Here is a 72089-nt window from a genome sequence, read left to right on the forward strand (position 1 = left end):
TTTTGTCAATGTGGGTACATTCTTCTCATTGTAATTTCCGACTGATCTCCTTTTGGCAGAGGTTCCTAAACTAGAATTTTATATTTCTTAGTAACCACTCTGTCAAGGAGGTATAATTTAATACACTTTAGGAAAATGGAGAATCTTATTGTGATAAGAAGAAAATCCTTTATTTTCAATATATTTCCTGTGTTTTCAATATATCATAACAAATCTTCTAAAAACCTATTTGAGGTCGAGTGCGGTGGCTCATGCCTATAATCCCAGCATTTTGGGAGGCGGAGGTGGGCGGATCACCTGAGGTCAGGAGTTTGAGACCAGTCTGGCCACCATGGTGAAACCCCGTCTCTGCTAAAAATAAAAATAAAAAAAATTAGCTGAGTGTGGTGGCACACGCCTGTAATCCCAGCTACTCGGGAGGCTGAGACAAGAGAATTGCTTGAACCCAGGAGGCAGAGGTTGCAGTGAGCCAACATCGGGCCACTGCACTCCAGCCTGGGCAACAGAGCAAAACTCTGTCAAAAAAAAAACCAACAACAACAAACAAACAACAACAAGAAAAAACAACAACAAAAAAAACACCTATTTGAGTAGGGCACAGACCACAGAGATACAGTTTGCTTTTTGATTTTGGGTGCCTTTTGCAAGCCATGAGAGTAACTTTTATCTACGTTACTACGTGAGTCACAAGGACAAATTGGACCATGAGTTCCTGGAGATTGAATTCCAACCAGACAAGAAACTGAGATGTGCCAACAACAGTAATTACAAGGATAATGTCATGATCAGAAAAGAGGCTTACATATATAAAAATATGATGGAGGAACTGAAGAGAATAATTAATGGCAGTGAAATTACCAAATAGTATGATGCTCTGTGGCCTCCTCCTGACCAGGAGGAGCTTGAAATCGTCATTGGACATGAACACATTTCTTTTATAACATCTAAAATTGGTTCCCTTATTGATGTTAAGCAATCCAAGCATCCAGAAGGCTTAAGAATATTTTATTTCTTGTTCATGACCAGGAAGTATCTGGTCTTCATTGTTACTGAATTACACTTCAAGATTAAGTCAATCTAGATTAAACATTGATGTGGACGCAAAGAAGGTGGATATAGCTGTTTTTAATCAACATTATCAGAAAATTTTTGTGTACATCAGAATACTATTTTTCATAAACTATAAATGATTGTGTCTAATAAATAGTGACAAAAATAACAAGTAAACTCAAAAACCTATTTGTAATCCTAAGGGCCTCAAAGGTCATTTCTGAAGATACTGTAAAATACATGCTATTTCAAATAAATAAAATCTGTCTATTTAACTTTGATATATCACTAACAAGTATTGGAATATATTCTAAATTCCATGGCAATAAGAATTCACAAAAAATTCAGGCTCCAACAATCATTAATATTCTCAATAGACTAATTACTGTGTGGTCCAAGTATATTGCACAGATGACTGAGGTCTTCTGCTGGAAGAATGCTATACCAGTACGGGCTAGCATACAATTCTTTTTGCTTTTTATTGATTTTATTTAAGGAATTTGTATATTTTCTTCCTTCCAAAGGGCAACCTTTATTCTTCATTGGAATCCTTGTAAATTAAAAGCAAAAAAAAAATCTTTGTTTTATATCTGGAGAACAAATGGATGTTCCTCCTTCAGCCTCAGACAGAGTGATTGATAGCTTTGTTATCAAATTCTGAATGAAATAAATTTTGTCTCACTTTGAGAGTAAATAGTGATAATCTCTGCCAACGAACTTGGACGTAACTCATTGCATTTCTATTGGCCAATGAATGTACCAGCAAATGGGCTTGAAAAAATGACATTTAAGTACTACTTTAATAGTAATATAGACTATTTTGTTCATCTGGATGGTTTTCATTTCGTTATTTACATGTACTGTTCTTCTATTATTTTTTCTATTCATTCTCTTATTAGAAGATTGGAAAGCTGAAATCTATTTGGTAGTGTTTATTCACAAATAGATATGTAGTAGGAGAATATATAGCATAGGGGTTAAATATGGCCCTAGAGTCTGGAAAGTCTGATTTAATATCTGTGGTAGACTATATTATTGTTCAGGGTGTTCCCTGCTACTCTCTGGGGAAAGATCCAACTACTCCACCATATGACAGCATGATTAGCCTTGATCTCGCTAATGAAGTGTGAGCAAGTGACATTTTTTACTTCGGGGTAGAATGTTTAAGAGCCAGTGCACCATGGTTTATCAGGATGTCTTCTTATCTCTGTCATATACCTGAAAATATTTTAGATAAAACATTAATTCTGTGAGCTTGGGTTCCCTAGTGAAGAGATCATGGAGCAAAATGATAGCCAGTGTGCCATAAACATGAACCCTAGTGATTGTAAACCACTGAGAAGTGTTTGTTAACTGCTAAATAACCAAGTCTCAGTCCCCACTAGTTATGTAACCTTATGAGCAGGCTTAGCACCTCTTTGGCTTAATTTCCTCATTTTCAAAATGGAGATAATCTAAACTAGATAATTTAGGTAAAACAGCACAGTGCCTACTATGTAATAAATATCTAGTAAATGATGGCTTGTATTATTGCTATTGTTAATACTGCCAGGAATTTCACTAAATACTATAGATTATATGATTATCTCATGAAGTTGGAGGTTTGACAGGGGACCTGTAAACCAGTTCCTATAGCAATGAGATAAATGTCTCAAGACGATGAAGAGGTGCTTCCAAATCAGAAGCATTTAGCTTTAACAGGTTATCTGCAAAGTCTCCCTGAATGTATGACATTTGAGTTAAGAACTAATGGGTAAGATTTTTCCAGGCAAACAAGAAGCATAAAGGCATTCTAGGTGGAAGGGCCAGCATGTACAAAAAAAAAAAAAAAAGCATGGCCCCTTTTAAGAATTCCAAGCACTTTGTAACTCCAAGAAGGCTGGGTATGTGAGCTAAAGGGTTGAATCTTTATCCTCTAGATGACACAGCCCCATTGAAGGGTTTTAAGTCCAAGTGTGGCACCATATCATACCTCAGGTCAAGATGGAAAGAGTTATGCCACGTAAAGTAGACCCCCACAGCACCTTTTATACATAAGTACACTGCTAAAGTTTAAAATATGTTTCTCTTTATTCGAGCAAAATGGAGGTGGGCCATCTAACTCTAACATGGATTGGGTGGTCTGGCTTGGTGAAAAGAGAACGCTAGGCCTCTTTGCACCACATAAGTTGCCCATTTAGGCCTCTTATAACCATATTAGTTGCTCATTTTTCCTGCCTTGGCCTTGGTTTCATGAAATTACTCTTTGAAAATATGTATGGATTCTACAATACTATGATAGAAGAAATATATATGTAATATTCACTAGCTTTTTACAATGAGTGGTTGTGGCTATCTAATGATTTAAGGTAGAAATCCCATAATGTTCAGAACATTTTTGAATACTTCAAATTAATAGTATACTTTGATAAAGGACAATTAATAACTTTGACAAATTAGAATAAAATTAAAAATGAATAAATAGTACTTTTTAGATTTTGTATTTAAGAATTTTTATTTGAAATTTTAAATATTAAGACATTTATAGTTTTTTAAATTATTAATTCTTATTCGAAATAAGATTCCATCTATTTTGGGTGAGCCTAAGATTCTCTGATACTGACCAGGATTCGTTTGAATTTTTCACTAATAATGACAGTTAATGTATATATGGAACTATATGTGTCATGAACAGACATAAGAATTTCATATGGAGGAATTCTTTTAATATTTATGGCAATCCTAAATGTTAGGCTGTACTATTATTATGTTTTATACATAATAAAATTAAGATTTGAAGGGGGTAAGTGACTTGCCCAAGGTCAAACAGTATGAGGTGGACCTAAGATTTGAACTTGGCAGACTGGCTCCAGATTCCATGCTTTTAGCTACAATGGTATATTGCCTCCCGTTTTTACTGATCAGAGCACGTGTAAAAATTAGAGCAGTACAAATATGTAAGTAATATGTGTGCCTTTTTGCTTTGAAGGGAGAGGAGGAATGAGGATTACCAATAATATTCTCTCTTCAGTGAAGTACCAGATTAAACCCCAAGCCAAATATATTTGACTAAGTCTGGAAAATTGTTGGAAAAATAAGGGGGACCAACCACGAGGAACCGTAGCCAGGAATCAGCTTGGCATACCCAAGACCCCACCACAGGTCTAGACTGGTGTGTGGTCAAAGCCAATGTGACAGAGAGGTGGGTGCACATGTTCTAGGACAGCCAGGGCAGTCAGAACAGAAAAATCAGCAAGAGCAGTCAAGATGATGTGTAGAATAAATCAATGATTCTTACAATTTAGATCTTTCATCTTAAGCCCTTTGATTTGACTTTCTGATCACAAGTACTGATTATGATACAAATAACTAAAATCATTTATGAATTGAGCTCCTGACTGAGGAAGGCACAAATAAGTTCTCTAACCACCTCACAACGATTTTAACACATCCAGATAACTTTTCTTTGGCAGAATGAAACAGAGACAGTAAACAGTTGGAGCTGAATTATTGCACTGGTGATGGTAATTCCTACTTCCTGGACCCTCAGTTCTCCCCTAGTTCCTTTATTCCAAAGAACAGCTTTTTAAACTCTGCTTTCTGTTCTGACCTCTACTCAGTATCTCTGTTTAACTCTGGTTATCAAGAGTCAGATTTGTTTGCTGCCACAAAACACCTCCAACCAATACAATAGTAATCCCCCCTAAACTGAAAAAGTTATCTCTCATTCCACTCGCCTTTCTTTATCAAAACCCCATTAAAAATGAGTAAATAGTACTTCTTAGATTATGTATTTAAGAATTTTGATTTGAAATTTCCTTTACTAAGAATAAATTTGAAGTGACAGCCACTGGTACTACAGGTATGCATAGCAACTTTATTCTGTAATGTACAGTTGTCCAAAATTTTAGTGCTTTTTGTCCAATTATATTTACATCTCCCCTAACTCTATCATATGATATGGTTCTGAGTATAATAATAATCATTCAACAAATTCATATTGAATTGAAGCATCACTGTCACTATTCTACTATTGTAAGTTCTGTGTACTTTGTTCTATATAAACATTCTTATCATATTAGGAAACTTATTTTTTACTACACTCGTAGTATCTTTAGCAAAGAAGTGGACACTTGTCTTTCAGCAAAGAATACACACTCTCAGCCTGGCTATCATGCTGTTGCATTAAATTCAACCTTATTTTAAAATACGTAGATTTTCTTTATAGCTTGACACACATAAACAAAAAGTTTGACCATATTCCCATCTTTGACATTCTCCAGGCAGGCCGTACCATTGAATGCTTTGATACAGTAACTCATAGGTTATTTTAAAGTTACTTATCCGACAACCCAGCTGAAAATCAGCAGACAAAGAGTTCCAAACAGAAACCATAAACTCTATGAAACAGAATCTTGCGTTATTTATTTTCTTCAAACTTAAGTGCCCTTAGTTGTAAAATGAAAATGAATAATAATTCTAATCTGTAGTATTGTACTAAGGACTAAATGAGATAAAGTCACTAAAGTGTTTAGTGCAGATAGTGACACAAATACTGAGATATCTGAGAGAAGCAGGTTGAAACAAAACAAACGCATGAGCTCTACTATAGAAAAGTCTCTCAGACTTCTGTTCAAAAAATGTTTTATTCATTTTTTGGTACATAGCTCTTAACAAATCTGGTTATCTGTTTTCCACGCTACAACAGACTAAGATTAGCAAAGTGAAACATTGGTAGGGGAAAGCTCAGAGCACCCATCACTTTGGCTGGCACACAGTGGCTCTTCTATAAATGTTTATTTGTTAGCATTGCCATTGTCAGCTAAGAACAGGCCATTTAGAGTCACCTTGCCTCAGCCAGGTGATTGAGGAGGCACATATAAAAAACAAATTTTAAGGAAGTAATAATGAACCTCAAAAGCCAGTATCATGCAAATATAGCCCTAAACATTTATGTAGACATTGAGGGACTCAGAATATTTACACACAATGGGAGTGTGTTGAGTGTATAAAAAGCAATGGATCTAGGCTTAGTCTCCAATCAAGGTCTTCCTCTCATAAGCTGTGTGAGCCTCAGAAGATTGTTTACTCACTCTGTAACCTCAGTGGCCCCAGCAGATAAGGGAGATAACAATAACTACTTCGCAAGGTTGTTCTGAAGACCAAATACATGTGTGAAGTGCCTGGCACATAAGCGTATTTAGTACACGTTGCGTAAGGTGGCAAAGAGATGGATAATACAATTTAGAATAATTTAATTTTTCACTTAAAAGTTTTCTCTTTTTGGCCGGGCGCGGTGGCTCACGCCTGTAATCCCAGCACTTCGGGAGGCCGAGGAGGGCGGATCACGAGGTCAGGAGATCGAGACCATCCTGGCTAACACGGTGAAACCCCGTCTCTACTAAAAATACAAAAAACTTAGCCGGGCGTGATGGTGGGCGTCTGTAGTCCCAGCTACTCGGGAGGCTGAGGCAGGAGAAGGGCGTGAACCTGAGAGGCGGAGCTTGCAGTGGGCGGAGATCGCGCCACTGCACTCCAGCCTGGGCGACAGAGCAAGACTCAGTCTCAAAAAAAAAGAGATGTTTTTCTCTTTTTAAGGTTTTGCATTAAAAACTATAAGCCTCAATGATCCAGAGACTTTATTCAGATAGAATTCTTCATTCTTAGACAATGTTAGACAAATAAAGCATTACTACCTACGATTTAGAAACACATACACCATTTTTAAAAGCATTATAAACACAAGTTAAAGACATATATTGGATTTTCGTGATTATTTCACTATATATTATACATATATACATAATCATCAAGAGGTACTCCTTAAATATATACAATTTTAATAGTCAATTCTACCTCAGTAAAGCTGGGCAAATTAAAACATAGAAAAACATATACGACAAAGGATTCATAACCTTAATATGTAAAGCTACCCAAAGAGTTAATACAAAAACATTGTGGAACAAAAGTAGAATGAATGACAACTGGTATATACACACACATATATATATATATATATATATATATATATATATATATATACACACACATATATATATATATACACACACATATATATGTGTATATATATATACACACACACATATATACATATACATTGACTAGGATGTGGGGAAATAGGCATCTTTACACACTGCTAGTCTGCCTGTAAGGCAAGTTCCCAATTTATATCAAAAGCTTCAAAATGTTTATTCTTTCATCAAGTAATACTAAAGAACATATTCAAGAGTTAATATAAAAGAATATTCACCTCTTATAGATTGGAAATATCATTACGTTTGTGTTCAATTAATATGGAAATGGTTAAATGAATTGTAAATTATGGCTTATTCACATTAAGTAGTATATATTAATTTATACAATTCAATAATGTACAAACATGGTCCAAAAAACATGATCATAATATAACGTTAAGGGAAAAGCAACAAAACATATTGAATATTGTACATCACAACAACAGTAGATAAAGAAGAAAGCATAGTTTAAAAAACTACATGCACATATAAAAATTTAGATGAAAATTATATAGACATGTGATAATAATTATTTGGGATTATTTTGGGTGATTCTCGATTTCTTCTTTTTGCTTGTTTTAATTTTCTGCATTCTTTACCTTTACCATATAGTCCTTTTACAATAGAAAACATAATGGAAATGAATGTATATTGATTTGTATATAATCCTACTTATAAACAATACTATTTATTAGAAAATGTGTAAAATATATCTTCAATAATCTTATATTTACATATTATTTGTAATTTTCCATACAATATTGTCTTAAGACCAAGTGACTTGAACTAAGTCATTTCATAAATAAGGGAGACAGCTCTATCATAAATGTAATTCTTCTTAAAGTCCATGGCCCTTTCCGCTATACTGAAAGTTGGCTTCCACTTAATCTCTGCATGGCAGTAAAAGAAGCCAACTTAATATTAAACTATACTGTCACTAGAATTCTATTCTGGATATTTTTAGAGTTATCCAGCATAAAATTATTTTTCATTTCATTGAGTTTTCTTCATGACAAGTTTGGACTGCAAATTCTATTCAGAGTGGAAAGTTCAAATTAAAATGTCAGTTTTGATTCAATGAAGATGCTTTACTTTCAAAATATTTAAGACAAATATTTTCATTAAAACCAAGATGATCGGATGATAGAGTATGTAAATGTTGTGGTAAGTTCTATCATTTAGTAAAAATATTTTAAGCCTTATTACACAAATTCTGAAATTTTATATTGCATAAAAACTTTAGTCTCCAAAATACACATGTGCACATGTATATTTATATAAATATTTAAAACATATATATAACAAGTTCAAGGATCTTATGCTGTAGTTTGTCAACATCCATGATAAACAATCCAATCTGTCGACAAGCAATCTACAACAATTATTGACAAAGATAGCATCCGTTACACTCTGTACTCTAATGCAGCTCTCAATGATGAATTGCTATGGATTTTGTTGCATTTAATTTCTTTCCATATATATATACATATATATGTGTGTGTATGTATATATATGTGTGTGTGTATATATATATATGTGTGTGTGTGTATATATATATATATAAAATAACTCCTTTATGGTCCTTTTCCTCTACGGGAGATCAATGTAGACTTTTGGGGTTCACTTTAGTCTAGGTTGACAGCCTCCAGACACACAAAATGAACTTTCTATATATCTTTCATTATTCAGAAAAATTGCACAATTTACAGTACACCCACCACCCTACCCTCCAAATGGTTGAGCATTTAACAAATAACCTATGAAAGCCAGACCTCATCGGCAAGTTTCACTTGAGTTTACTTCACCCCTAATTGTGTACGGATCTCTTCAATCATGGTGCAAAGAGCTCTAATGGTTTATGGGAAGAGTTTCACACAAATTGTATTTCACCTCCCCTTCTGCCTCTCCTTAGGACCTATAAAGATTTCTGATTCACCTCTCTCAGCAACATCTCCCCTTGTTTCACTCTTGTCTAAAATTTTCAGTAAGGATGAGAAGGAAAAGACTTCTTTAGTCCTTTCTCCTCTGAGAATTATTGAGTACTCTTTCCCAGACCACAGGAAACTAAATCAGAGCCACATATAAGTTGATAATGATGTCCTAAGCATTGCACTACTTTTCTCTCTTTTCTTCCTCCTTTTCTCTTTTTCTCTTAGCCTTCATCTTGATTCTCCACCTCACATAAACACAACCAACTCTTCTTGAGATCCACCCCCCCAATATGGCCTAGCCTTAAAAGAAATTAAAGGAGGTTCTCCCAATAACACACACTCTAGTCATTACAGTCTCTGCTGCTTGTGTGTGTGTGTGTGCACACCTTTTTTTAAAACCACTCCGGACCACTGCTAGAGCCCATCTCAGCCATACATGGCTTAGCAAGTGTATTGTATATGTCTTACTTTTAAATGGTTTTATTACACACCAAAACACAATTATACATAACCAATCACAAGTATATTCGTTTTAACAGATTCAATCCAGTCGTCAAAATGCTTAAAATCAGGGATTCTACTGAATTCAACCAGATGTTTTTAACTTAGGCATGGCAAAATCAGAATTAGACATACCCATGAAAAACCAAAGTAAAGACAGTTTTGGCAATATCTAATTTTAGAAGGATTATCTTAGTCAATCCCCAATTCAAGTAACAATCATTATAGAGTACTTAGATTTTAGTACTAGTCTAACTTTATTGTGTGTTACAATAGCAAAATAAGATGAATTGGGTGAGAACTCAGGAAACGCATACACAAAAAAATTAGAAAACAAGGGGAACATGTAAAATAGCACATAATAAAAAGAAAATTACAAAATGAAAAACCAGAAATACTAAATAAATGTTTAGTGAAATGTTCAAGTGAAAAATTAGTAAAAGAATGTTTTGTGGAGGGTATGGAACTCAAAAGGGACTATGTGGATGAGAAACGTTTCAGGAAAGGACACAAGAAAGGACACAGAAGTAGAAATTAATAATCATATAAGGTTCTTGCAACCGAAAGCTATGAGGAGTAACTGAGTTCATTCATATATCTGTTTTACACACATCCCACAAAATGGGAAATTGAAAGTGGCTACAAATTCTTCCCTCTCCATCAAGAGCTAGTCTCTCTCTTTCTACCTTTCATTCTTTTTAAATTTTTGTCAGTACATAGTAGGTGTATGTATTTACATGAGATGTTTTGATACAAGTATGCAATGTGAAATAAGCACATCATGGAGAATGAGGTATCCATCCCCTCAAGCATTTACCCTTTGAGTTACAAAGAATCTAATTACACTTTTTAAGTTATTTTTAAATGTACAATTAAGTTATTATTGACTACAGTCACCTTATTGTGCTATCAAATAGTGGGTCTTATTCATTCTTCTAACTACTTTTTTTTTGTACCCATTAATCATCCCTACCTACCCTCCAGCCCCGTACTGCTTTTTCCAACCTCTGGTAACCATCTTTCTTCTCTCTATGTTCATGAGTTAAATTGTTTTAATTTTTAGATCCCACAAATAAGTGAGAACATCTAATGTTTTTCTTTCTGTGCCTGACTTACTTCACTTAGCATAATGATTTCCAGTTCCAACCATGTTGTTGCAAATGACTGGATCTCATTCTCATTTATGGGTGAATAGTACTCCATTGTATATAGGTACCACATTTTCTTTATCCATTCAACTGTTGATAGACACTTAGGTTGCTTCCAAATCTTAACTATTGTAAACAGTGCTGCAACAAACACAGGAATGCAGATCTTTGATATACTGATTTCCTTTCTTGTGGGCATATACCCAGTGGTGGGATTGATGGATCATAAGGTATCTCAATTTTTAGTCTTTTGATGAACCACCAAACTGTTCTATGTAGTGGTTGTACTAATTACATTCAGACCAACAGTAAACAAGAGTTCCCTTTTCTCCATATCCTTGCCAACATTTGTTACTGCCTGTCTTTTGGAGACAAGCCATTTTAACTGTGGTGATTTCTCTCTACCTTTTACATCAACGTTGTCACTGTGGTGGTCCTTGGGCCAATCAGCAAACAGAACACAATCAGAGGTCTGAAAAACACCTGCACCTTACTGGCCTTTTGCTATACCTGGTGTCCTGAGACCACCACCAATGGAAAAGAATCAAAGCTATCCGCTAGAAGATGAAAGATAAAAGACCTCAAGGGAGAGAACTGAGATTACGCAGACAACCATCAGACAGCCCCCAGGCACCACCCTGCCAACTGTCCGTGATGTGAGGCCAGCACTTGCCACCTGACCAAGGACACCTGAGTGAACCCCACAGACACCTATGGAGCCAGCCTAGACAAAGAAATGCGCCAATCCACAAAACTGTGAACTAAGTGAATGGTTGTTGTTTTAAGCATTAAGTTTTGGAGTGTTTTGTTTCACAGCAAAAGCACACAAAACACACACACACACACACACACACACTTCAGCTTTTTGTTTCCTTATTCAAAATTACTGCCATCCAGTTAACTAAATAAGTCTCCAAACTGATCATTCACTTTTCAGTATTTCTAACCCCCTTAACCACTGCTATCAGATTAACTTGTCAAAAAAAAAAAATAGAATTTTGGTCCTCTCACTCTTCTGATTGCAAGCTTTAAATAAGAATTCATCCACTTATTCAATATTTACTGATCACCTGAAAGGTACCAGCCACTAATCTAGATGTAGAAAATATAAATGGTGTAAAAAGTCCCGCTCCATAAGACAAATATTATATCTCATCATTTTCTGCAGTAAGGAATCTCCAATCTGACTTCTTGTAAGAAGGGAGAGATTCTTACAAGAAGCAGGGAGAGTTTTATAATTATTTACTGAAAACAAACAATAAAATGATAAACCATACATTGTTTAAATGATGATCTATAGAGAGAGGAAGCAGATGGGAGGAACAGGCTTGATTACTTTGACAATAATTTGTTTTGCAAATTTAAATTTGCAAAATTTAAATATTCTATATGTTATTATATATGTAAATATTCTATATATTATTATAAAACAAAATTGAGTTTATAAATTCATCTCTAAAAATGAAAATAAAATAAAATAGATGAGCCTTGACATATAATCAGTTGGTGTAATCAAACAGAGAAATGATTCAAAGTAACTTTAAAACAGAGCAAATTGGCTGTCTTCCTCTAGTGACATATGCACTAGAACAAAAAAAATTTTTACAAATACTTTCCAGTGGTAAGATAATTAGAAAACATATTATTAATATTGTTAATCTAAAACTTCCATTTGTGCATTGTAGGACAAAGCAAATGGTTCATTATATAATCTCATTCTAATATTCCTAGAGTCACTGAGAGCTGGGATTCTGGGGAAACCTGGAAAAAAGGAGATACCAAAAGAAAACCCCATGGTGATGAATTTGAATCAAAAGTATTGTATAAATTTTTAAATTAATTTTTAAAAATTTGTGGGTACATTGTGGGTGTTCATATTTATGGTGTACATGAGAGTTTTGATACAAGCATACACAAACCCACATTTATGAAAGAGTAAAATAATTAGAACACTGAGCACTTAACAATATTTAAAAATTATTGTTTTTTAATGTGTAGTAATGGTATTGTGGCACTTTAAAGTCTGTACTTAGAGATACATATTGAAATGTTATGGATGGAGTATTATAATCTCAGAGATTGGCTTCAAAATAATATAGAAGGTAGGGGGAGCTGTAGCAGTACAAATGAAACAAGACTGTCTGTAAGTGTGCAATTATTGAAGTAAGGTGATGGGTGCATGAGCATTCACTGTATTGTTCTGCCTACTTTTGTATATATTTAAAATTTTTCATAACAAAAAGTTTAAAAAACATGTATTGAAACAAAGGCCCCACCTCCAGAGATTCTAACTTAATTGGTCTGGGACTCAGGTACTGAAAGAAAGGATGGAAAGAAGGAAAGAAGAAAGAAAGAAGGAAGGAAGGAAGGAAAGAAGGAAGGGAGAGAAAAGAAGGGAGGGAAGGAGAAAAAGAGCAAGCAGGCTCTGTGTGTGACCCTACTGCACTGTTTGGGCCTAGAACCATTTGCCTACCCTCCAGCCATTCCATTTCTTCCTGTGACTCAGCAATGTTTGTACTTCTCAGTGGTTCTATCAAAATTAACTGGGCTCCATGTTAAACACACTGATTCCTGGGCCTCACCCCGGAGTGACTAAACAGACTCTTGGAAGGTTGGGGTGAATCCTGGGAATGCATACATTTAATAAGCTCTGTGGGTGATTCTGTTATAAACTCAAGATGAAAAACACCCCTGTGCTCAATGGAGCAGGACTCCCATTGTTTCCTGCACACAGCCCTGGCCCTATCACTCCTGTGCCTTTGTTCATTTTATTCCTTCCTTCTCCACCTGAAATGTCTTCCCCTTATCTTTATCTAAATCATGCCTGCTCTATAACCAAGTTCACAAATCACCCATCCATGAAGCCTATTCCCTTCAGGGAAGTGATTCCTTCCTCCTGTGAACTCAGTTTTTTCCCCTGTGCATAGGTTTATATCTGTTTATATATAATGCTTCAGCTCCTTTACTCAGCAAGAAGCTGCTTTAGGTCAACAGGCCTTTTTTTCATATTTTTGTAATTTAGGCATTGTTAAGACATATGCTGAATCTATGACTCAATGACAATATAGCAGTGGATAGCATCCAGAACACAGTGCTTGCCCATTACGTGCTCTTTTCTTAAGGGCTAGTTAACAACCCCATACTATCCTAAATATGCAAGGAAGTCCCTCTCAGGGAAAGATGGTAGTGAGAGGAAGACAACACAAGATAAATGACTATCAACATTTCTCAAGAATCAGCTAAATCAGCTATAAAACCTTAAATACTTTCTAAATCAAAATGCCACGCTTAACATTTTTCCAAATGAAAGAAATTGGTTTAAAGAAAAATATTCCAAAGTACTATTTTACTTATAATAACTGTGTTCAAAAAGTGTTGAGCATCCTAAGAGGTTATGTTTTATAAAAATGTAAATAAATATACCTTTATGTATAAGCGTACTTCAATTTTATAAGGCTTCTAAAGAAAAGTGATATATTTTTATAAACACCTCTACTTCAGATTCCTAAAGGAAAAAAAAAAAACTTTAAACTTTGACAGAGAGGTTTATCATTATAAATTAGTGGATAGCCCTCACTGAGTGCTGACTGTACATCAGGTGCTATGCCCAGCAGTTTACATCATTCTCTCACTTAGTCTTCTCAACAATATTCTTATGAGTTGGGCTTGTTTGTGGTTTATGGATGACAACAGGGAGATCTGGAGGGGTTGGGTAATTGCACAGTCATTGAACTGACAGAACCAGGATCAAGGCCCTGTATACCTGATTGTTTCTACAGACTCTTGCTTTCTTGGCACTCTGCTGTCTATCGAGAATAAAACCACCAAGAGCTGGGGAAGTGGGCAGGGAGAAGGACGGAGTGTGGACTACAGGATGAGGGACAGGATGAGCTGAGGGCTTGGCTGTCAGACAAATCTCGGTTCATATCTTATTCTTGTCCCTGTATGCACCTCTCTGATGTTCAGCTCCCTTCTCTATAACAATGTGGGCTACTTGGAGCTGTTGTAAGGAGCTGTGTAAGATGATGCATGTGAGGTCCCTAGCTTAACAAACTGGAGGTATTGGTAATAACAGCCAGTGTCATCAACTTTGGCGTTATCATGAGCCACGTGTCCTTGCAGATTTCTTGTTACTGGATTATCATATAATTCAGTGAAATGCACTGACTGATTTTTCAGCCTGTGCAGATTCTGCTGAAGTCACACAGATATCATCTAATTTGTTGTTGTTCTTTGGGGAGATTTTGTATCAAATATTGTAAAGCATTAGGTATAAAAGAGAGTGTTATATTCAAAACGTTTCAAACTTTCATCTAATTCCAAACCCATGAGCTAAGCAGCTGTCAGTAACTGTACTTCACACAATCTGTCATATAGGCCAAATGATCCACTCTGTGCACAAATCATGCCCAAAGGAATATGGCCCAGGAAGGGTCAATACAGTATACCTGTCACAATTAGCCTGTGTAGCAGTCCTTCTGCAGCCTGCTTTGCTTCACCCAGGCATAATGGTGGTCATTACTTACTTTCCTAGAGCAATCCTTCCAAAAGGCTCATGCCTGACAAGAAGGAATGGAACTGAGAGGGCAGTGGGACACTCGGCATGCCATTCCTCCCTCATTTCTCCCTCTCTAATTGGATTGATTTTTCCATAAGTGTGTCTGGGTAGGGACATACCTCTTAGGATATCTAAGTTAGGGGGGAAAAAGATCTTTTCTACAGTCCATCTGTACCATCCATCCAGCAGGTACACATGGAGTTTTCTGGAGTGGTCTGGGTCCATGATTAAATTCTAGGAGAACCCGATACTTAGATATGCACACTTTTCTGCCTTCAAACTGGGGTGGAGTTTGAGTAACTGAGTTGGTGGTCAGAGGTGCCGAGAGAGAGACTAGCATTCTTGATAAACTATTACCTTGTTATTGGTCAATTACATAGATATTACTTGTAGAAAGAAGTTTACAATATCTACATTGTTTGTGAGAAACATAAATTATTGACCCATATAAACAATTTTTCATTTGTTATATTTCTGTGTATAATATTTAGTCTGCAGGGGGAAAAAATTCTTCACTAGTACCTTCCTAGTGATATGAATTAAAGGAAAAAAGTAATAAAATTAATTGTCTATTTATAACTTAGAAATAACTACAAATATTTTGACAGAATGATTCAGAAATCCATAGTAAAGAGCATACTTTTTTTTCCAGGCAAACATGTGGTTCTCATACCTCCACAATGGCTGAAAATACTTTGCTCTCTGGGGGAATCTTGCACATACTAATTTATGGAGAACTTTTAGTCTCTTTTTATTCACAGAGAGCGAGGATTGAAGAGCCTATCTTTTTAATGTAGTGTGAACATTTCTTAAAACTTAAGATCATTTATGTTTTTCTAAAAGATATGTTCAGATGTTTACACTTTAAATAATATAGCTATTTTTACATAAATACAGAAAATACAGGATATAAATACAATATTAAATGTACAATCTTGCTATGGAGCCAGAACTAAAATAGGATTTTTATTGTTAAAATCTTCCTAAGAGCACTCTGCATTGATGAGATTAAGCTGCTGTGAAGTCTGTTTTATCTATCCTTGAAATTATTTTGTCAGTCTCTTTAACTATCTAAGTATTTTTTACAGTTAGAATTAAGAACCCAAACCTTTCATTAGTAGTCTTATAAATTCTTAGTAGAAAATCTGTATACCAAAGAAAGGAAACAAAATTTCTTCTTAAGTAGAGGATGTCCTACGACTTGAAACAATGAATAAATAATGTAAATAATACACTTTTCAAAATTTATATTTTCTCTACTAGAATGACAGAGGGGAAACATTATAGCCAAATAGGCAAAGAAACCTTTGTCATGCTTCCAGTACAAGGGCTTAAGCTTTCTTAGGTATTCCTGCACCATTCTATAATGGTTGCTGAGTAACATTAGCATAATCCTGAATTATTAAGAAAATTAGAGGTCAGATTTACTTTACAGGAGAATTCAACCTATCTGAATCAGGCCTGAGAGGGTCATAGCATTCCAGATGTGTGCCTGGTGGTAGGTGTAAAGTGCACCACATGTAGAGAATGTGCACAGTAAGGAAAAAGACAAATTACCCGGAGCTATTACTGTCATTAGTTCCATCAGCCTGGGAAGCCCTCCCATGGCATTTTCAGTGTAGTGTGTGGAGCAGGCCTGGGGCTTATCACATCTCCCAGGGGGTCGTCTTCTGCCGGGCATAGTCACATAGTTTGACATTTCAGTTAAAAAAAAAAAAAAGTCTGGGCCCTCATTCTCCATACAGGCATCTGTTTCCCAGCTCCACAACCAGTGGCGAAAATAAAGGGAGAGCCAGCCCACTGAAGGCTGCAATCATTTATCTGATGGCAGAATTGCTAGCCTTTCTAGAGGTGCACACTATTCTTTCACATAATCAGTTTTAAGCCAGGGGCAATAAGCCTCTGCTACTACATTGTACCAGAAGCTCCTTTGGGGGTTGTTTGACTAACCTTTTGAATATTTCACCATAATTAAAAGGTTAGGGATCTATCCCACAAGAAATGTGATGAAATAATGAAACATGCATAATGTTACATGAAATATTGTGTTTAGACTGTACCGTGGGAACCAATGAGAAACACTTAAGGGACAACTGATGCAACAAAGCCATTTTCCCAAGATGGTTTTCATTGTAGAGGTGCACATGGACAATATTTATTCTGGGATATTAAGCAAAAAGAGCAAAACACTATAAATACATATAATAATCATAACTATGTAGGAATCTGTGCCCGTGGCAAGTAATACACATAAAAGAAATGGGTTGTGGTAAGGTGCTATGATTTTTGTAAACTATCCTTTAATTATCTGCTAAAATCCCTTTAATGTTGCATATTCTCCTCAGTTAAAGGAAACCACAAAAGTATTAATATATGTATACAAGCATTCTCATGAAGGAAACAGTGAAAACAGAAAGAAATCAAATGTAAAAACACAAAGTATTTCCCACTTCATCTTTAGGGAAAAACATAAAGATTTAGCATCCATCTGAACAGAGAGAAAAAAGAAAGATGCAAAGAACACCAAGTAAATTCATTCAAGAGAATAAAGCTTTTCTCACATCCTTCTTAATAACAGTAATAACAATCCCACATATAGGGTTTATTGCCTAGTAGGTACACATCAGATTTATCCTGCAAGCATTTCTCCTGCATGTGGAAACTATGGTTCAGAGAAACTAAGTAACATGCCCAAGGTCAAACAGCAAGTATTCATATCCCAGACTGCCTGACTCCATGCTCTTAACCTTTGTTACAGCCTCTCTTTCTCTCTCTCTTTCTTTCTCTCTCTCTCTCTCTCCTTTCTCTCTCTTTGTCTGTCTCTGTCTCTCTCCCTCGTTCTCTCTGCTGTTCAGAATCTTTAAGTCCCAGTCATCATTTTGAAGTAGCCTTCTTTTCTGTTTCTTCCCTTGACCATAGCCTCTAATAAAGCAGTACAGATTTCATCTGCCATTGGAAGGTCTGATATTCACTCATACTTTAGTTCATATCCAGTAAATAAATATTTCAGTATCTTCCATGCATTGTGATGGTACAAAGATTGTGAGATACAAAGCTGAAAAAAAATATAAACACTTTGGGAACCTATAGACATGTCAGGAATACAAATATGCAAACTGCCAAATGCAGTCTGTTACAAGAGCCCAAGACCTCTGCTTCTTGAAAAACTGGCAACTGAACTGAGAAACTGAAGGAAGAGATAGGAAAGGCAGATGAATGCTGCATGGTAGGAAAAAAAATCCCTGTAGAGTGTGAAAGGGAAAAAAAATAAAAAGAAGACAAAAACAAAAGCAAACAAAACCAAAAAAAAAAAAAAAAGACCATGGTACATTCCAGAAACTTGAAAGTGATCCATCTAGCCAGACTTAGAGTGCGATAATAACCATCAGAACTGTTGTAACTGGAACAGTCACATTTTTAAAGACCTGGAGGGTTTGCTTGTCCAGGAAAAAAAATGATTAAAGATCTCAAAAGCAACACTCAACACTTTTTAGGGTTTGCCTTATTGCATGTCAACAGTAAAAATTGCTTTGTGAGACAGCCATTGCTATACACTGAGCTCTACAGAGTTAAGTGCCAGGACAAGTGAGAGCTGGACAGTCCCTGGACAACTCTTCTTCACTGAGAAAAAATAACTAAACATGGTCAAAGGAGAGCCTTAGAAGCCAAGAGGCAAAATGTCATCATATGCATTCTTCATGAAATCTTGCCAAGAACAGCACAAGAAGCAGCACTCAGATGTTTCCGTCAACTTCTCAGAATTTTCTAAGAAATGCTTAGAGAGGTGAAAGACCATGGGTTCAAAACAGAAAGGGAAATCTGAAGATAGGGCAAAGGCAGACAAGGTCAGTTTGTGAAAGAGAAATGAAAACAAATATCCCTCCTACAGGGGAAACAAAAAGAAATCAAAGATCCCAGTGCACCCAATAGGCCTCCTTTGGCCTTATTGTTCTCTTATGATTGTCACCCCCAAATCAAAGAACATCCTGGCCTATGTGTAGGTGATGTTGCAAAGAAACTGGCAGAGGTGGAATAACACTGCTGCAGATGACAAGAAGCTTTATGAAAAGAAGGCTGCAAAGCTGAAGGAAAATTACAAAGAGGATATTGCTGTATACTAATCTAAAGGAAAGCCTGATGCAACAAAAAGGGGAGTTATTAAGGCTGAAAAAAGCCAGAAAAAGAAGGAAGAGGAGGAAAATGAAAATAAAAAAGAAGATGATGGTGAATAAGATGGTTCTAACAGTTTTTCTCCTTTGTCTATAAAACATTTAACCCCCCTGTATACAACTCCCTCCTTTTAAGGAAAAAAAACTGAAATCTAAGACTAAGATTTGTTTTTAAACTATTCATTTTGTGTATAGTCAGCGCACTGTTGAATGTGTCTTTAGATAGACCTGTCTAATAGCCATTAACTTTGCCTGGTACAGTGTGGGGGTTGTAAATTGGTGTGGAAATTTAAAGCATGTTCTTCTTGGTGCACAGCACAAATTAGTTTTATATGGGGATAGTAGTGTTTTCATCTTCAGTTGTCTCTGATGCAGCTTATATTAGGAAATAATTGTTGTTCTGTTAACAGACTACTACCCTGTAATTGCAAAAAAAAAAAAGTTGCAGTTCTTGCAGTTCTTTTGTTGACATTCTGAATGCTCCTAAGTAAATAAGATTTATTTATTTGTTTATTAATTTTTTGAGATGGAGTCTCACTTTGTCGCCCAGGCTGGAATGCAGTGGCAAGATCTCAGCTCACGGCAGCCTCCACCTCCTGGGTTCAAGCGATTCTCCACTCATGTAGCTGGCATTACAGGCATGAGTCACTATGCCTGGCTAATTTTTGTATTTTCGTAGAGATGGGATTTCACCATGTTGACCAGGCTGGTCTCAAACTCCTGGCCTTAAGTAATCTGCCTGCTTTGGCCTCCCAAAGTGCTGGGATTACAGGCATGAGCCATTGTGCCTAACCAACTATATATAATTTTTTATTAAAATAAATAAAAACTGCTTTTTGAATAAGCACATCTAAATTAAGTGTTGTTATGCAAATTACTGATTCAATTAACTTAAATAATTGCTGCTTGTATCCACAAATTCTGTGAGGACTTGGGCATGTTCTCTTGACTAGAGATTATTTTCCTCTTCTGCAAAATGGAATACACCTATGTCTTAGTATGTTTTCTGCTGCTAGAACAGAGCACCACAGACGGGTAATTTATAAAGACAGGAAATTCATTTGGCTCACAGTTCCAGAGGTTGGTAAATCCAAGAGTACGGAGCTGTTATCTGGTGATGGTCATCCTGTATCAGAAGATATCACATGGTGAGACAGAGAGAGGAAATTGGGCAGCATTCATTCTTTTTATCAGGAGCTCACTCTCGCTATTACCAATCCTCTCTTGCAATAACACCATTCATCCATTCATGATGGTGGAGTCTTCATGATCTAATCGCCTCCTAAAGGTCCTGCCTCTCAACACTGTTACAATGGCAATTAAGTTTCTAACATATGAACTTTTGTGGGACACATTCAAACTATAGCAACCTATCTTACACGTTTGCAGATGAGAATGAGAAACAATGTAAAATTATCACCTAGCCAGGGGCCTGGCACATAGATGATAACCATTAAGTGGTAGCTATAGTAGAAGAGTTTAGAAAGCCAAATGTCTTTAAATCTCAATTTAGTGACAAGAAGCAGAAAAAGTCATTTTCTCATCTGCTTCATACTTGGTCCTCAGTCCTGATTGGTTGTTCAAATACGTCAATATTTTACTAACAGCAGAGTTCAATTTTGCTAATGATTCCAAAGCCTTCCTGCCTTTCCCCTACTTCATGTCCATTTATGTTTTAATAAGAATATGTGCTATGGATCAACAGCTTCAAGTCAGAAGTCTTGATACATTCAAGATAAGGACTCTAGGAACAGTTAGGACGTCCTTAGGCTTAGCAAAAGGTGCCCCAAAAGTTCTTGTTCGCTGCCTCTGTCTTCTAGCTACCCATCTGGCTTATGAGTGGCTTACTATAGAGCTAATCAGTTCAATGCCAAGAGGTCTGGGGAGTCCTTTAGAAAGCCTGACTGTCATGAATTTATCTAGGCATGTATCTTTCTGAGACATTTAATTGTATTATGCCTTGTAAAACCTAGACCTTTATTTAATTCTACAACTTTCCAGGATACGTTGTATATGTATTCTTGCTAAGCAATAGTGAATAATTTGGACTGCCACCCTGAGATAGTGGGTGATGAGAAAGAAAATGATTCTCATTAACTCTGAAGTTTAATAATTATTTTTTGTATCATTAATTTTGAAGAAATTTTTTTTTCCTTTCTACAAGAACACCAGTTTGGTGAAAACAAATGTAGTTTGAATAGTTACGGTTTGTTTTTTTTCCCCCACATATGGACCATCAAGATTTGTCTTTGAAAACAGATAATTAATATCACAATATCAAATTAATACAGTTAGAAGAGGTAAACTATTTTTCCATTGTTAATATACTTTGTACATGATGTGCATTTTAGAAATCGCATGGGTGAACACTGAATGATGATAGTTCATTCAGAAAAAAATCAAGATTTAGATTAGAAGACTTTTATGTATCACATTTGGATTCTTCAAGGAATGGAATAATTAAAATATTTATAATTATGGAAGTACTGTCATTTTTATTGCTTTGTATAATTTTAGCATAATCAAAATTAGAGCTCAAATGAAAAAAGATGGAATCCTTATCATTCCGGAAGGAAATGGCATTAAAGAAGTCACCATAACTAAACATTTTTAAAACTGAGTGTTTTCAATTAGACTCATCAAATTATTTTGCTTTATCTTAACACACTTATCTATACTACTCCTTATGCATTTTCTTACCCATCAGATGGGTTTTTCCTTTCTATGTGCTCCACACTGACCCTCAAAAATCTTCAAATCTTTTCTTCCTCTATTCATTTCCACATTTACTAGCGACTTTATGATTTATCCTCTTGTATATACTCCAAACTATTGGGTGGTGAGTCATTAACCTTTTAAAGTTATTTTGAATTACAAATAATAGCTAACCTAGTGTGATTATATGTGCTACTAGGTTTAGTCTTTATTTCCCCCAATGAGCTTGCATTCTAGGGCACACCTATAGTTGCATATGCCCTATCATTTTGGAAAAAGCAAAGCAGAACTAAGAGAAACTATAAACTCTTGGTAGGTATCCATCCCAGGAGAGGCAAATTATGGCAGATAGTATTACTGATTTTCTATTACCATGGACACCTCAGCAATGCAAAATGATACATTACCCTCTGATTGCTCAGTGTTATCAGGCTTGCAAAGTATCAGCTGGTTGATATGTCACAGTACAAAATATATAAAAACCTTGCTTCTTGCCACCTGAATTTCAAAGGCTCAACAGATTAAGAATTTACTGTGTTTTTTAAGTCTGTTGCTTGTTTTCAAATCTTTGCAGCTGAGTTTTTAACAGTATGGTAATACATAGTTCAAGGAATATTACCTTCTGATGAAACACCACAAATTTTAGCATAGTGGCAACGAAACCAAGCAAATTGCTAACTTCTTTAACAGTTTTACAACATGCCAATAGACATTTCTCTTAGATTTTTGCCTAGACTCTTGTAATTATTGGATAATTACCTCTCCATACTCACTTTCTTTTGACAGCTTAGTTCTAGCCTCTGGGAGTTTAACATCTAATTGGTTTGTTTGCTTAGACTGTGGAATCTTGAGTCTTCTTGAACTCAACAAAGTCAGACAGCAAAAGGAGTTAAAAATATTTTAGTTAGTTCTATCCTCTGGAACCCATCTAAAAGGGTTAATAGAAGTACGAGCCTCTGGTACTTCTTCAGTCATTCTTCACAAACCTGGTAACTGGACTCAGTGAATGTTTGGTTATTAGAGTGGATCTCTATAGAATCACCACACTCAATAAATGTCCAATAACAACAGTGAAGAGTTAGAAGAACTATATTTAAAATATTTTCTCCCTAATTCCCCTCCTAAATCTGGCTTCCATCTTTGCCTCTTTATGGTATCCAATGACCTCCATTCAGCCAAGTTCAAAGGCATTTTCTCTGTCCTTATCTTCCTTGATCTTTCTGATGTATGGGGCACAGCTTTTCATACCTGCCCCTTTGAAGACTTCTGGCTTCAGTTCCGGAGACATTTCTATTGTCTTTTATTTTTCCTCATCACCACCCTGATCTCTTCACTTATTTCTCACATTTATGTCTTTCTTTTTTTTTTCTTATACCTTTCCAGTCACTTTTTTTCCAATGTATCTTTGATGAATTACTATATTATTTGTGTCTTCCTGCTTTTTAAAACTCTTCACAGATTCTTTTATTTTCACTAAGTTACACAAGAGAATAACTTCCAGATACCTAACACTGATCTATTTCTTTATGTACAGTGTTAGATACAACAAGGGTATATCAAAACTCAAACACACAGCTTCAATATATTAATACAATTTATGCATACACATTTATCTCATTTTCACTTTTTTTGAGCATTCACCACCTTTTCAAAGGTCACCTCCTCAAAGAAGCATTACTTGATATCAATCTCTCCATCCCCTTTCTCTGGGTGATTTTTCTTTATAGTGTCTATCCGTGCCTTCATTATAGTATGCACTTATTTGTATGTTCTTTGAATGCACCACAAAAATGTAAGCTCCATGAAGGCAGAACTCTGTTTTGTTCACTTCTACATAACGAGCACATAGAATAGTGCATGACACATAGTAAACACTAGAGAAAAATTTGAATGGATTAATGAAACAGTGAGTAAGTGAGTAAATGCACATTTCCTTCAGATGCTGTAATTCAGATTCGGAACCTCAGTCATCCTTGACTTCTTAATGCTGCCTTAATGCTCTAGTCTATATCTGGCTTAGTCTAGGCTAGGGAAATGCAACAAATAAGACACAATAATTCAGTGGCTTAAAGAAACTAAAACATTTATTTCTCCTTTATAGTTTGAGCTGAATGTTTCAAGTTGCAGGCAGCTCCACTCCCTGACGTTATCTGGGACATTGGTTATTTCTGTCATGTTGCTCTTCTATATGTATACCTTTGTGAGTACGAGCTAGTTGGATGGAAAAAGACAGCATAAAGGAAGCATACTCACTATCTCAAGGTCTAAGCCTAGAATGACCCACAGTACTTCTGTTGTATTAATGCTCTAGTGATTTAGGTTTGTTTTTTACATCAAAAAACAAATCTGTTTAGATTCCATTAGCAATATGTAGTCATGTGATCCACCCAACTAACTGTAAGAGAGCCTGGCATACGCAGCCTATCCATATGCTTATAAAGAAGGGAAAAACAAATTCTGATGCACAACTACCAGACTCCCCATATGAGTAAGTTCCTTGGAATTTGTCACAGATCAATTTCTTCCTTTCTCTTCATGCCACTCCCTGCCTGAACCACTAGGATCCTTGACTTGTTATTTTCCTGGCCTTCAGTCTTTCATCTTACCACCCTATCTCATTTCAAAAGCCAAATGACTTTTCCGAATTATAACTATGACTTTTAATTCCTGGTCTCAAAATCCTGTGGCTAGCAATTCCTACTTATGACAAGTTCAAATTATTTGGGATGGATTTCAAAATTCTCTTCAGTGCTGATATCCTCCACAACTTCACAAAGTTAGGCTCTAAAAATTTTTAAAGTCCAGCACATTTTACATACACTAGCCAATGTTCATGTGGCTTTCTCTCCTAGAGTTTCTTAAAGTGGAGACTTAAATTTTCAGTTATATGACATCACCATACATTTTTCTTCAACGCCCTGTATATAAGGGGCTTTCGGAACAGTGTTTGATAATGTAATTGAAAAGTCACAAAATAAAACTGCAACCTAGATTTGATGTAAAAAACAAATCTATATATCACCAGAGCATTAATACAAGCAGTTATTATAAATTTCCTCAAGCAATAGTTTGTCTGTAATCATTTTGCAAAAGCCCATTTTTTAAGGCAGTGGTTCTCAATATGTGTTCTGGGGAACTCTAAGAAGATGTTCCCAAAATCTTTTCAGGGAGTCTGTGAGGTCAAAACTCTTTTCAGGATAATGTTGGGCCAGGCCTGGTGGCTCATGCCTGCAATCCCAGCACTTTGGAGGCCAAGGTGGGTGGATCACTTGAGGCCAGGAGTTCAAGATCAGCCTGGCTAACATAGCGAAACCCTGTTTCTACTAAAATACAAAACTTAGGCAAGCATGGTGGTGGGCATCTGTAATCCCAGCTACGTGGGAGGCTGAGGCAGGAGAATAGCTTGAACCCGGGAGAGGTCAGTAGCTGACATCATGTCACTGCACTCCAGCCTGGGTGACAGAGTGAGACACTGTCTCAAAGAAAAAGAAAAAAAGTTAAGACCTCATTTGCCTTTTTACTTTCATTCTTTCACAAGTGAACCTGGAGTTTCAGAGGCTACATGATATCACTATAGTTTGAATGAGGAAGCAGATACAAGAATTCAATTGTCTTCATTTGAGCCCACCATTTCAAAGATTTACAAAAACAGATATAATTCCATTCTTCACATTAAATTTTTTGTTTTGTTAAACTATGGTTATTTTTATTAAAAAGTTGTTTACATTAACATGTAGTGTTATTTTTAATGAATTAATATTTGTAAATTATTTTTAATATATTATATGGTAACTACTCATAGATATAACTCCCATAAATGAAACCTTTGAGGTCCTCAATAATTTCTTTCTTTTTCTTTTTCTTTTTCTTCTTTTTTTTTTTTGTTTTTTGAGCAGTAGCAAGGTTTATTGTGAAGAGCAAAAGGACAAAGCTTCCACAGCATGGAAGGGGACCCGAGCGGGTTGCCACTGCTGGCTGGGATGGCCAGCTTTTATTCCCTTATTTGTCCCTTCCCATGTTCCGTTTTTGTCCTCAATAATTTCTAAGAGTGTAAAGCAGGTTTGGGAGCCACTGCTTTAAGGTGATAAATTATAGTTTTGCTACAGTTTTTGGCACCCACCCCTTTCCCCGTCATCTTCTTTCCTCACTTCCTAGAAGTAAGAAGACTGGAAATCACTGAAAATGTTGGTAAAATAATTTTCATTATCTGATCTAAAATAGTCCTCACTCGAGTCACCAAGGACTTCTTTGAAGTTCTGCTATTACACATACGAAGGAAAAACAAGGGAACTGAGAGTTATTCTGAAAAACAGGTACAGAGGTCATTAGGAAAACGGGCTCTGGTGGCTCTTATGCATAACTGATGACTGTGAAGTGCTTTACAGATAGAAAAGTGTTATGCCATGGCAGAAACAACCACTATGCACCTCTCACTCTAGAAGAAACTGACTCCTTTCTTGATGTTCCCTACAAAGAAGAATTAAAACAGTCTATGTAGTGCTTCTAGAATATTTTAGCTTGAATAACCAAAACAATATTGAATGTGAACAACATTCATCATTTATAATCTTGGACTCAGTTCTATAATGTTAGAGAATCTAGTCTAATACCAGAGACTTAGCTTTGCCCTAGAGAAAACTCTAGGCCACAGCCAAAGGCTGCCACAATACACATTAGGAATGCATATATTTATCCACAAGACTGATTTCATATAATTTATCACTATTACAAAATGAAAACATAAACAAAGCATCACTCAAATTCCAGTAAATAGTTGAATACCAACAACTTCCTATGTGGTAAGTAAGCAGTATAGAGCAACTTTGGTTCTACATCTCAGTAGCAGAGAAGTTATATCACCTACCTAGCAGCAGTATTTCTGAACTATCAGTTAACTAAGGGATTACTCCTAAAATTCTGAAGTGTGAGAAAAATATTTTCAGGCCTTTTTTTCCCCTTCTATAATGCATTTGTCTTTAAAGTCAATTCTAATCCTACCATTTCACATGCTTATTTTCGTTTATTAGACTAACATATTTCCAGGGCCTAGATGGGATCAAAATTACTTCTTAGGTGGTTTTAGCCCTAGCATACTTGCTACAAAGAAATTGCTGGTTGAAATATCTCCAAGCCCTTTTTTCCACATGACAGACAAGGACATTTTCCATTAACATTAATGAGACTTATGAGTCCATCCTGATGGGATAACAGAACTAAAAGGTAAGTTTTTATCGGCAGTAAAGCGTCCTTCACCCAAGTGTTCAACCTCTAGTAAATAGATAGATATTTGCCCATGTATAAACTGTTAACGTGACTAGTGCCTTTGAAGTTGCGAAGATTTTAAGAATACATCATAGTCTTAAAATATGAAATGTGCTTTGATACAAAAACAGAATTCTAAGTAGCGATCTCCAAAATATCTCCATATGTTATGGAGGAAAGTAAATGAATTATTTCAGAATTTACTAAAAAGTGTTATTCTTCAGAAACTGCTAATCCATATTTTTCACATGTAATCTTTTTAGATATCAGCCGTTCCATGTTAGTGAAAGTGAACTGCTGTATTTTAAAAAACAAAATCACTCATTTTTTTGGTAAATGAAACACTGCTTTTTAGGTTGCCAGCCTATTTTTATTTCAACTATTTCTTTTTGAGAACTGATCTCCTATAACAAAAATTCTTGGACTACTGAAATAAAAATTTAAATAACCATCACTTATACTTTTAGAGTTTAATATGAGATTTTTACTACTTGGGCCCAAAAGTTTTTCCATACTTAAAATACACTGTTTCAAAGTATATATTCTTTTTACAAATCTCATTCTTTTTTTTCTGTTTCCTCCTAATCCTTCCAAAAATCAGGGATACATTTTTTTTTTGTTAACCCTATTTGTAGAGTAAACCTCCTGTTTATAATTAATAAACCAAATTAATAGTTGTTCTAATAAATAAGAATTGAAAATTTTAAGACAAAACATGTCTTTACCTAGGTGTGGGCATTTTTTTTTTTATGGAGGGAAAGAAAACTTATTTAAAACTAAACGAGAATATGAGTAATTAAAATTAGCAAAAAAATCACAGAAGAGAACCTGCACAAGTAACATTTTGCAAATCATATCTTTACTGTGCATTGAACAAGTTTACTGTTTTTTTATTACAGAACTCTGAGAAAATAGTTAATACTTTTTGAAAGAATATTAATTAAAAAGCTATTAGAAAAAAGTAAAATCTTTCATAGCCTTTAAAAGTTAATTCCCACCATATTTTACTTTATCATATTCAGTGGCCTGTCTAGTATTATCTCTACATACCTGCTAACTTTAACATGTTTCAAACAACACATTGTATTTGTGACAGGTCAAAATAAACAGTAACCTTTACCCATGAGAAAAAGAAAAGTCTGTGCCTGAGTTATTGCTAAGGATTGTTTTCTGGAGAAAGAAATAATGATAATAAATCTCCCTACAGATATTCTTCAATTTCACAAAACTTGTGTTTTGCCTTGTTTTGTTGTTTTTTTTTCTTGGTGACACACAGCTGTGACACAGAAAACAGGCAGGGAAAACAGGAAGATGTGGATTTTCGCTGTCACCAAACCTGGGAAATGTGGTGTTTGCACTAACACCACGTTAGGCACATAACCAAATTACTCTCACCTACATCTATAGGTAGTTTTCAGACAGAGGCAGTAGTACCTATTCTATGCCAATCTCTCTCTTTCTATCTGGCGCACACACACACACACACACACACACACACACTTGTAAACTAGAATAGTCAGTTCTAAGATGTAACTAGAAACCCCCTTTTCTTGAAACAAGAAAAAACAAATCCCATAGGGAAGGGCCAAAATTATAAACAACTTAATCTCAATTAATTTGGAATTCGAGCCACAAAATCCTTGACTATAAATCTCCAAGCCCAGCTATTGGCTCCTCCAAAAAGGGCTTTACAAAATCTGTCCCAATAGTTCCCTTGGTCCCAAGTGGATAACACTGCCAGTCTCTTTGTGGTGGCAGCCGGTTAGGGAGGACCAAGGCTTCCATGATGTGTCCCGTGAAGTGGTCACGAAAACACTGGAAAGTCACGCCACTTGTTTACACTAGTGGGGAAAGGGCGATCGGCTACGCAGGGACACCTTGTCCAAGATGGTGACACATCCTTCTCGGTACATTCGGGAAAAAACTCAGCTTATTACTGAACTAAATGTTTTTATTGATTGCCCTTGAGTCAGAGCCCACTGACCCTGCGAACCATAAATGGTTTTGGCGCAAAACTGTCATTTCCAGGCAGCAAGAGGAGATACTGGATTAGCCAAAGACACCTCGCCTAAGCTTTCTTTCACTGTCCCTCCACCCTTCCGCCTCCGGGCTTTGGAAGCAAGAAAGGGGCTGCAGCTGGGTACCTCTCCAGGGGCCAGAGGGCGCACGGACAGAGCCGTGCGCGCTTACACGCGCGATGCCGAAGCGGAACGCCCGGCGCTGCTCAACATGGGGACCAAAACGGCCGGGCGCTGGCGCACGCCCGTACCCAGCGTCTGTGGCTGCAAAGCGGCCAGGTCGCGGAACCAAGAAGACAAATGAATGTTATGCCGCATTCTCCATTAAACAATAAAGCGAGCTATAAAGCCTCAGGTGCTGTTTGTTGTGCCGTCTGCGTCGAGCGGTGGCTCCGGACCCGGGCGAGCCGAGCGGAGTGGGCCGGGGAGCGCCTCTTCGGCTGATTCCAGGGAAAGATAAGGAGCCGCCGAGCCACCAGCTCTGTCTAGACTCGCGACCTCACAAGTCAAGCGCCTTGTTTGGATTAGCCCTCCAGATCTGCCAACCTGATCAACTCCTGAAAGAGAAGGGCCCAGAAATACCCTTATTTTCCTCTCTCGGACCACGTCGATTGTCCCTGCTTTAAAGGATCAAGGGCTGACTTGCCCGCGGGAGTGGCGGGGCTGGTTAGACCAGTGTCCGGGTCCCCCATTCCCAGCACTTCCCACCCCTAACCTGAGTGCAGACAGGCGCTGCGCTGCCCTGCCCGCTGGACTTGGGCAACGCACCTGGGGGGTAGAACCAATGGGACAACGCGCAAAATTAAGTAGCTAACTCGGTCAAATCCACAAATAACATCACTTCAAAATGAACACTAACTTTTGATCAATCTAATGGAAAGAGGATCCTAGGCAAGGAATAAGCAGTTCTAAGGCTAAGCAGAATCTTCCATGGCTTCGGAAAGGGAGAATCAATGTGTCTTTCCTCCCAACCTGGCAAAAAGCAATCTTACCATACATCTTTCTTCCAAATCCAGGTGGTCTCTTTGGGGGCTGTGTGTGTGTATACATACACATATAAATGATATAAAGAAAATTACATATAGGTATGTGTATATTATATATGTATGTATATATGCATGTATGCCCACACATACATATATATAATTTTCTTTTTAGAATCTTTTGCTTCTCAGTGCTGAGCGCCCTTGCGGACAGATAATTAAGCAGAAAGATTTGCAAAATAAATTTTTAGAAATTAGAATCAAGGAGTCCTAAGTGCAGCTCCGGGAAGAGACTGGCTTCCTCGAGACAGAGAAACTGGCTTCTTGGAGCCAACAGCTTAAATACCATAAAAATTAAAGGATGTGATAGTAACAATGCTCACAGCAAACACTCAGCAGCCTTCCCTGCCTCCCCTCCCCCTCCTTCGCTCCCTGTGAACCAACTTCTCTGTCTACACTTCAGAAGTCTCTGGGAGGTGTGGAGAGATCCTCCATCACGGCTTGGGACATTGTAAGCTGTGAAGTTTATGTTTGTGGCGCCTGGGCTCAAACAGCCATTCAGTGGCTTGCTCCATTATCAAGAAAACAACAATCAGAAAAGATCAGTAAACAAAATCGGCTGCCAGAGCCTTGAATTAACTCCTTGCGTTTTAGTTTAAAAATACCAACTCACACTGTACAAGTTACTTTTTATTGTAAATAGTTATTGAGAATTCAAGATGTGGGGCCGTTTTTTAAGAGAACATTTTTAAAATAAATACACAAAAATTGCTCCCTCCTTTTTCTTCTTGTGCCCCCCCCCAAGAAAAACAATTTGCCCTGTTGCGACGTAAATCTTTAATTGTTGATTAGTGAAAAGGAAGTAAATATTCCTAAAGAAATAGAACTCAGGCATCATTTGGATGATAAATCTCATTTACAAAAGTTGACTAAACTGAACTTTACAAATAAGAAAAGAAGTACTTTCTGCTTAGACAGTTCACTCGTATTAGGAATGAGATTAAAAACCCAAAGTGGCTGGGTGCCATCCAAACTTAACTCTTTAAACTTTCTTTTTTTTTTTTTTTTTTTTTTTTTTTTTTTTAGAAAAAAGAAAACGCTAAGTAAAGCCACATGGGATTTTACAACAGTTACATTTCATGAGATAGATCTTATGGCTTAAAATTCAAGGTGCTAGGGAAATACAAGGTACTTCCAAGGTAACCTGAAAGCACATTGTCTTTTTAGCTAGTCTCAAAAGGATAAGATACACCAGAAAAGAGGTCAACATTATGAGTTTAACAAGTTGATCAGGGTGAATAGCAGCCAAGCATCACAAAGTCATCTATTTAATCTTGAACTCCAAGCAAGTTGTCAATGGGCAAGTGGGTACACACAGAATTACAAATAACCAGAAACCTTGTTTCAAAGGAGGAAAAAAATCTTCAAACATGCTTCTAACTTAGAAAAGAACTTTTTTGATTTGTAAGAAAACCCAACTTCATTTGATGAATGGGATAGAGGGAAAATAGGCTGAAATGGAAGATAGCATTGCGCTGAAACTATAGGGGAAACAATATCCTGTCTTTAAGACTATGTATATTGATATGAATTTTCTGATTTAAGGGGAGCATACTAGATGTTTTTAGCTGCATTAAATTTTAGCTTGCAGAAGCTGGAGGAAATGAGTCATAATGTCCAGAAGGAAGAATTCAGAGTAATAAGGGAGGGACGATTAAAGATAATAACGAACAAGAGGAATTTCATTACAAGAGCAGAGCTCAAAACTCAGTCTCCAGAGGTGTGCAGAGAAAAATATGCAAGAGATGATTTGCAAACAAAATGACATTTCAGCTACACATTTTAGAGTGCAGGCTGAGGAGTCTAAAAGGGGAAGACACACCTTCGTATAAATAATAAAAGAACTAGAATGCTATTGACCCATCAATCCATTCTCAGCCATCAGGCAACAAATATCTTGAATCTAGCAAGTGAAACCAAATCATTCATCACCCCCTCCCTAAATTATTGTGCTTAAATTCAAGCGATGGACTTCAGAATACTGACATCTATGTATGCAAAACATCAACGCCCCCCACCCAAACATGCAAACATATTCTTAATCTTAGAAATCAATTCATCAATTCGAGGAGGAAAAAGATTCTCAAAGATGGGTGCCTCACTTAAGTCTCTCTATTGCATTCAAATCCTAAATAAAGTGTTTTCCATCTCTAGTCCCTAAGATTTTTGAGTCCACCAGAGGCTACGGCTGGGGAAGTGGGTCCAGTGTTTTCCAAGTAAGGAAGGCTTGGACTCTCAGTAACTTTGCAGGCATGACACCAATATTCATGTCGAACCTGCCATCCTTACACATGCATATTAGTTGCCATTTCAGCTATGATGGTGAGGAAAAAGGAAAAAAGAGACCAATAGAAATAGTGAATGGGAAGCTAAAAGAGTAAAGTCCCTTGGCAAGAGATTAGAGGAGGGAGATCCGAGTGAAAAACAAAACAAAACAAAAAACAAACAACAATAAAAAAACCTTTCCCGGAGAAGATCCGTGTGAGATAAGACATAACTTCTGTTTTTCTCAGCAGAAGACTGCAAGCCATTATTGCTACCAGCCAAATTATTACCCCTCTGTCAAGAATTAGACACAACAATCAAAGTAATCAACGGGCATGTCTAATGCACTGTAACATTTTCAATGCAAAGTTTGTTTTCTCTCTGCCCCCACGTTAGAGCCTGTAATTAACCCGTTATGTAGAACCAAGCCAAACAAAAGCCTAATTGAGGCTGGCTTCCAGACTTGAGGCAGGTTTGGAGAGGGTGAAAGTGACTTGAGAGCTGGGGGGCACAGCCTCCACCTCACCCTATGGAGCCTGGAGGGGTACGCCACATGACACACGATTAGGGTACTTTAGCTTTCATAATAAGAATTGTCAGGTACTGAAAATGGCATTACACTCCCGCATACAAATCAATGCAGTTTCCAGAGTCAAAGCATCATCCTGGGGTGGGGTAAAGGGAGGAGGGGGAACAGGGTGGAGCCCCAAATCCTAATTCAATGCCAGCAAACGAAGAAGCACCAAGAAGCCCGATTTCGGGCAGTGCCATTTATCTTTTCCAGGGTTCTGGCTCTTGCACTTGAACTATTGCTAAATGCCAGGGGAGGAATAGTCTGTCCCAGAGAGCATGCCCGTAACCCTGATAGCTGATGGGTCCAGCAAAGCACATGACCTGCTACCCCATCCCATAAAAGGTGGTTTCCCAACAGAATATATGCCGTGTTTCTCCCTATAGCCAGTCATGCTTCCCAAGATTTTTGAAATTGGACTTGGGCAAGGGACGAAGCGGAGGTGGGAGAGGGGAGACGAGGCAAGAAAATGCATACACCGACTAGTCTGGGAATTGCAGAGCATACTCTCTTCTCTAGGCCTGTTCCTTCTGCACAAATAGAGCAGCATTTCTCAATCGGCTGACAGCCGCCACTGGTAAATAATGGTCATACCTCACTGACTAGGCAGAAAGTCTCTCTTTTACCAAGAGCTTATATATTTGACATATGGGTCATTTCAACAATCCCAAGCAGGAGACTTTGGTATAAATCACGTATTCTAAGAAAATAAAATAGTGACTCTGAATCAAAAGCCATTTTAAGCAAGACCCTCTTCCTATTTGGGGTGGGTGGATGGGTGGGGTATGGCAAGAAAGAGACTGGGGGAAGGAAAGAGAGGGGCAGGACAGAGAACAGCATCTCATTTTCACAAAACCAGTAGCATTATCATAGCTGAGAGCTAAGGGGCTTCCAACCAACTTTGATCCAACTATTGAAACCCAAACATGCAAACTTGACCTTAACTACTTGCAATACAATATCACTCCTACTGTGTGTCAGTTTACCCCAATTCACATGCAATCCTTACTTTCAGACATTTGAATAGCTTGTTTGTAAACATAAAAGAGGGACCCTGGATCACTGTGTTTATTTATTTATCTATGCCAAATGTTTATTAGTGAAATAGTCCTGAAGATATAATTCTACATATGGCGCTTTGATTTCACATAATATTTAAGAAAAAGACAAAACACATAGAATTAGACATATAATTCAAAGACCACCGTACAACCTTTATCTTTTTTTTTCACTTCAGCAAACAAAAAATGTCAAATGACATGAAAAGTGGCAAGTCTTCCGACAATAAATAATAAATTACTTTATAATTTTTGCAATGCAAGAGCAAACAAAAAAAGTTTCCTTTTTTTTCCTTTTTATTTCCATAGAGAGAGAAAACAGTCATTTTAACCAATAACTATACACATCTTTGGGGGAAAAGTTCTTGGACAGACACAAGTCAAACACAATCCCGAGACGCTTGTGGCAAAATAGAGGTAACCTTGTTGCAATGCTTTATAAGTTGGTTTTTAAATCTGAATTCAAAAACCTTTAAAGTCGCTTCAGACTTCTTGATAAAGGATGGATCTCAAAAAAAGGGGGGAGGGGGCAAAGTAAAAAATAAACCAGCTACAGGACAGGCCAAGAGACCCAGGATTTCAATTAACCCCTTGTTAAAGTCAACTTTAAACATATCAAACCAATGCAGCTCCACCTTCCTGAAAGGACTCTTTCAGCCAAGGAGGCCAGTCTCTCTTCCTGCGCTTTTGCTGGAGCTCCTGTTTGGCAAGGCAATGACCAATATAGAAACAGCACCATTCAGATTAGGATGGACTAGAAAATTTTCTATTTTTGTTTTTCTCTAGATGTGCAGTGAAATGAAAATGCTTTTTTTGAGATCCTTGAATATAAATCCTCTACGTTTTAAAAACGTCTTTTTTTTCAGTACTTCTAAGATCATTGAATAGCATATACTGGGTTTTGCGTTTTGTTTGCTGTTTATTTCTAGTAAAATCCCATGATTGTCTTCACAGTGTTGCTACCATATCACCTTGTCATTAAAACAGACATCGTGCATTTCATGGAGCATTCATTTCTTGATTCAGTTTTCATTGACTGGGTCGTTAAATACTTTTGTTTCAGAGTTCAACATTATAATTTCCCACTTTCTCCAACAGGGAAAAAAAATACAGAATGAATGTTCCTCATGCCTCAATAGGACTGGCTACCATGCTGTTAGGTGTATCTGGAAGTTGAGAGGACATTGATGCTACTTCACTGCCAGTGGAATTAGAGCCCGGTCCTCCTTCTGAAAAATTGACCTGCATAGAAGGTTGAGAAATAAATAAAGGACACTGGAATAGTATTCATAAAAAGATTATAAACTCATCATATTGTGTATGTAGAAATGTTTGTGTAGATAGATATGTAAAGATATTCACATAGATAACTGAATTTTAACAGGCTTAGAGAAAGCCTAGAGGAGAAAAACCTGAGAAGAAATCCTCTCACTTTCCCATCTTCCAAAAGATCTCTGTTTTAACTGAAACTGAATTCCCAACATTATGTTGCATTAAATTATTTAAGAACAAATGTGTTTCCCACTGTAAAATGGCATCACAACTCTACTATGCATGCTCGAAATAAAATTATCCTGCTGGCTACATGTTGCCCTGGGAGTAGGTGAGCTCTCAGTCTCTAGGCATCAAAGACTCTCTTCTTCAGTTGGAAAATCCATAACAGGCTCAGATCCTTTGACAGGAGATTGAGAAGAGGCTCCACAGAACAAAGATTAACTCCTCAGCAGGCTCACAGCTTGGGCATTCTTCCTTGTTGGTCCTGCTGCGTCTTGGCCTTTCTCTCTCTCTCTCTTTAAATCAGGCTCTTCCTTCCAAAATGAGACCCATATATTATGACATCATCCCATTCTGACTCCTTCTTTTAACCCTAATATCTGACTCCTTCTTAAATATCTGACTCCTTCTTTTAACCCTAAACGCATTGTACTGCTGTTGTAAACCTTCTCTAACCATGCCCACTCCTGCCTCAGCTTCCCTTCCACTGCTCTCATCTGACACTAAAGTTTCAGAAAGTGCAAACATTTGGCTGCCCTGAACCCTCCCCTTACCTTCCTCCTGTGATTCAGGATTCGCTCAAATAACTCAACAGATTAATGAGCTTAGAATAATTTTTTTTTCCTAGTTCTAGAGCCTACATTTCTTTCTACAGTAAATTTTTCCAATATGAGATTAAGGGACTTCTAGCCTCTGCACCCACTTAGCATTTGCAAACACAAGCCTGGGGCCAAGCCCTTTTAACCACTTGCCTCTGGCCAATTACCTAACTGTTGACATTGAGAAAGCAAATGCCCTCCAGGTAAATATGAGGGTAAAAAGCTAACCTCAACTAAAGCTTCATTTCCAAAAAAGGGAACAAGGTTTCAGGATAGATCTTTACATTTTATAAAACAAGATCCTATAAGGCTGATTACTCTTTAAGAAAAAAAAACATCTATATAAATATAGCATATTACAAAGGACATATATTTATTGTTCTTACTTATCTTGACCCTTTAAGCCTTTTGTAGGCAAAAAGTGAATTAATTTTCTCCCCTCTGGATGTGGAAAACATGTTAAGGTTTTCACAGATTAAACACTTTACTTCTGATTGGTAGAGCTCATGTCCCTTTTGCTATACATGGTACACACTGTGTGTCTCTATGACATTTGAACTCATACACTTGAAAACGTTTAAACGGTCCTACATTTTAGATTAAGACATTCCCAGCAAGGGATACTGTAACAAAAAGTATTCATCTATTTGAATAATCTTTATTAATATATTTGAAAATTGTACCCAGACACATGCCTGCTGTTTATTGATAACAACACTGATTGTGTATTATAGCATTGATTATATACTACAATCGCCTTGATTTGGGTCCTACATATCGCATTCTCTAGATGCTCAGGAAGGATAAACTTACTAATTGCTGATTGAAATGCCAAGACGATTTCCTGAAGTCCTTGACAACTCTAAAATTCTAAGATGTATGATTCTCCAACACTGTACATCTTCTGGCACATGCTACCTAGAGTTAGGTACCTTGAAATTAATCCTTCAAAGAAGGCCTGATTGATAGAAAATTCAACCTATATGGTCAAATTATGCAGTCTCATTAAAAAAAAAAAAGATGCCAAGAGGTTCGTTTTCCCTGCATTTGTCTCCCTTCTCTTCATTACCCACCTCCTTGGTTTCTCCCCAACCCTGAGCCCAAGAAGGCACCCTCCCCACTGAATCTTTCAGTGTGTGACAGTTAAACCAGAGTCTCCTGTTGGGAATTCAGCCTCTTCCATCTGGGAGCTGACACTTACCAGTTGCTGAAAAGCAGGCTGATCTATGTCACTCTGCAAGGCGAAGTCGCTCAGTACTTTCCAAGGTGGCTGGTAACTTTGTACTTCCACTGGGTTAGCCTGTAAGCCACCGTCGTGTCTCTCTGGACTGGCAGCCACCATGGGAGTTCCTGTCATCCCCTGGATATTCTGTGAATAGGCCCCCCAACCAATCCCAACATGTTAATGAGCAAATTCCCTCCCTCCGTTGTCTGCACAGGCTAAGTAAATATACCCTGGTATTATCTTATCTATATAGTGGTCTTTATTGACTCAGTTAATCTGCCGTACCTATGGATATTAGTTAGAATTCAATTTGTTTTATTGTTTTGTTTTTCTGCCTCTGTGGGCTGGACTACTAGGTCTGCATGGACCTTATTAAACCAAATTCTACTTTGATTTTCTTCTTCCCCCTTACCTTCACAGCTCAGCCCAATTCCTCCCCTCTGCCTTCTCAGACGATAGCTTCCCAGAACTAAAAAGCTGAGGTAAGCAGGGCTTCCCTTCAGCCTCTAGACAGGGTGGTTTTCTGAGCAGTTTCAGTTAGCTGCAGATTTTTTCCAAGCTGTTCTCCTCAAGGAAGAGCCAGCCCCCCACTCCATCCCCCCAAAGCATTTGGGTCTGGTTCCTATTGTGCTATTATGCACTAACCAACTCAGAAAGTGCGCTGGCCCAGTCTTGGCCAGCCTGCCAAGTTTAATGACAGCAGATTTTATGGCATTTAAAAATAGGTCCAAAGCAGTAAAAAAAAAGAAAGAAAGAAAGAAAGAAAGAAAGAAAAAAAGAAAGAAAAGAAAAGAAAAAGAAAAAAAGGAAGAAAAGAAACTCTAGCTTAACTTCACCAGGAGGCCTGCAGAGTGGGTGCTTCCGTGGGCCCAAAATAACAGTGGATACTGGTGCGAGGGGCCTGATGCCTCTGTGGAGGCCTGGGCTTCACCTGGAGCAGAGGGTGATCTGGGCATGCGGGTCACCTTGGGGGAACTCGCCAGCCTGAAGGCGCAGCGGCCGACCTTACTTAGAAGTGCGGTGCGCCCTGGGGGCTCACAGGGTGACCTGCCCACGGAACCCCTGGATGTAGGCAGGAATCCAAGGTATTATCCCTCCCTCTTCTTGTGTACGTGAGGAACTGACGATCTGAATGTTGGCAAAACCCGGGCCAAACCTCGTTGCCGCCTGCCCTCAGAGGGGAGGACGGCGTTTCTCCGGTTCACAGGTACAGGCGAGGTGGAAGGGCATGAGCCCACCCACGAGGTTGGGACCTGGATGCTGCTCCCCCGGCGCACGGAGCCTCCCAGCTTCCCCGCCCTCGGCTGGCGGCCGGCGCCGGGTAGCCTGTCCCCCGGGGCATGCGCAGGGGGGTAAGGATGAGGGGCAGCCCCGGCCAAACTCCTGCCCAGGAGCAGGATCGAAAACCGTGCGATCCTGCGTACCAGGAACGCACCTCGCATGCTGCGTCTCCTTCCCCCTCGCATTCCCTGCCCGGCCCCAGAGCCACTCACAGTTTTGTCATTGGGCTGCTGCTGCTGGAGTTGCTTCATCATGATGCTTCGCTTCTTGTCCTTGCACCGCTTGTTTTGAAACCAGACCCGGATCACACGGGGACTGAGTCCCGTCATCTCTACCAGTTGCTCCTTCATGAGCGCATCTGGCCGCGGGTTTGCGGCGTAGCAGGTCCGCAAGGTGTGCAGCTGCTTCTCGTTCAGCACAGTCCGCACGCGGGTGGTCTTCTCCGGCTGCTTGTGGACGTGGGGCCGCAGGGCCGGCTGCCTGGCGGAGATGGGCTCCGCTGCGGGGCAAGGAGCGCCGTGAGCGCTGGGCTGGAGGCTCGCTAGCCGGCCCGCCCGCGCTCGCGCGCTCGCTCGCCCGCCCGCCCGCTTACTTGCTCGCCCGCCCGAGACACTCAGGACAATGGCTAGGGTTTGCAGCCTCAGCACACAAAGCAGGGGGCGGCAGAGGTGGGGGCGAAGAGGGTGAAAGGGAGAATAAAATCTTCCTCTCTAATCTGCAGAGGTCATTGCTGAGTAATCCCGGCCTGAAACGCAGCACTCGCCCCTCCTCGTGTCAACAAAGTGCTAGCCAAGGGAAGCAGGTCTCAAAGTCTGTCCCCCTGTTCACAGCAGGGGTGGCATTTTTCAGCACTGTTTCTCCTCCATTCTCACCTTCCCTTGTGCCCAGACTGGGCCCCAGTTACATTGATTACCACCCTCTCCAGGATCAGAATTTTCTCCTGGGCCAAGGCCACAGAGGGTACCAGGGAGAGGAACGCAGAGCACTTCAGTGACAGCCATAAATACTACACCAGCAGGGACTTCTGCAAGGGGAAGGTCGAGAACTCTGCCAGAACGCCTTGAACTTCAGTCCGAGAAGACAATCATGTGAAGGGGCTGAAGAAATTCGCTATTTCTGCCATATCTCCAATCCCTGCTCTTTCTTAGTATTAAATCTAAGGTAATACATGGATGTTCCTGAGATGGGCTGATCCCAAGCAGTGGAAAACGGAAACTCTGTTGAGCTGCCTAGGCTCTAGATAAACGGTGGCTGGGAGATGTCCCCCGCCTCCCTCCCGGTATTTTAGCTTCCTCTGTGCTTCCCCACAAGCAGAGTGCAGGCTCCATTGAACAGGAGCACCACTCCAGCCGTGCCCCGGTGCAAACTAGTCACAAATCCCCCTGAACAGAATTCTTAGAGCTGCCAGAAGGCAGAAGGGTAAGGGAGCGCTATAGTTTCCTCACCTTCAGTGTTTAGTGGGAATTGGTACTTTAAAACTGCAAAGGGGTAGATCTATTCATGGCAGGAAGTCAGGTTTGGAAACACTGTCCACCTTCTAACCCACTGCTTTGGTCCCGGCCAACCTTGCTGTGTTTCCACTCCTCTTCCTTGGGAATGAGTCCTCTTATCTACATGATACAAATCCTGCACCTTCTACAACCCCCTAGGGTCAGGCCAACACCTATGGGGTCAATTTAGAGCTACAACCATGGGCCTGAAGATGAAATTCTCACCAAATCATATAGAATTAATGATTTAAAGAAGCAGGCTCCCTTTAAAAGGCAATTACTGCAGATTAGCTTGTTGACAGTTTTATATTACAACTCTGTGCAATGGCCTGCAGTTTTTAAAACTGTATCTTTTCAGTCCTGTTCTCTCACAGAAAGATAAAAAAATTAAAAAAAAATTTCGAGTGTGAAGCAACTCACAAGGAAAAAGGATTTGGGAGACTAAATGACTTCAGGCCACCTAAGCTTCCTTCATTGGGTTAAAGGATGAAGCTCCAGGGACCCGGGGCTCCGCCCCTTTAATTAGGCAGCAGGAGAATACCTGGCTGGGAGCTGAAGCCCGTTTTCAGCAAGCCAAGGTTTGGAGGCCAGAGCGAACTGGAAGTAATGTTTGGGCGTGTGTATACACGTGTACACAAGTGGTGTACATTTATGTGTAACCATATAGAGACACACAGACGGTGTAGGTGTGCTCGGGGAATCAAGGGAGACAGTGAGTGCATTGAACCTTGCTGCAAAGGAGCAGAGCACAGCGCAAATTGCATACAGAACACTTCATTTAACTGCAGGCAAACACTACGACCACCCCTGTAGCTACCATGGTTGTTGTGGCCTCCGGCACACAGGCTGGCTTAACCTGGCGCCTGCCTACCCGAGCCGGGCAGAGGAGTACCTGCCATTTGCAGTGGCCGCGCTGGATGCAGGGGACTGAGCGGGTCGCCAGCGCCTAGACTGGCCCTCTCCACCACATCGTGGTCTGCTCGGCAGAAGAGACCGTCCTCCCGAAGCGCAAATTCGTCCCCAGGGATGAGCTGGCGGCTGCAGGCCACACAGCGGAAACACTCGATGTGATACACCTTGGAGCGGGCACGCATCACGAAGTCGTTCTTGCTGAAGCCGATGCTGCACTTGGCGCATTTGATCCCGTACAACCTGTGCGGGGGAGGGGGGAGCGGAGGCGGCCCAGAGCGGGGAGAGAAGTACAGGAAGAGGGGGTCACTTCAGGCCGGCACTGCCCTGGCCCAAGATCCCGGGCAAGACGCCCCAAGTAAACAGCATTTCCAAACAGAAGTTGGAAACAGAAGGACAGAAATGAAACCCTGCTCTCTCCTTCCCTGTCTCTCTTCCTTCCCCCATCTCTCTTTTCCCCTCCCTCCCTCCTCCCTTTCTTTTACTCCCGTTTCCTTTCCGATGAACCTCTGTCTTAGTCGGTAACTCTTAGTTCAAAACACCTAGCTTGTACCACAGAAAATGTATTGATGGGTTCCAAACTCGGGCTGCTGCTCTAGCAATCAATCCCAGTGTTGATCTTGCAGATCTTGGCAGGAAGGAATCCAGAAAGACTCTGGTGGCCACCGACACCCACACTTTCACTTCCCTATCCCACAATTTCTGCTGCTAGAAATGTCTAAAACTGCAACAAAAAGTTCTCCTTCCAAGAAAAAAGGAGGTAGGAGAAGGGGATTGTCACCCCACTTGGTTTGCAAACACTCACAAATAAACAAGCAGAATAACAAAATGAAACCTCTGAGAGTTTCCACATCTCCTTTTGCACAAGTACTTTCCAGTCTTTCTCCAACTAAAGATTTTCTTCAGGCAGCAATGTTAACAGAAAATTTCCTCTCCATTCTTCCTTGTATTATTATTTTTTAAAAAAATCTGCGTCTGTTCCCTCAATCTTTTTCAAGTTGCTGAATCATCTACCTCTATTTCAATTTTCTTGAAAACCATGACCAGAATGAAAAAAATGCAAAGACCCACTTCTAAGGTCTTTCTCACTCCTGGCCTTTCCTTACCAAGGGACAATCTTTATAGGTTCCATCTAGGCTGCACTTCCCTGGCCCCTTCTCCATCTTTCAGGAATAACAGAAGCTGGGGCGTTCCTACGAACAGGAAGAATGGAAGAGAGAGGAAAAGATCCACATAACAGGAGGAGGCATCCTGCTTCTCCAAGGAGAGATGTGGAAATCTAACTGTCCAGTCTGTTCTGCTTTTACAACTACAAGATTACACACACACACACACACACACACACACACACACACACACAGAGTTGAGAGAGAGTGAAGAGAAGGTAAAAATTAGTTCCTTCTGCACATGTGTGTATCCAGAATTAGGCACATGCAAGCCTGTGTGCAATTGAGCAAACTACTATTTCCATAGGAGTAAAGATACTCCTGAAGTGGGCTCTCCTTCTCTAGAATCTTGCGTTTACACACCAATCTAGTAAACAATGAAAACGCTCATTTGTCAGAGGTTAGAAGGTGGACTCAAAAGTTTTTCCTCCCTCCGCCTACTCAATGTGAGATCTTCCATTTCATAGGGTGAAGACTTGACTTTGGCGGTGACCAAACAATTTAGAAAATCCCTCCCCCTTCCTGTACCCCGACTTCCCTTACTTCCTTTCACTCCCTCTCCGAAGTATTAACCTCTCCCAACCAGGTTAATTTTATCTACCAAGATTATACTCTCTGTGTCATGATTTTTAAAAAAGAAGAAAAAATTGCTGGATACTAAGTGAGCAGGAGCAAACTATGACTGTATATTAAATCTTAACTAAACTTTAATAAAAGTTCTCAAGCTCCAGAAACCATTTGCCTTACAAAAGCTAATTAATTACTTGTTAATAGCCACCGGACATTTAAAGAGTGATATTTTGCTATTATTTAACATAATAATGATGGTGATGTCTCTTCTGTTTGTTAATAAAACGAATACAATTTTCTTTAGCGACTACTGGCTTTCTAAGGCAGAAAACAAAGTTTCTGATATATACACACAAGTCAGAGGAAACTTCAGATTAGCAAAACGTGTTGCAGAATAAATTGGAGGAAAAAAAAAACAAAAACTCTCCAAAACAACAAAACCAAACTCAGAAAGTTCCTATGTTGATTCAGTCTTGTCAATTTGGACAATTCGCTCATTTTATCAGTTACCAGATTTTAATGTGAGAAAGGAAGCTGTTCAATTATCTAAATATACCAATTGTTCGTAGACAGATGATGGGCAATTTGATCTGCTCTAATTCATCAGCTCAGATAAGATAAGAAAGAAGAGACAGTTAGATGTCACCAAAGGGTTAATATTTAAAAAGATTAAGTTTCCGGTGTTTTTTCCAAGGAATATTTAGGTTGGTTTTAAATTTTTCTCAGAAGGAGGTCTTACCCCAAAAATAAAAGGAGCAATACCTGTACTCGCTCTTTCAAAGTACATCTCTAAACATGCTTCGGTCAAACTTTTATTTTACCTATTGCATTGATGCCACCAAAGAATTTGTAAGCTACTAATTTTAAAAAGGACTAAAACAAACAGAACACTGCACTATACAACAAAAATCAACCCTATTTTAAAGCTAAAAATCCAAACTTCTCCATCTTTTTAAAATTTTGTTTTGTAAGGGGGAGGGTGAAAGAGGAAAATAATTTGTGCATCATAAACTCCAAGAGTAATTAAACAAGCCTCAATACCCCGGAATTATGAATACCACTGTTAAGGGTTTTTGTTTTTCTCAACTAAAGAATGAAATGAACAGCATAGCTTGATTTTTGTAACACATGTACAGGGTAACTTTGGCTTGTATGACTACACTGAGGCAACCTTCACAAAAAGACAAAGCCACACCAAATAGTACATAAACAGTGGGGAGATTCAGGGAAATCCCACAAAATTAAGAAAGAAGTGTAAATGCCATACCTGATATAATCTCTTTTACAGTAGGTTTTCCCATCCCTAACAAAGCATGTACAGCTCTCGTCCAAATACTGATTACACTCCGCACATTTCAAACATGCCGCATGCCATTCCAAATCCGGAGAAACCCTCAGAATATACTGATCGTGAATCTGATTGCCGCAACCAACACATAGGGAAATCAGACGTTTTTCTGAAATGAAAATAAATACATGATTGACTAACCGTTTACTTCCTACAGAGATAAACACACTTTTAGTGTCGTTCTCTTATAGGGCGTACTCTGGGAGGTTTTTTTTTTTTCTTTCTTTCTTTCTTTTTTTTTTTTTTAGAGTATTGCACTTTGGGATGGTAATTGAAATGTGCCATCAAAACCTTGACTCATTTTTAAAAGGAGGTGGAATATATGTAAAATGCAGATTGGAATAGTCTACATTTGTACGCCTAGCACGCAATCAAACCCGCTCATTTTGTATTTCTCCCCACCCCCTTCCTCTTTGCTATAATCATTGGGAAAGATTATGGATAAGTCAAGTCAAAGAAAAGGTTTTGACTAGAAGCGTTAAGTGAAGGCAGGGATGTCTATATTTTCCGTGAAGCGCGCTCTTAAATAGCACACAGGACTGGATATTGTTAGCAAGAGCAGGCATAAATACAGTTGTCACTCGTTCTCTTTTGCAAGTCTAATGCTAATTCACATCTCTGGGCATTGACTGTGCAGGCAGACCTTTGCAACATAATAACCTTCTCGGAGAGCTCAGGATTCCCCAGGAGGAAATCACCGCTTAGCACCAGAAAGCTAGAGCTTTGGAGGGCACATAGGCGAATTCAAACACAAGGTACAATCAGTTTCCCGAAGATAAGAACCGACAGTAAGCATGCAGGCGTGGCGGCAACAAGAAAAAGCCACCTTTTCTCTTTCTCCAGGCAATGACTCCAACTCCAAAGAGCCCTTGGCACCTCAGCCGGTGCCTGAGAGAGAACCCCGCACAAGAACAGCACACCGAGCCCCACAAGGTAAAATAGCCTCTTACTTTTTGGTGGATCTCCCATGTCTCCCATATCTGTAAGAGGGAGTAATGTCCACAGTGAAATGGTGGTTGTACAGTTGGTGAACAGCCCACAGAGAGGATGCTGGAGCTGTGGCTAAGTGGGAAATATTGGCCCCTGGGGTTGCCAAAGCTGAAAGAGCCGCTGCTCGGCTGCGCCGCGCCCTCGCGGATCTAGGAGTCCAATTTAAGCCGGCGGAGTTGGCGGAGCGGAGGCGCTGCGGCGGCGGCAGACTCGGCGCGGCTCGGGCACCTCTCTTCCTTATCTCTTACTCAAACTTCTCTGCTCCAACTCAGCTCCATCGCCATTGGTCTGACGCAGCGCGCGGGGACGTCAGGCGAGCGCCGCGCCCATTGGCTGCGGGGCGCGCGGCGCAGCTGTTCTGATTATCATATTTCAGCCTCGCCGCCGCTGAGCGCCACTGACCGCTCGGCGAGCCAGCGGGAGAGGATTAGGGCTCCCGAGGCAACTTGCTCGGGGCTCAGGCCGTTCTCCCCCGATGCTCGGGCTGCCGGGCTGTTCTGGCTCTGGCCTCCCTCTCCTCCTCTTCCTCTTCCTTCTGCCCCCTCCCGCGTTCCTTCCCGGCCGCGCCGCCTGCGCCCTCGCCTCCTGTGGCGCTGCTCCTCCGCCCTGCGCTCCTGGGGTCCCCGCAGTCCGGCTGGCCGCGTTGCGCGCGGGGCTCACTTTCTGCCGCCGGTGGCGAGTGGCTGGTGGGTAGGTCTACCTGTTGACGAGGTCCTTCCCGGGCTCTAGGAAAAGGGGGGAACTTGGAGCAGGCCGTTTAGCTTGGTTTGGTCCCCACGCCGTGGCGCACATCCCCGGGGCCTGGCCTGCCTTGGCTGCTCCGGAGGGCTAGTTCCTCCAGAACTGGCTGCGCTCGGCGCGCTAGGGGAAGAAGAATCGGGAATGGGATGATTAAACCCAGAGGAACTGTTTCCTGCCTGCTACACCATTACTCCGTCTCCCCCGACCTCAGATATCTAAAAACGTTGGGTGGGAAGAAAGGGGCGCTTCTTGCTGTTGGGACAATCAGGTTGGAACGCACCGGTAAACCGAAGTTGACTCCGCGGACTGACTTTTTGTCTTTCAGACCCGCGAGGTCTGCTTTTCAGTTTAACTCTAGAATTGAAGCTCACTAACCCGAAGCCAAAGAGCGAAATGATCTTTCAGTAGTCTAAAGTTTGTAAGATTTTTATATACTGTTCAATTCTTCTCACTGCTGGTCTCCTGCCCTTTGTTTTTAAGCAAACTTGTGCAACTAGCTGTGGTATTTTGGTAATTATAAGGACAAGTCTCCATGACTTTGTGGAGATTTTTAAAAAATGCATTAGTGTAAGGGCGCGAGTAGGGAGGGATTTATTACAGAACAGTGAAAGACCTATTTCACGTCCCCAGGCGTTGATATATAATTTTCTCTCGAGAAACTACTTGGAGAGAGAAGACTGTTAGGTGCAACTCACCGGTAACCTTCTTCAATCATTCTTACATGTTCCCATCATCTCTTACAGTCTCCCAAAGACAGTCACAGGAAGGCCACGAAGAACCCCCGCGCTTCCCCCAAAGCTTCTAAAAAGCCATTTCTTATCTAATGGGACTGCCAGTTTTATCTAAAAAGTCCTACAGACACAAACCATAGAAGGCTTAATTTCGGTGTCTTGTTGCTGTGAGAAGACCCGGTGTGTTAGGAAACTCCTTTCTTTATATCTTTCGCAAAATCTAACCCTTGATAAGAGCTGTAAATCCTGGCCGGCCGCATTGGCTGGGCTTGAACGGGTAATGCCTCTCCAAAGCGGAAAGGGAATCAAAGATGCATAAGTTTCCTCCTGACCTAGCTGAGGCTTTCTTCCCCAGGAACTAGTTTTGATTTGTTTTTTCTCAAGGAGGATTTCAAATTGGATCTGTCTTCCCTTCCATTTTTATTATAAGTTGTTTTAGAGCGCGTGTATGAAAGCGAAAGTTGGATAGACCTAGGTTGATAAGTTTACCAGTTGTGTGGTGTGTTTTTTTTTTTTTTTTTGGTCTGTTTCTAGTCTCTGGTATTAGATGTATGGAGCCTTTTGTAAAGCTGCTTTTGCAAAGCTGTTGCTGTTAATCTCAACACGAAGCAAATCTTTCTAGTATTTGTGTGTGTTTCCCATATAGATAAACATGTTGACCCTAGTAAAAAAAAAAAAAAAAAAAGATACCACCACAATGCCAGAAAATAGAGTTTTACCTAGTCATATTCCATCATGCCACTTTTATAAGATGGAATTAAACACCAGAAGCTACCAGAAGCCTGATGACTTATATTTGAGATCCACAAAGCACCCTCACTATCCATCCTCCTTCAAACCAGCCCCCACCTCCCACCCACAGTGTGGTATTTAACTCCCTAAACCAATAAGCTATTACAAAGAATTATTGCAGATGATAGCAATTCCAAGTAGAAAAGCTTGCATGTGGCTTGGGGGAAACCTTTAGTAATAGACAATTTCACCTTAATGGTGAAGACAACATTTTCCTCTTTTCATTCTGCACCGTTGTTGTAAACAAGTATTTTCTTAATAAGTTCCTAAACTGATAGAAGCAAGACGCATGGTGAAGATACCAGCATTAAAAGGAGACGTTTGAGGGACCCCACCATGATGGACATGCTCTGAAGTTCAGTGCATGTATCATGACACATTTTGCATTAAAATCCAAGTTAGAATAGCAGGCTTTGTAGTTTTACTTTACCTTGAAGTTCTAAATTGATCATGGATTATTATGATTTCCTCAGCTGATTGCTGTGTGTGGATTTAGTGCATCAAATACATCTGTAAAATTTTGTATACATAAAACTGATGAGCAATTTATCAGTAATACTTGATCACAGGAGCGACCTCTTGTGTTCAAAGCGGGGATTAGACCCTCTCCTCTCAAAAATGGACTCGTTTTGACCTTTGTATATTGTTAGGTCAAAAATATATCCTTGAAAACGGCAATAGTGTGAATCTCTGGTTTGATTCCTTTACTGAGAAAATGAGGAGTATGAGTAATTATTAAGTGTAGTCCCCATCACCTCCAGGCTGCCTCAATATATCTGACAGTGTCTTTCAATTTAAAAGGGATACTGAAATTTAAGTTCCTCTGGAGTCTGTGGCATCTGCCCATGTGCCCTTGTATACATCTTCCAAAATGTGGCTGTTACACCCAACCTCCTGATGGGCTCTTAGACTTGTGTTTTTGTGTACTGTTGCTTTCTCTGCTTTAGTTACCATTTAAACATTCCACATCAAACTTAATGTCAGATACAGATTCCTGAACAAACATCATGCTCTCAAGCTACATTTCAAAAATCTAAATAGGTTTTAATTGCAATTGAAAGGTAAAATTACACATTTAGCATTTATTTATCTCCCAATAACCTCTGGCAGATATAAATGAATTTTAAGTTGGTTCTTTGGGAAATCACAAACAGTAAGACAGCTTATTCCTTCTCATCTAACCAAGACTGGGAAGGGAAGAGGGGCTTTGATCAGCTTTCCAATGGAGGTATAAATTTGAGAATTTATTCCCAGGGAGATGATGCTATATGTTTAGCTCACATCAGAATCAGGTTGGAAAGAGTAGAATAAGTTACACTGCCAGTTTCACTGAGTAAGGTATTCAGATGAAAAAGTATGTGTAACTGAAGGATTTATATTTTCTGATGCCCACATCATATAATTTGGGGGCCAAAATGAAACAGGAAGATTTTATTTACCTCTAAAAATGGATATTGAGTAGATGCGTATGTATCCCCTTTCCCGTTTTTATCTTTTCTGTGTAGTCTCTAATGATGTAGAATAAGGCTATATAAATCCTCAGTATCTTTAATCATGTCCAAGGGTCAGATAAAATTATGTGCGTTTAAAGGGAGTTACGATTAACCATTTATATTCCACCGCGAACGGGGTGTGGGTGTTTAGAACCAATTTGCGTCTCTTCCCGTTGGTGGTGGTGGCTTATTGAGGAACAATCAGGAGAATCTGTGCTCTAATTTCAGAGAAAAGGAAGAGATACCAGTGGGTATGAAATGATTCTCTTTTTCTTTCCTTTTACTTAAAAAAATACTAAGCAATGATAATAAAGGCAGTTGTTAACAACAACAAACCTTTAGTTGTGATTCTTATTCTGATGCCTAGGACTCCTGCTGCGATTGTGGTTTTGTTGAGTGTCAATTGCTTTATTAACCAGTTAAAACAGTCTGGGTGAATTAGCAAGAATTTTCTCTGCACGCAGAGCTTCCTAGCCTTACTTTCTGAGTTCAGGTAGTTGTTTCTGACACCAGCTTTCCTGGTATTTCTTGGCAGACGACAGGCCAGAAGGCACCGTTCTTGTGCGGTCTGTTGCTCGGTTCTCAGCCGAGATAGAATTTCATGCTCCCGGCATCAGAGCAGCTGCGAAACCACAAACCTCAGTTCAGCCCTGAGCATACGAAGGTCCGCAGCTGATTGCAGGGAGGCGTTCGGCCAAGCGAGGACGGAAATTTGTATTCTCCCTTTAAAATTGTGCTTCTGAAAGTATTTACTATGACTTATCAAAAGCGGCTGGCAGTGTCAAGTGAAACCTTTTTCTTGCTTCCCCCTGCCCCCTAGAACTCCTAAGTTACCAGGAACAGACGATTTTTAACCGAGTTCTGCTGCGTGGAGCCCAGGTTGGCGCTAGTGAGTGCAGTGTGCTGACCCAAGTGGTGGTGGCCCAAGGACGCGCTGACCCGTACATTTGGCAAAGCTTTCATTAAATGTATCAGATTCTCGCGGAAGTGGTTGCAGTCCGGAGAGTGAAACAGCTATCTCTCAAGTCCTGACCGGTTCAGCTGAAATCTACATTTGCACTGAATCTAGCAAAACACCGATGGGTCCGCCCGAGATCTCAGGAAACCCAGAGCAAGTTACCTCCATGTAATTGATCATTCTTTCTGAAAGGACGGACACCATTTACCCCACTGCAATCCTGTCCAACGGGCAGCTCTGAGTTTAGCTTTAGCGCCAAAGGATTGATTTCCCCCACCCGCTGGAGATTTACTGGGGACGAGCGGGGGAGGGGAGGCGAAGGTACCTCGGAGGAGGTCAAGTGGGGGAGGAGGAGGAGCAGCAGAAAATTACCAGCCAAGCAGGGGAGGGAGTTGGAAGCCCGGAAATATACCAGGATGCCTCAAGTAACCTTCCTTTAAGTCTCAGAATTAAGCCCTCGGAAAACAGCCTCATAAGGTGTCCTGGGAAGAAGTCCTCGGGTGGGCTGCGGAGGTGATGTCAAGAGTTACAGCTACTTTATGAATTAAACTGACGGCTAAGGCATGTCGGGACAGTTTAGTGTAAGCTGAATGGTGCGTGGACGGGGGCAACTTTTAAAGAGAGGTGGGCAATCATTGGTGGCATCTACCAGTATATTCTGCACGTAACAGTAGTTTGGAAGCTGAAGAAAAACCCCTCAAATCCCAGTAAATGCCCAGTCAGTTCGAGAGAGATTTTAGGGACGATTTTGAAGGTAGCTGTCTGCTCCAACTCCGCAGAGATGAACAAGAGTGTGAACTCTGGCGCGGGTGTGTTTAGAATTATCTACGACTTCAGATCCATGCTGTTAAAACTCATCAATTCTTTGTGACTTCACGTGGAGAGAAGAATTTGCCCTGCCTCCCTACCTGCTAAATGCCGACTGAGAAAAGGGGCCCAGGAGACGACCCCTTTCAGAAAGAACGTCACTTCATCAACTCGACTGAGTTATTAACTTGCTCCCCGAAAGGTCAACAACGCCTTCTCTTCTCAGCCGCACCGCGCGGAGATCAATCGCTTTACCCTAGGTAGCCACTTGTTCAGGGCTCAGGAACTCCTGTCTTAAGGTCCTTCTGGGGCTCAGAAGCTGTGCTGTATATGTTCTTTCCAAGAATCCCACCTGTCTGCTTTCAAGCACACACGGCGCTAGAAATTTAGCCTAGCCTGAGTCCAGGGATGAGAGAAGAGCTAAACAAAGAGACCCCAACCGTCCCCTTGGCCCCCTGCCCCGCCGTTTTGCAGTTTGCCAACCTTCTAGCTAGACAGCCCCCTAAGTCTCAGTGTTGCGAGTGAAAGAGAATTTTTCTATTTCATCTTCCCATTGACCGAAGCAGAAAAATTGAACCGAATCTACGCCCTTGTCCTGATTCCTGCTAGAGGAAAACAGAAAATCATCCCGCAGGTCTCTTTCAGTCCCTGGATGGCGAGCGCAGCCCCTGGGAGGGCACACTTAGTTCTTTATTGTGAATCTCTCGCTACTCAGGTTCGTTCGGGACCAGGGCCTCGGATGGCCTCGGTTGCCCGTAAGTATGCGAAAGAAGAGGTGAATCCAATCGCTGGCCTAGAGGATAGTGATCAGAAAACCCGAGGATTACTAAACAAGGGGCGGCGGTGTCCCTGTCTCATGGGGTTGGCGTGGGGCGGGGGGGTAGGCAGCAAGACCCTCCAGGCTCCTGGATGCAAAGAGTGAGAAAGAAAGCGCAGCCTCTGGCAGCCTGCTTATAAATGCAGCCTTTCGGAAGGTGAAACTTGCAGTCTTAGGTTGTCCTCCTTTATGTCCATGTTCCAATCCTCTGGGCTTTCCTCGAAATGAATAAAATTGTGGAAATGAATGAGTGAGAATATCACTTTAATTGTTTCAAACTCATTGTCAAGTCACCTTTTCTGCCATCTGCCAGAGGTTCAATTTGCGCTTCGTGTCTACATTCCAGAAAATTGTAAGGACGTTTCCTCTGCATCTGTCTGCCTTGTTGGCAGCGTGCAGAAACGATAACTGCACAGTTATTGGTACAGAATATTTTCATGACTAGCTTAATTCTAAATATCACCCCAAAATACAGATACCTTACTTCTTAGTTGGCATTATTCAAGTTTATTCACTTTGTGCTGCAAATGTTTGAATTAGAAAACAGGAGAGAACTCCCGCAGCAGAGATGCACTTCTGTGCTCTCCTGTCAGTCACAGAACCCACACTGGGTGATTAGCCAGAGGGGCGGGCTCCTTTGTTGACTTAAGAGTTCACCAGGCAAGATGGAACAATTATCTTGTTGCCTCTTCTTAACTGCCTATTGTTGACTTACTTGTGGTATGCTTCCATTGTACAAAATTATATCCAAAATTGAAGAATAAATCGTAAGTTAAAAAGGTAATAATGATAATAGGTCTACTTTAATTTTACCTGGCTTTGTTAATAGATAGTCTATACCTGACACTCATATACATAAGAGATGTCGAAAGTATATAGCATATCATTTATGTATAATTATATATGTTATAATTATATGCTAATGATACCATCATTTAACGTTACAAGGTAATTCTATAGAAAACTTGAAGTTCTATTTTTGATATATATAACACCCTCTTTACAAGAAAATAATTGTCAGGCTTAAAAATGATATTCAAGGGTGCTTTTATCAAGAGAACAAAATCTGAAGCTTCATGATCTAAAATCCTATCAAGCAAGGTGGTCCATAACTAGGTTGCTTTGGGTTAATGATAACTTAAAATACTCTTGTTTTTGTAACTTTTTGTGCACAAAATGCACATTTTACAGTTGTGCATTTCAATGTGTGTTTTACCACTTATTATTCTGAAACCTTCAGTCACATCATTTCAGCAGGAAATAAAACCTGAATAAGTCCTAGGCAATGTGTAAGGAATAAGTATGATTTAACTTTTGAGGCTTAACAATATTGTGCTGATCTTTAAATGCAAATATTAATATATTGAAATTAATATAAGTAGATAATTTCATCACCTCCTAATTTATAAAAAATGGAAAAGCAAGTATAACAAGCTGCTTTACTTTCTATAATGTCTATTTAAGGACCTAGTACCAAAATATAGTAATAATAGGATTCATGTATGTGTAACACATATGTAGCTATCACTCTATTATTGGAGAGTTCAGTCTAGTTATAAACACATTGAACTATCATATGATGTGTGCCATCACTTGAATGTTGCTAAATTGATGCTATGCTATATTTTAAGAATCTCCCTCCTCTTTCCAGATACATGTACTAGCCCAGGAAGATCCCTGCATCTTGAACAGTAATGCTGAATCGGAAACTATGTCGTTACCCATAAGTAGAATCCTCCTGACTTTCACTTAAATATCAGGACCCAAATTATTTTATGTCTCACTTCAGAACATAGCACAATGTGCTATTTTATCTTCTTGGCCCAGTCTTTAGATTTATTCTATACTCTCCGTGTTACAAGCTGCACAAACCATTGGTGACAATGAGAACCACTCTATATAGTTTCACTGACTTTGGATTCTCATATAATGTATGAACAAATATAAGTCATATCTTTTAGGTCTTGACGATGTGTTTCTTCCAATTCTGAAGTGTTCGTATAGTTGTCCCTAATGTCACGTGATACGTCTCTTCGTTGTCCTATACCCGAGCCATAGCAGATCTGATGTGACTTTGGATATACCATGTGAGGGCAAGCATTTTCTTTTAGGTTAGGCCATCAATGAGGAAGAAACGTGAGTAGAGCTCTTAAAGCAAAGGAAAATGTAAGTGGATGGAAAAAAATCACACTTTTGAATATAGTATTGGAGAAAGAATTGAGTGTGGGTGACTTTATTAGCTAGCAGAAGAAAGAGTGAAAATAGGTGCTTGGCTAAGATGAGAAAAGTATTCAATTTTGAAAACAGAAAGAGAAAGCTTATTTAGAAAAAGAAAACATGGAGTAAATGTCAAGAGGAACATAAAGAAATAGGGCATGGTGACCCAGTTCATTCTGATAGAATAGGCGTTTAAGGGCAAAACCCAGATCCGAAATAGGTAGTGGATGGAACTAGGGAACAGTAGATTCATAATTATTTTAACTTGGCATTTAAAACTTTAAAATCTGAGTTGAGGGTTTTTTTTTTAATGGTAGAAAAGCAGCTTATTTGGCAATAATTTTAAAAACTTCTGTCGCATCTTTAGTCATACTAGACTGTTCACCTTTGTAAACTACTCACTATCAGTAAACTGTCAGTACAGAAAATACAAACTAAAAGTACTAGAAATATCATAATACGGATTTCTGTTTTTAATGTAACTAGGTTTATCTAACAATAAGATTCAGGATTCAGAAAAGAAAAAAGACCAGATCTGAGAAGGAATTTTAAAAAACGGTTTCAAAGTTTTCCAGAGTTTTGTTAGCCATTGCCCTTTCTGCAGACGTGGTTATATCAGAAAGTGTAATTCAAATATTTGCACTGCTTACTTAAACCACAATAAAAAGGGAAAGATGTTGTGAAAACACTGCCTCATGCTCAAATTTATGCAAAACAACTTGAAAGGCTGCCAGCAACACTGTTGTTATGTTAGCAGTTCTGATCTGGCTTCATATTCTCCTAGAGGAGTTCTTCTGATGTGAGAAGAATGTAAACCCAAACCACAAGGGAGTATTCATTGTACCTATGCACTTGGGAAGAGTTTGGGTGCCCAAAATGTCAGAAAAATCAGATACAGTTGTTCTCTTAGAATCTATTCTGGAGGTCACAAGGTCAGAATGCCTGCACATGTGCATAAACCAACATGCCCATAAAAGCCTGATAGGAGGCAGCAGTGCCCCATAAAAGGTCACACCCAGCCAGAATCCAGCAACGTTGGAACAGTGTCTGTTATGGAGAAGAAATATGTGTCTGACAGCAGCAACAGCAGCAGCAGAGAAAGATGGATTGGGGATTAATCATGGTAAGATACTGAGCAAAAGAGACAACAAATTCTGCAAAGCATGAATCCTTCTCTACTCACAGGTTTCACAAAATACACTCTTCAAAGTACAAGCTGGTTGGCCAAGGTCAGGTTGATCTTTGCTAGGCTAAAGAAGCAGCTGCGGAGTGTTTCCCACGGCAGATGGAGGACACCTAAGGATTTTTTACTGGTAAAAAAATAATAATTTGTGTTTCAACAGTAGAAATACTCCTGATAACACACGTGATCAAAATTGCATTCCCCCTCAGTTCTCATGACATTCACTTTGGGGTAATACCATTTAAAAAATATTATTGGTAGCTGTTAGCCTGTGGCTTTCCGGGACCTTACTTTTAATGTATTTCCCTTGTCTTTCTAGATTTAACATATTGCCTCATTTCATAATCTCCCTTCATTGAGATCATTTGTATAAGCAAAACATGTTACATGACAGTCTTTGGAAGACTGAATAGGCGCCACTAAATTGTGCAGTTTAGAGGGCTCTAGGCAAGGCCACCCAGACTGAAATGGTAGCCCCTCTATATCTGTCAAAGCATCTCAAATAACTCTAAGAAAGATTTACTACTTTGACAATCATAAAGACTCTTTAGTTTTCAGGAGGTTTTGTTTAGTTTTGTTGGTTGGTTATTTAATGCCAAAGCTTTCTGTAATTGATTTTTCCTGCTTCTTTACCCATTTGTACCATTATGAAGATTTCTATAATAAGCATGCCAATAAGAAAAAAGAAGGAAAGAAGGAGTTGAAAAGGAAATAAAGATGATAAACCTAAAAATAAATGATACACAATGGAATACTATTCAGCAATTGACAGAACAACTGATACATACTTTAACATGGGTGAGTCTCAATATGCTGAGTAAAAGAAGCCAGAACAAAAATGGACACTCTATAATTCTACTTATGTAAAACTCTAGGATATACAAACTAGTGTTTGACAAACTGATAGTGAAAGAAATCAGATGAGTGGTGACTGTGGGATGGAGTAGGTGAAGGGTAGATGGGAAAGGCAGAGATTAAAAAGGGACTAGAGGAAATTTTTGGAAGTGATAGACATATTCCTTAATTTATATTCCTCATTTTTATTGTGGTAGTTTACTGGGGGTATGCTGTGGCAAAGCTTACCAAATTATATATTTTAAATATGGGCAGTTCATTGTGTATCATTTATACCTCAATAAAGCTATTAAAAATAGAAGAGAAACTGCATTGTGTTGTCCTGTTCTTTGTTATTGTTATTAGTAGTATTATTACATAATTTTTACAATAAAGGGGAAAGGGCAAATACGCAGCACTGTATTTATGAAATAAGGTACTTGAAGGGAGAAAAAAAGGAGTTTAGCTCAGCCTAATTGGTGTTTGGTCAGTGGGTACTCGGGAATACCAATCTGAATTTTCTATTGCCTAATACTACAATTTCAAGCACTTTCCCATCTTGTAATACTACTCTTCAGGATCCCAAGATAGGCTTCCTAGAAAACATCTGTATATTTTGCTTTCCCCAAAGTCAAATTAATTCTGTAATTCCTAGCACTCTGTATAATTTTTTTCAACACATCACTTTATAATTTGTTTACATTATAGGGTTTGCCACCATCTTCCAAGACTCAAAAAAAAAAAAAAAGTTTTTGAGGAGAGAGTCCATATCTGGACCATTACTGTGAACTATTGTCTCTACAAATTTTCGGTGAATTATCAAATGGTCTCCCAGCCAGATAGCTGGGCTCCTGCCGCCTTTGGCTGAACTTCCTCAGACATCAACTGCTGGTTCACCCAAATGCTTGCCTGAACAAAGACACCATTTCCTGGGTACCCTGTTCTCTTGGCCCACGGGACCCTGGAGTCAGCCTGATCCATATCTGAGTTCTTCATACCCGTTGGGCACTCCCTCTGAGACTTGGCTGCACCCCAAGTCTTTCCAGACAGGTTCGCCACCTTCTCTTTCTGGCCCTTGTGAATGAGGCTCCAGCATGTCCATATCCCACTCCTTTTTCCTCATAAACTTAATTTGCTATGAGCTGACTTCAATATCTGATTTTCAAGTAGTCATATCAGCTCTATGGTAAATCAATCAGCCACAGACAGACTTTTCTGTGAGGCAGAGGGAAGGAAGAAGGGAAATGATTTAACTGGGATATGTTTAAATACAAGATTTATTTCTTTTCATGTTTTGGATTTGGGGTTTAAACATCACTGATCAGGGAAAAGATCGCTCAGTTTCTTTGTGGATCATATTTGTGAGTCTTTCCACAGGGCAGGACATGTACCCAGTGAGGGAGCAAATAGCTTCATTAAGGACAGGAATGGGTATGAAGCATTTAGGGTCAGAAGAGATGGAGCTAGATTAAGAGCATTAGTATTGACTAGAATTCTTTCTTTATACTCTGATCAGAGGCACACAGCTGACATGTCTTGTAATATATTTCTGTGTTTGCTAGAAGCATTCTGCTTTGAAAATTTTCTCTTATCAGAAACTTTTAAAACAAAAACTCACATTAAAAGATTGATGTGAGGAAAATTTTTCCTATTTTTTTTCCTCTCTGAGGAGGAGATTGCTATTTGTTTAAAAAAAAGTCCTTGTTCCCTTGACTTCATTCTTCCTTTCTAATATAATCCTGATATTTGTGTTTGTTTACCTATTGGCTATATTCCCAGCTAAAATACTCTGTTTTCTAGCCTCTCTTATAGCTAGGAGTGGATGATAAGTAGAGGTTGCCATGTGAGTCTTCGGGGAAAACTACTTACAAGGGAGACAGACAACTGGCACAAACTTCTCTGACATTTTTTTCTTTCCCTTCTTCTTGACTAGAACCTGGGTATTGTGGCTGGAATTCCATCACCCTCTTTTCACTTTGGGGTGACACCGAGGATGGAAGTCAGATGCAATGGGTGTTGCCTGGATCACTGATTATTTTCAAGAACCATCATATTGTCTTTGGACTGTGGAGTTATATATTGCTGTATAACAAGTTACCTCAACTTTAGCAGCTTAAAACAACATCCATTTATTATTTCAGTTTCTTTGGGTCAGAAGTCTGAGCATGGCTTGACCAGTGCCTTTGCCCAAGGTCTAACAAGGATATCATCAAGGTGTTAACCAGGCAGCATTCTCATCTGGAGGCTTGACTACGCAAAGAATCAGCTTCTGAAATCACTCGGATTGTTGGAAGAATTCATTTTTTTTGCAGTTGTATGACTGAGGTCTCCATTTTGTTTTCTTGTTGGCTGTTGGTCAGAGACTACTTGTCAGCAACTAGTTTAGGACCTTGATCTCCATAGCTCATATCATGGCTATTAGCATCTTTAGGGCCAACAGTAGACTCTTTCTCTCTTCAGGAATTTCTCTCCTCTTTTAAGGGATTTCACCTGATGAAGTCGGTTAACCCAGGATAATCTCCCTTTTTGTTTACTCCAAATCAACTGATTTGGGACCTTAATTACATCTGCAAAGTCCTTTCACTTTTGCCATATAATGTAACCTAATCATGAGAGTGACATCTTATCATATTCACAGGTCCTGTCCACACTCAAATGACATATGTATAACAGGAAGTGAGACTGCTGGAGGCCATCTTAGAATTCTGCCTATCACAACTCTTTACCTGTGGGCTTCCTGCACATTAAGATGATAAGCCCTTCATTTCTTTCACCAGAGTAGACAGGCACATCTCTAATACTTGCAACGAAACAATTCCTGTTACAAGCTCTGGAAATATCAGGAAAATATTAAAGTATACTTAATTATTTCCCTTAATTTTACAAATTATTTCTTTTATTCTGGGAATGCAAAGGAATAATTGAGTAAAAAGAAATTGATTTCAGGCTGGGTGCAGTGGCTCACCCCTGTAATCCCAGCACTTTGGGAGGCTGAGGCGGGCGGATCATTTGAGGTCAGGAGTTTGAGACTAGCCTGGCCAACATAGTGAAACCCATCTGTACTAAAAATAAAAAATTAGCTGGGGCATGATGGTGGGTGCCTGCGGTCCCAGCTACTTGAGAAGCTGAGGCAGGAGAATCACTTCAACCGGGGAGGCGGAGGCTGCAGAGAGCCGAGATCTCGTCACTGCACTCCAGCCTGGGCAACAGAGTGAGACTCTGTCTAAAAAAAAAAAAAAAAAAAAAGAAGAAGTTGAGGGCAGGTGTGTAGTGGCTCACACCTGTAATCCCAGTGCTTTGGGAGGATGAGGTGGGAGGATTGCTTGAGTCCAGGAATTTGAGACCAACCAGGGCAACATAGTGAGACTCCCTGTATCTAACAAAATAATAATAATTTTAAAAAGTTAGCAGGGCATAGTGGCACATTCCTGTAGTCCCAGCTACTTGAGACGCTGAAGTGGGAGGATCACTTGAGACTGGGAGGTTGAGTCTGCAGTGAGCTATGGTTGCACCACTGCACTCCAGCCTGGGTAACAGAGTGAGACCCTGTCTCGAAAAATAAAATTTCAAAAAGTAGAGTGAAAAGTGAAGGCGCTCCTTCAAATATACCAATATGTCTTTACTCCCTAAGGGTAGGCACTGTTAGCCACTTTTTGATTATCCTAGCCCCAAAAGGACAAAAAGTGTGAATTTACAATACAAATAGGTATGATATATAATAACATACATAACTATATTCATAAAGCTATACACATCTCTATGTACTACAAATCATACAATACATAATATTCTGGAAAAGTTTTGTTAATGACTCCCAGCCAAATATCACCAGGAATTCACCTGCACTTGAACAAGCTGGGTTCCTTGTTCATTGCCACAAGGGAGACTACACATCATGGGGTATTGTGGAGTGTCTTAGTAAGAGGGTATTAGGATTTAGAGAATTTGCGCTTTGTTTGGGTGATCTGGGGAGAGTTCAAGGAAATGGGGGTTTGCTCACTTTGGATTGGATGCTATCAGGAAATGGAGATAATTCTATTATTGAGCACCTTAATAAATCTTTTCCAGAAGGAGGAAAGACTAGAAGGAAAGTAAAACTGTAACTGGTAAAGCAGAAGCAATCACTTAAATTAGCCAGGAGAGCGAGATGTTTGGTATTTCTGTGGTTGCTACAGTGACCTTGTTTTTGTCTTGTGCTTAGACAAAATTATGAATGGTCTCATTTTTTGTATCACTTCTTCACAGTCACAGAGTTACCTCGTCTCATGCTGATATTCCCTGAGAATGTTTTGGTCCAAGAGGAGAACATCAAGCCCTGGCTATGAGAGCCACACCAAATCCTGACAATGCTGAGACCCAGCTGTAAGTGTCAGACCAGTTCCCATATGTCAGGGGCTGCTTTTATTTTCATCCCAAAGAACATCTCTGATGAGAAAAAAAAGATGCAAATTAGATGATATATTGTATTGCATTGGGGATAGAAGAATTATAAATTGTCCATTACACATATAATTCATATTATGTAGGGTCATGCTGTGGTTGATAATTCCAGACTTTATTAGGTACATTTCAATGTCATGCAAAAAATGTCCTTTGTTGGTGGGAGCTATATATATTCTCCTATCAACATAGGACATGTGTTTTATATATGTGAAAATGTATACACATATACATATATGAAATACATGTTTTCTATGTATTTTATATAACTATACTTTTAAAGAGAAAGCATAACTATGTCTAGAAAATGTATATAACATACATAATATATATACTTTTTAAAGAGAAAGCATCAACTCTCACATTCTGAATCAGTATCAAGTTAGAGTTTGTAGGATTTATCTTGATTAGTCTTTGTTTCAAAATTGTATAAAATAAACAACTAGCTGCTGCTGCTAATATCAACATTTTCTAAAAATATGTTGAGTATGTTGTGTTCTTCTAAATATTTATCTTTTAAAAATAATCTCAATAAGCTATACTTTGGGAATCTTTTTGGGTGGGCAAATAAATACTTCCAACAGAAACAAAATGAAGAACAGTTCTGCTCTCCTCTAGCATTTACAGAGAGATTCTCTTCTTATCTAGTATTCTAAACGTTCTTGGTCCAAAATACATTGTCTATAATGATTTTCTCTCTAAAGCTGGAGCAAGAGACACTCCACTCCAGCAGCTAGCCTTTTTTCTCATCTGTTGTAGAAAGAGGCCACTTCCAAGCTTATTCTGAAGTTCCCACTGGAAAATGTATGTATCTCACATTTCTAGTCTTTCAAGCAAGTGTTATAAATCTTATCTACAAAGTAATTGGAGTTATCTGAAAGGGAATATGGGCTGCTTGTCTACATTAGTTAAGATAACTTGTAATTTCTTGGGAAGAAAATGCAGAAAATGAAAGTTATATCTGTATGGAATTCCAGTATTCAAAGGATGAAATCTCTCACAAAATTTTCCATGTAATATGGTTCAAAAAGGTGTAATGTAGGCATGCTACTGCACCTTCTTTCGCCTCTGTAACTCCTGGAAAGATGCCACAGAACATACAGTTTACATCTAGTCCTTGCTTGACATTAGTAAGAAATTACTGTTGATCAGCTTAGCAGACAATAGGGGACCAAATTCACCATTCCGTCTTCTGGTCTTTGTTCTTGACAGGTGTTCTATCCACTTGCCTTCCACAGTCTGTAAACTGGAATACTGCTTCATGTCCAGTTCACATGGCAAATTGAAAGGAAAAGAATGACTCTTGAGAAGGCGGAATGGTGAAGCAAGTTGATTTTTAGCATCCTCCACTTCTTAACCTGTCCTCTATTGCTCAGTCAGGTACTGTGGCCAGGATGCCTGAGGACCCTGCTGAGGCATCTTATCAGTCTCTAAACTCTGTGAGGAGAATTTGGATGCCCATGCTGGTTCCAACAGAGCTCAAGGGCCCAAAAAGTGGGTGCGTGGGGGGAGTGGACAAGTTCTCCCAGCCCTGATTTGTCTATTTAAGGCTTGTTCCCAATACCTATCAGGCTGTTGAAGTGCATTTATTACTCTCAGTTAATGTCTCTGGTGGGTTGAGGCAGCCCCATATCATTTAGAGTTTGGTTGGTTTTCCAGCACCAAACCAGAAAAAGCATTTTGCAGGTAATTGCTTCATAAAGAAGCAATAAAGAAGCAGATTTCATAAAAGCAGAAATGGAAAGTCTACTCCTAAAGAAGGTTAAAGTGTAAGTCTTAGTTGCAATACAGAAGAGACATAAACAAAGCAAATTTTCTTTTTCTACTACTGCAATAAGTTCCTCTACCGTTAAATATTACATTTTAATATACATGGTTGATCTGAAAAAATAAGATAATTGATGTGAAAATAATTTGTAAATATAAAGCAGATTAGTTCCATAAGCAGTATAGTTACAATAGTAGTGATAACATTATTACTGTTATTTTACTCTTGTTACTATTACTGGTGGTAGTGATAGTCAATTCCTGTTCAAATGTCAGAAGACTTAAGACTGGGAAATACACTAGGGGTTTAATTGTTAATGACTTGCTGATGATTTATTCTAGCTCCACAGAAATATATAGATTTATTATTTTCTCAGTGATCCTAGGAAAATAATATATTATATCATATTATATAATATGCAAATAAATACTAATGTAAGCACATATTCACTAATGTACGTATATAAGTATCAGCCATGGTGTAATGCATAATATTATATTACAAAATTATAATGTAGACTCCACACACATTATAATAAAATACACATCAAGTTAAAATGGAGTTAAACCTCATATCAAAGACATCAATTATCATATATTTTAATTAGAAACCTATCTTTAGTTTCTTTGCTAAGCACAAATTATTTATTATAATATTGTGTAAAAATGTTAAACTGACCTTAGAAAGGCAAGCACTCATGCTTACTTGTACACTTCAAGCACGTTATATAATATTTTACTAACGAGTACCACCAGTACGTTTAAGGAAAGCAGCTCAGGGTAGTTTAAACAAATGATTAGTGTAGACAATATGGGCATAAATCTTTTCTGCTCTTCATATGCCTGTAGAGATAGGAACCTATTTTATAGGTAAATGCAAGTTCTAAAATTATAATCTTAATGTGCATATTTAATTGGCTTTGTATGTCACAATACTTTGACTCGAGGCATTTTAAAAATATGCCTTATCTAGAGTAAAGCCTGTTCTTGTACCTTCATTTCAGTGAGAATGTAGAACTGACTCTATTGTGTCTCTATATGTAAGACTCTTTGTAGCATTTCCAGGAGCAATAATGTGTATTGAGTCATCCACAAATCCTGTTATCTTTTGTGATATTCGTTCATGAATAAGGTAGGAAGAGGCAAGCGGAGTTCCGAGTTGAGGTAGAAGCTATAGCAAAATGGTAACCTAAGACAATTTTAATTCATGTGTAAAATCTCAAGCCCACTTTGGCTGTATTTTCCAGAATCTTTCACCATATGCCTTAGAGCAGAAGTTAACCTCTAGGGTTTGGTACTGGGGAGATGGAGAGATAACTCCATGATTTGTATGAAATACCGTTATTCAACCAATTTGAGGGACTGGTGAAGAGTTTTAAGAATTATGATTTATTATTACTTTACCTAACTTACCTAATTGAACGAAGTGTAAATGTTTGTCATTTAAATACATAAAATAGATTTCCTTCTATTGGCAACTTTGACCCAGTTCTTACAGGGCATAATTTGGTTGGTCTGTCTATATATAATTTCAAAAGAGCCAGATGTAAAGTGACAGTCATTTTTGGTATTTATTTTCATATGAGAGAAAAACCTCTAGAAAATAGACATTTCATTTTAAGAGACAAGGTCTCATTCTGTCATCCAGGCTGGAGTGCAGTGGTGCAATCATAACTCACTTCAGCTTTGAACTCCTGAGCTTGAGCAATCCTCCCACCTCAGCCTCCTGAGTAGCTAGGATTACAGGTGAACGCCACCATGCCTAGCTAATTTTAAAAAACTTTTTTTGTAGAGACAGGGTCTCACTATGTTGCTCAGGCTGGTCTCTAACATTCCTAGCCTCAAGCAATCCTCTCACCTTGGCCTCCCAAAATAATGGCATTATAGGAATGAGCAACCATGCCCAGCTGACTAAATATTTTTGATCAATCTAGATAGTTGCATTTTATTGATATAGCTTTTAAAAGCAACTATAGTAATAGTTTTGATAGACTGCACACAAAATAAATGTGCAACTGATGGGCACATACATTTTAAAAATTATATTATTTACCTGGCTGACTAAATATTTTTGATCAATCCAGATAGTTGGCATTGAATTGATATAGTTTTTAAAAGCAACTATAGTAATAGTTTTGATAGACTGCACACAAAATAAATGTGCAACTGATAGGCACATACATTTAAAAAATCATATTCTATTTACCTTCCTGTAATGATCCATTTATCTGACCTTCATATTGCAGTAAATTGTATAACTTCATAAGTGTCTCTATTCTTCTTTATACCTTTGCTAATTAATAAAAAAAGTACCTAAAACACATTTTTTTGTTCTTTGAAAGCATTTTTGTAACTCTTTTATAAATGTTATTTTTATATGTAAATATGAGCAATCATAATTTTTTTAAATGGTAAGATTCAATTTTTCTGAAGTGGGGGCAGCTATAGTTTATTATTTTATTTATTTTATTTTTATTTTTTGAGACGGAGTCTTGTTCTGTCACCCAGGCTGGAGTGCAATGGCACAATCTTGGCTCACTGCAACCTCCACATCCTGGGCTCAAATGATCCTCCTGCCTCAGCCTCCCAAGCAGCTGGGACTACAGGCATGTGCCACCATGCCGGGCTAATTTTTGTATTTTTTGTAGAAACAGAGTTTTTCCGTGTTCCCCAGGCTGGTCTCAAACTCCTGGACTCAAGGGATCCGCCCACCTTGGCCTCCCAAAGTGCTGAGATTACAGGCGTGAGACACCTCACCCAGCCAAAGGGCAGCTATGTTATAACTCACTTTGAAAGATGAAAAAATTAAAAATTGAATTACTGATGAACTATTGTGCTGTCTTAAACTTCCTTGAGCTTGGTATGCTTTCAGAGTACCTTAGGGGAATTTTAAGACTCAATTCATTGAGTTTTAAATGAATAGTTATGAAAAATATATTTTATGTTGAATCAGTGGACTGGCATCAAAGATACAACACACTCCAAAGGTTTAATTAGACGACTATTAATGAAGGGATTATGTATGGAAATGTGGGCAAGGTTAAGGGATCCAGCAGGGCTAGGGAAGCATATGAGACTAGCAATGGTGGGGAGTTCTGAGTCCTGGCCTAGGATCCTGAAAGCTGGGGAAAAGAGGATGCTGTTATGAGTGGTGGCTGTAGGGAAGCAATATCACTACCAAAACTGCAGTGATCTAAAGGTCACAAAAGGATAAACACTGTGGACTCTTTCTTCCGGCCTTCCCATTGCCTGCCAGTACCTTCTATTCACTGATCTCAGGTAGAAGCCAGAGGTCAGCCTCTTGTGGCACAGACCAAGTCGGAGTAGGATGGAAGTGGATCTGCTAAATCAGAGGAAAACACTTAGTGTCAGTTTTTTATGTTTGTGGTAACAAATTATCACAAGTTTAGAGGCTAATATCAACACAAGTTTATTATCATACAGTTCTGGAGATCAGAAGTCCTACATTCAAGAGGTTGGCAGGAGGCTGGGCGCAGTGGTTCATGCCTGTAATCCCAGCACTTTGGGAGACCAAGGCAGGTGGATCACATGAGGTCAGGAATTCGATACCAGCCTGCTCAAGATGGTAAAACCACATCTCTATTAAACATACAAAAGTTAGCTGGGTGTGGTGGCTCACACCTGTAATCCCAGCTACTCAAGAGGCTGAGGCAGGAGAATCGCTTAAACTCAGAGGCAGAGGTTGCAATGAGTGGAGATCACACCACTGCACTCCAGCCTGGGTGACAGAGGAGACTCCATCTAAAAAAAAAAAAAAAAGAAAAAGAAAAAAAGAGATTGGCAGGGATGCCTTCCTTATGGAAGCTCAGGGGAGAATTGATTTATTTGTCTTTTCCAGATTCTAGAGGCTACACATTTTGCTTCATTTTTGACTCCTTCCTCCAATCACTTCAACCTCTGCTTCCATTGTCACATCCTCTTTCACTCTGACTTTCCTGCTTCCTCTCATAAGGACCCTTGTGATTCGTTGGGCCCACCTGGGTAATCTCTTCATTTTAAGATTCTTAACTTAATCCCATACATTGCAAAGCATGGTAATATATTCACAGGTTCTGAGGATTGGCAGGTGAATATCTTTAGGAAGTGAGTTTTCTGTGTACAGACCGCAGATCCCAACTAGCTATAACTATGAAAGAAGTTGATGTCTCTGCTATAGGGAGAGTAAAACTAAAGACTGTGTACACATTTTACAGTGAAGAAGGAATTGCTTTTTATAATTTGTAAAGTATTTTCTTTTTTGAAGGATGCAAAAATTATTGAACTAGTGTTCCATTGAATTTTAACTGTTGTATATATTTAGTCCTTTATGTTTGAATGCTTTCTAAAGTAGCCACTTTCCAAGTTAGCCTCTCCACATCTCATGGCAAGAATACTTTGAGATTTTTCATAAACAGGCTTGGAAAAATAATAACAGCTAGGTTTTATTGAATTATTATGATTTTCTAGCCACTTTCACATGCCATTTCTACAATATCCATAATACTATTAGCAATAATTTATTTTATTTATTACTATTATTATTATTATTTAGAGACAAAGTCTTGCTCTGTCATCCATGCTGGAGTGTAGTGATGCGATCATAGCTCACTGCAACCTCAAACTCCTGGGCTGAGGTAATCTTGCCACCTCAGCCTCCAGAGTACCTGGAACTACAAGTTCACACCACTGTGCTTGATTATTATTATTTTTTATTTTTTTGTAGAGATGGCAGGGGGGGTCTCACTATGTTGTGCAGGCTGGTTTCGAACCCCTGGCCTTAAGCCTTCTGTCTTGGCCTCCCAAAGCACTGGGATTACAGGAATGAGCCACCATGCCTGGCCAGCAGTATTTTAAAGATGATGAGCCAGAAGCATAAGTTAAGTAATATACTTCAGGTAGTGTAACTAATGTGTAATGCGTGGATATGTTATCATTTTCTATTTGTTTTCCCTAGATCAACTTTCCACCCTTCTCTGCCCTCCTGTGAGAGGCTGAACTATTCACACTGCCTCAACCACATTCTCTTTTCCCCTGGCTTCTGGTTGGCTTTAGCCAATGGGACATATTAACAGGGTCTTAATGGTGAAAGAAGAAAGAAAAGGAGAGATTTTCCCCTATCCTACTGCCACTTCCTGTTCCTTTCCTGCCTTGCTAGGGAGGGTCTTCTTTCCTGTACAACCATAGCTCTTACTGGTGCCCATTCCACTTCCATACCACATTCTGGTAACACTGTTTCTTGGGTTCTTGGAGGGTCATAATGGCTGCTTCCTTTTTTTTTTTTTTTTTTTTTTGAGACGGAGTTTTGCTCTTGTCACCCAGGCTGGAGTGCAATGGCGTGATATCAGCTTACTGCAACCTCCACCTCCCGGCTTCAAGCAGTTCTCTTGCCTCAGCCTCCCAAGTAGCTGGGATTACAGGCATCTGCCACATGCCCGGCTAATTTCTGTGTTTTTGATAGAAACAGGGTTTTGCCATGTTGGCCAGGCTGCCCTGACCTCAGGTGATCTGCCTGCCTCGACCTCCCAAAGTGCTGGGATTACAGGCGTGAGCCACTGCACCTGGCCAATGGCTTCCCATTTTTGCTAGCCCCTTGTTTCTTCACCATCTCTTGTTGTTTTTCTCAATCTTCCCAACACCTCTGCAAACAATTCCTTCCTTAAATTATTTCCAGTTTAACTACTCTGAACATGCCATCTTTTATTTCTCCCTTTGGAAGTTAGTTGCAATTTGATTACAAGGATAATTGACTTTAGAACCTGAGCCCTTAATCACTTCAATATATTGACTTGAACAAAAACATATCCCCCAAGTAAATGAATTTATAAATTGAAATAAATTAGTTGCATGTAGTCAATTGCTTATATACTTGATTTTAGTTATTAATTTTTTCAAAACAATGACTAACTGAATTAAGCCAGTTTTACAATTTTCACTATGTGAACATAGCATACTATATGTTGTGTATAATGGGTATATTAGTTAATAAACCTATCTGTAAATGTAAGGCCAGCTCACCCTTGTTATTATTTTGCCATCAGTGAGCATTGTTTATAGCATCTTATCTATCATTCTCTGATTTCATCCTTTGCAGTGAGTTTGGCTTTGATTCATTAACATTGGAATCTCATGAAGTTGTCCCTCAGAGAAAGGGACTCTACCCCATCACAACATACAGTATACTTCTGTTCTTTTACAGGTTTCTTACCACTTTCTAAGTGGTGCTGATGTCTGTTTCCTTGACAACGAGGTAGGGTGAGCACTGAAATGATACAGAGTACATGTCAGGTGTATTCGCAAAGTGAGTTGTAGTTGTTCAGAAGAAATATATCAGAGCAACCTTGTCTTCTCTTGTGAGCAAAGATGCTAATGAAGGAGCTTCACATTGCAGGTGGTTTCTATGGAGCCAAGAGCCAGATACACATGACAGACACTCAACACTGGCCTATTACGTTTTTACATTTGTTTACTACTACTGTTCATTTCTTTTCCCCCAGTTATTTCTTAAGTACACAGCCTGACCAACTAGTTTACTACTTGGAAGCTAAGCAAACACTTGATCTATGCCTTTTTGATTGTGGGACACAATTAAGGTATAGCCTGAACATCTTCAGCGGTCTTTGTATCTAAAACATGTAGTTCAAAAATATTATAACAGTATAATTATTCTGGGATATAACAGCAGATCAATCAGAAGCCTTCCTTAGCAAGTCTAAATTACGATGTCTGTATTGATAAACCTCTGATGTAATAAGATCCTAAAACTACTTATGAATCATAAAAAAGCTATTAGATTGTTTTCATAGTCATTGGATATTAAATGTATATTGATGTGTTCTAATTATTTGATAGTTGTTAATTCAAACGTGGTGAGTATGGAATATCTATTAAGGAGAATATGATTAGCTAACGCATTCCTTTTCCTGATCATGACAGAGAGTTTACTCTATTTGGGTAATGATCCTCCTGAAACTGAAACATCTGGGATGCTTTGGTTAAAAATTAAATGATATGAATGATGTAATCTTTGGCTACAATTATGGTATATGTGTATTAAAGATTTATAATTTTAATTCTCTTTAATGGTAAAGAGATTTTTCCCAACATTTAAGGATGTTCTCCAAAGCATATAACTTTTGCAATATGTGCTTCATGGGTTCGTATACAAAATTGAACCATGAAGATAGGGAGTGCAATGATAGATGCTGGAGGCTGGGAAGCATAGTGGGGAGAGAAGCATAGAGGGGGGAGAAAGTGGTGATGGTTAATGGTACAAAAATACAGTTAGATAGAGTGAATAAGATCTAGTGTTCAGTAACACAGTAGGGTGACTATAGTTAACAATAATTTATTGCATATTTAAAAGTAACTAAAGGAGTAAAATTGGAATGTTCTTAACACAAAGAAATGATAAAGGCCTGAGGTGATGGATACCACAATACCCTGATTTGATCATCACACATCATATTCCTCTATAAAAAACTCACATATGTCTCATAACTGTATACAATTATTATGTATCCATAATTAAAAATTAAAAGAGGCATGCCTACATTCCTATTGGAAAAAATGAGAATTGATTCAAGGAACTTACACTTTTCTATCATTTGAACACATTGAGGATATTACTAAGTACACATAATATAATATGAATTTCTTTCGCAGACCATGAAGACTGTGTCTCTTTTAGTTGTAAATAGGGCTTATATTATCCAGAGAAATATTGAATTCATTCGCTGTTAGTAGATGTCACAGTTTTTTTAGTTGCATAATTTAATTGCTATTTATTTTTAGAAACATGAGGTATTTCAAAGTGCTGAAAGATGCAGCACTAAATATATACATTTTGAAGAACTTAAACACAGAACTTTTCATTTATCCAGTTCTATGCACCAAACATAAGCAAATACATGAACAGGAAGAAACAGGCTAAGAAAAAGGCATATATATTTTTATATATATATATATATATATTTCTTTACAAAAATTTCTTAGTTCAAAAAGTGAGAAAGTGATATCTACTCAAAACTTTCACAATTCATTTTCATACGAAAATGTAAGTATGAAATTTAGTTATGTATCAGCGTCATACTAAGGTATACAGGCAGTGTAAGAATTAGCACAGTACATAGCAGAGATTAACAATATATTTGTATACAAAACATGCTCCTCAAACATTGAGGTATTATTACAGTTCTTAGGTATGAACTTCCAGTCTAATACTGGCCGCAAAAGCCACCTCTCATTATCCAAAACTTATACAAAAGGCGGATGTGTCAATGGTATTTACAGATATGTTCCCCAGGGGTATCAAATGGCAAACCCCTTACGTGCCATCTGCTGGAACTTAAGCATCATTATAAAAGAAGGAATGACTTTCTGTTGTTTGGAAACTTGGAACACACAAGGTGACTTCAACAGCCCAGAGGCTCCCAACTGTCACACACTTCTACCGCTATCATGGAGGTGAGGTGGAGGAGGCCGCAGGGCCACCCAGCATCCGGGGATGCAGGCTCTCTGAGGTCCCAGGAGAACCTCACACCGGTGGTCCTGCTCCCCAGCAGAACTCGAAAGGGGACCTATTTGAAAGTAAACCAAAGATGTCACAGTTTGAGTCCCCTCTGAAGCAGACATTGAAATGGAAGATTAGTATGAAGGCATTTCATTAGAGTGTCCTTTGGAAAGGAAAGGAGGCAGGATTGGGCAGGGAGAGAACTTAGGCAGTGTCTTTGTTGATACAAATGCAACAAAGGCCTCAGCCATCCTCTTGGTAGCTCTAAGCTGGAATGGCCCTTCTAGGTTTTCCCAAATTTCGAAGAGGGGTTCTAGACTTTACAGCCCCATGTTTACTAGGCACTGGATTTGGGCTTCTGTGAGAGGTAAGGCAGTTCTCTTCAGCCAGTGGTAATTCTAAAACGGGCTAAGCACATGTCTGAAAACCTTCAACAAACTTCTCAGAAGCTGGACAATCATTTTCTCAGTTCTGAAGGGAGAATTTGGGCAGGACATCACAGTATCTCTGACAATCCAACCCTTCAGCTACTTGACTCCACTTTATATATGCGGCTAATCGATTTCTTCATTGTGCACTCTAAGGGCCTCTTTTCTTCAGGGAAACCAATAATGAGAAAGTTTAGTGGAGGATCCACAGCCTTTGCTGCTGCAGCTGGTCTCAGAGCTGCCACTGAAACAGCATCTCTCTTCCCTTCTATCTGTTCTAGAGTGCCTCATGTTCAGTTAGCAACCCTGCTAGTCTAGATGGTTATTTAGTTGGGTGACCAATGTCCTCATCTCAGGGGGGTCCACGCTGCTGGTTACCATGCTCTTTTGAGGATACTGCACTTGTCCATTTGCCATTGACATTGGATGAGGGGGTGCCAAGAAACATTCCAGTTGACCACCTGAGTGCCAAACATAATCCTTCTTGTCCCCATTGTATAACAGCAGCCCTGCCTCCTCTTGATAATCTGAGTTAATTGCTTCCTCCAGGCTGAAAATTTTTCTTTTTGTTTGTTGGTACTTTGGTACAAGGAATACATAGTGTCCAGGCAAGAGTTGTAGCTTAAAGTGCAATGAGACTGTTTCTGTGTTCCCCAGTGACAGGATTGCAGAGCCAGGAAATGTGAATTTCTCAAGTGAATCACTGAGAATGATGGTAAGCAGGGCTACTCCTGCTTCTAGCATTTCATTCCAGACCTGTGTATTCTATCTACTGGAATCTTTGCACTATATAATAGTAATTGATTTAGTGTGTATATGTGTCCTGAAACATAACACCTGTCTTTGGAGGGTATCAGCCCTAAGCTAACACCTCAGCTGTACCTGTAATAGGCCATTAAATTCTCTATGTGGATATCAGCTACTGTGGTGATAGGATCAGTAGATTTTATGGTCATGTGCTCACTGTCACACCAGCTTTGCTATAAAGTGGGCCTAT

At 39.1% G+C, this 72089-nt stretch overlaps 1 protein-coding gene and 1 pseudogene across 1 annotated transcript; one reads left to right on the forward strand and one right to left on the reverse strand.

Annotated features, from left to right (window-relative positions):
- Positions 1-1081, forward strand: part of LOC101131219 (protein mago nashi homolog) — a 6002-nt pseudogene extending 4921 nt beyond the window's left edge.
- Positions 1082-34438: 33357 nt separating this feature from the next.
- ISL1 (ISL LIM homeobox 1) lies at positions 34439-45904 on the reverse strand. Its single transcript, XM_031003361.3, has 6 exons — positions 45336-45904; positions 44305-44494; positions 41285-41544; positions 39115-39401; positions 37598-37765; positions 34439-35545 (listed from the first exon to the last, which is right to left on the reverse strand). The coding sequence occupies exons 1-6, from the start codon at positions 45361-45363 to the stop codon at positions 35429-35431; spliced, it is 1050 nt and encodes a 349-aa protein (XP_030859221.1). The 5' UTR covers positions 45364-45904; the 3' UTR covers positions 34439-35428.
- Positions 45905-72089: the final 26185 nt, after the last annotated feature.

Source organism: Gorilla gorilla, chromosome 19 (genome assembly GCF_029281585.2).
Source record: "Gorilla gorilla gorilla isolate KB3781 chromosome 19, NHGRI_mGorGor1-v2.1_pri, whole genome shotgun sequence".
In the NCBI taxonomy this organism is placed as follows: Eukaryota; Metazoa; Chordata; class Mammalia; order Primates; family Hominidae; genus Gorilla; species Gorilla gorilla.

Coding starts and splice junctions, on each gene's coding strand:
- ISL1 (XM_031003361.3), bottom strand. CDS start 45,363: ATGGGAGACATGGGAGATCCACCAAAAA. Junction 44,495..45,335: donor CATGGGAGATCCACCAAAAA/GTAAGAGGCTAT, acceptor TTTTCATTTCAG/AAAAACGTCTGATTTCCCTA. Junction 41,545..44,304: donor TGTAAAAGAGATTATATCAG/GTATGGCATTTA, acceptor TCCCCCGCACAG/GTTGTACGGGATCAAATGCG.